We start from the raw sequence: 72,089 nt of genomic DNA, 5'->3' as shown, positions 1-72,089 counted from the left end.
CGAGGAAGGTCATGCTGAGATAAATTCCACAAGTCTATATATATTGGAGAAACAAATATATAGAATACTTCAAGGACGAGAAACTTCCATAGGACCCAAAGGAGTCAAGAGCTCAACGTACAAAAGTTGCACGGTTCACCTTATCCAATGATGGAACGTTGTTTAGAAGGATGATCAATGGCCCACTGCAATATGTTTGGGACCGGGAGATACCGACTACATCCTACGTGAGATTCACGAGGGCACTTATGGAAATCATTCCGGTGCCGATTCATTAGTCCAAAAAATAATCAGAACAGGATATTACTAGATCAATATGGACAAAGATGCAAGGGAGTTCGTTCTAAAATGCGATAAATGTCAAAGACATGCACCCATGATTTATCAACCTGGGGAACTTCTCCACCGGTCCTATCTCCTTGGCCTTTTATGAAATGGGGAATGGACATCGTTGGCCCCCTCCCACTAGCCCCAGGTAAGGCTCAGTTTATTTTGTTTATGGATGATTATTTCTCTAAATGGGTTGAAGCACATGCTTCGCGAAAGTTAGAGAAAATGAGGTAATAGACTTCATTTGGGACCACATCATATGTCGGTTCGGGATGCCATCCGAAATTGTATGCGATAATGGAAAGCAATTCATCAAAAGCAAAGTGACCAAATTTCCCGAAGACCACAAAATCAAAAGGATCATTTCGATACCTTATCATCCCAGCGGCAACGGACAGGCTGAATCGACAAACAAAACCATCATCCAAAATCTTAAGAAAATATTAACCAACGCTAAAGGTAAATGGAGAGAGATACTACCCGAGGTCCTGTGGGCATACCGAACAACATCAAAATTCAGTACCAGAGCAACACCATTCTCATTGGTTTATGGCGCCGAAGCTCTTATCCCGATTGAGGTCGGAGAACCTAGCGAATTTCGGTATGCGACAAATGAGTCGAATAACGAAACAATGAACATGAGCCTTGAATTATTGGACGAAAAATGAGAAGCAACTCTCGTCCGATTAGCCACTCAAAAATAGTGAATCGAAAGATACTATAATCGAAGAACCAATCTTCGCCATTTTATGATCGAGGAGTTAGTGCTGAGGAAAGTTACCCTCAATACCCGAAACCCGAACGAAGGAAATCTGGGTCCGAACTGGGAAGGACCGTATCAGGTCCTCAAAATCGTCGGTAAAGGATCCTATAAGCTCGGTATAAGAAACGGCAAGCAACTACCAAGTAATTAAAACTTGTCGCACCTAAAATGATACTACTGTTAAGGTATAACCCCCTATATTCATTTATATTTCAAAATTAACCCTTTCAGGTGTTCGATCAGAAATAAGAATGGATTATTCGGCTCGAAGCCTTCAGGCCTGAAAGCACGCGTTGCACCTTTTTTTCCCCTTTGACCGGTTTTTGTCCCAAATTGGTTTTTTCGGCAAGGTTTTTAATGAGGCAACCATTGATCGTGCTAACTTAGTACAATTAAACAGTATCTGAGGAATATTTACAATAAACCTCGAATACTGGGGGGCATTACCCTCGAATATATCAAGTTCGATTATCAAGTTCAAAGCAAGAAAGCTACTTCATGGCAATAAGGTTTCGATAGGAAACATTGTAAGATCCAAATGGTCAAAACGAACCATGATCATGTAGTTTGCTCGATCCCTGGTATAGAACATAAACATATGTATAATAACATAAAGAGAATATTTTACCGATACCTCATATCTCAGAATCCATCCTCTATTTCGTGATTTATTATGCAAACATGCTTAAGGGCCGACCATTACCCCATAAATCGGGGGTTGCCAACCAAAAAATCAACGAGATCAAGTCCCAGTAAGCCTACGGGCTACTTCACTTCGAGTTCGAGCAAGCACTCACTCAATTACTAAGTCTACGGGCTACTCTTATTTCGAGTTCGACAATCACTTACTCGACTACTAAGCCTACATGCTACTCTTATTTCGAGTTCGAGCAATCACTCACTCGGTTACTAAGCCTACGGTCTATTCTTATTTCGAGTTCGAGCAATCACTCACTCGACCACTAAGCCTATGGGCTACTTTATTTCGAGTTCGAGCAAGCACTCACTCGATTACTAAGCCTACAGGCTACTCTTATTTCGAGTTCGAGCAATCACTCATTCGACTACTAAGCCTATGGGCTACTCTTATTTCGAGTTCGAGCAATCACTCACTCGACTACTAAGCCTACAAGCTACTCTTATTTCGAGTTTGAGCAATCACTCACTCGATCACTAAGCCTATGGACTACTTCACTTCGAGTTCGAGAAAGCACTCACTTAATTACTAAGCCTACGGGCTACTCTTATTTCGAGTTTGATCAATCACTCACTCAACTACTAAGCCCACGGGCTACTCTTATTTCGAGTTCGAGCAATCACTCGACTACTAAGTCTACGGGCTACTCTTACTTCAAGTTCGAGCAATCACTCACTCGACCACTAAGCCTACATGCTACTTCACTTTGAGTTCGAGCAAGCACTCACTCAATTACTAAGCCCATGGGCTACTCTTATTTTGAGTTTGAGAAATCACTCACTCGACTACTAAGCCTATGGGCTATCCTTATTTCGAGTTGGAGCAATCACTCACTTGACTATTAAAGCCTACATGCTACTCTTATTTCGAGTTCGAGCAATCACTCACTCGACCATTAAGCCTAATGGCTACGTCTCACTCGACTACTAAGACTAAGGGCTAATCTTATTTTGAGTTCGAGAAATTACTCGCTCGACTATTAAAGGCATACATGCACTCGGTTATAAAGATTACAAGATCCGACTTCGATCAAATTGCCTAAAGCCTCGAACTTATGAAAACTTTCATAAGGCATGAATGAAACAAAGTTTTTATAAGGCTTGACTAAAATAAAGTTTTCACAAGGCAGAATATGAAACAAAGACAAATCAGGAAAGGAAAAGATCTTCATATATATGAGTATTTCCAATGTCCGATCAGGACCAAACACAAAAAGATTAAAAAAAAACCTAAGGTTCCTGATTAGCTCCGGGAGCAGCCTCTTCACCATTGAGCTCATCCTTGCTCTCAGACCCGCTCTTACTCTCATCATCATCATCATCATCGGAAGCCAGGGCTCCAGCTTCGGCTTCAAGTTCTTTAGCCTTTTTTATCTCTTCGGTGAGATCAAAACCTCGAGCATGGATTTCCTCGAGGGTCTCCTTCTAAGATTGGCATTTGGTGATTTTAGCAACCCATTATGCTCGATTTTGAGCGGTTTCGGTGGCCTTTATCGCATGTACCTGAGCGGCTTCGGCATCGGCCCGATAGACAGCCACGAATGCTTTCGCCTCGGCCTTTGCTTTTTCTACTGCAGCTTTGGCCTTAGCAAGTTCTGAAGCCAACCGGGCCTCGAGCTCCTCTATTTTCCTTGTTTGAACCGAGCTCCTATCCTTTTGTACCTTGAAGTTGACTTTCGGCCGATAATAATTGGGCTTGAACAGTTTCTTTTTCTGCAGCAAGGCGGCCGATGCCATCTTTCCATCCCATGGTCTCCGCCCTTATTATATCAACATCCTCACGAAGCTGCTCGATCGTCTCGAGCTTCTGCTGCAGCTGTGAGATCGAAATATTAGCCTCCGGTCCTGAATCAAGCCCATAAGGTTTTAAGATTATCATTACATGCTCAGTCAGGTCGGTCTGGTCTAGGTGAGCCTTGGCCAACTTGGCTCGGAGCTCTCTGATTTCCTCTTCCCTTTGCCCGCATAGAAGTTTAAGGGCATGTCTCTCTTCAGTGACCCTTCGGAGGTCGGCCTCGTACCAACTCAGCTCAGCTCGAGATCGAGAATATGCTTCTCGATGAACCACTGAGGCCTACGAAGGAAGAAGAAAAGAAGTTAGAAAAGAAAAATAAAGGTAAAGGTGGTACCAACGAAGGGAGTTAGAACATACCCGATTCAAAGCTTGTTGCACTTCGTAGAAAAGTCCCGACACATCTTTGGGGCCAGAAACATCCTCGATACCAGTAAAAAACTCACGGAAGGGATCCTCTCCTTCATGGCACTGGCCTACCTCGAGGGTCCCCAAAGTTTGGGCTTCCCAAATCGCCCATTCGGAAAAAGCGGGGAGAGTAGGCGAGTCGCTTGGGGCATTCTCTCCGGTTCAAAGGTGTTCAGGACCGAGCCCTTCAGATATATCCACCATTTGTTGACTTTGGTGGGAGGCATCCTCGATCTCCAGCAACTCGGGGACTTTGCCCGAACCCTTTTCCGTTATCCTCTCAGTTCGAGGCAGAGGCTAAAAAACCACCATCGATCCATCTCCCTTTGGGGCATCGATGGTTTTCTTCACTCGGGCCAGTAGTACGGACCCATCATTTTCTTCTTCTTTCTCGTCTTCATCCCTTAGACACCGAACTGACTCATCGATTAAAGGGATGGTATTCTTCCTCGGCTTACGAGTTGCTCTTGTCTTAGGTTGTGGATCCTCGGAAGTAGAGGCCTTTTTTCAATTATGGTCCTTCGCCGATTTCGGGACCAGGGCCGACGTCTCTTTCTCACCAAACGGGGGCCTCAAAACCGCATCCTTGCCTAGGCCTACACACAAGAAAACTGGTTAAGTATATGGAGAACATTTCATTCGAACTATCAAAGACATGTGGAAAAAGCTTACCATGATTTTTGGCCTCCCATTGACCCTTTGACAAATCACGCCACGAGCGCTCGGCGTATGTAGAGGTCGAAGCCAGATCTCGTACCCAGCTTTTAAGGTTAGGAACTGCACCGGGCATCCAAGGAACCGCTGCATCGCAAAAGGGATATCGGTGAGAAAGAAACGAAGGGCAAAACAATAGGAGATAACAACAGAATTATACTTACACTTCATGTTCCATTCCTTAGAAAATGGCATTTTCTCGGCCGGAATAAGGTCTGAAGTCGTCACTCGAACGAACCTTCCAATCCAGCCTCGATCTTTGTCCTCGTCTATGCTCGAGAACAATACTTTGGTAGCCCGACGCTGGAGTTTTATTAACCCGCCTCGAAAGAGGAGCGGGTTGTACAATCTAATAAGATGGTCGAGGCTGAAAGGCATCCCCTCAATTTTGTTCACAAAGAAGCGGATCAGAATAACGATCCGCCAAAAAGAAGAATGAATTTGGCCTAGGGTTATTTGGTATTTACGGCAAAAATCAATGACAATAGGGTCGAGGGGGCCTAACGTGAAAGGGTAGGAATACATACTTAAAAATCCCTTCACGTGAGTAGTAATATCTTCCTCGGGAGCCGGGATTACCACTTCTTTGTTCTCCTAGTTGCAATCTCTCCTTATTTGTTTGAGATGCCCCTCGGTTATCGAGAACATATACCTCGATACTGGCTCGCATCGACTGGGAACCATCGAGCCTTTGTCGATCTTAAAATCGGAGGTAAGAACACACGCCTCGGGAACACCGTCCTCAGGTCGTGGCTCCACCGGTGTTTTGTCGACGGCAGGTTGTGAAGAAAAAGCTTTTTATTTTTGAGGAATGATTTTAGATGTTTTTGCCATTTTTTATTTTAGGAAACGAAAATAGAAGGAGATGACAAAGATGTGGTATTTTAAAGGAAGATTTTTGCAGTAATAATCATACACTTACAGATGAACTCAGAAGATACGAGAAAGAGCTTAGAAAAATTTGGAGGTTGGAGGCGTAAATATGATAAATGGTAAAAAAGGGGGTTATTTATAGATTGAGCGACAACGGTTCAATAGCAGCAGTGGTCGACCACCGTCTGACATGCATTTAATGCCTTGGTAAACTGAACCAATGGGACAATTATCACGTACGTCATGGTCGGGCTCCATGCAAACGCCAGTGTATATCTAATCGAGCTGTTGGGAAATCATATCGTTTCTCGCCACAACCTTCCCAAGAAACGAGGGGACTATCTGTATACGGTCAAAACCGTTTTCGACCTTCGTACAATTAGTGAAGATGGACCGAAGAACGTCTTCATAATATCGAGGTGAGATTTGAAAAAAGCACGAACGAGCTTCGAGTTTCGGTATCAGATTAAATACCGAGCTCGACGTCATTATCGAGCTCGAGTCCGAATCGAACTATTATGAGAAACGACGGAATCGAGCTTAAGAGCGAGACGCTAACCAATACCGAGCCCAAGTCAATACCGGACCCCGAGTTAATATCAAGCTCGAGCCCACATAAAGCTCTAAGCCTAGAAACCGACTGATACCAAGTCCGATCAAGATCCAACCAAGAGACAAGAGCCGTTGCAGCCGCACTAAGAAAGGGAATCTCGGCGGAAATTAGGAAAAACCTGATTTATCATGGGTTCCCCACTATGTATTTTTTATTATATCTAAAAGTAGGATCCCTCCACTATAAGAGGGATGACTATTATTTCTGTAAGGCAAGTCATTAGTATACTGTAGCTCAAATACTGTTGATACATTCCTATATTGAGAGATTATTCTTTTGAGCCTTATACATTGATTCATCTTACTTATTCATAAATCTTTCCCTTGTAACTTTGTTTGTATTTCATTGTTTACGGTCAATATTCAACATTTGTACTTACTCTTAAGATTTGTGTCAAGTTATACCACGTACCCTTAGAACTACGTACAAATTCAACTCTATCCGTTTTTCGGGTAAACACACATATATGTTATCTTGCTTCTGTATCAAATTCAAATCCAGTTACAAATTTGAAGAAATAGTAAAAGCCATTTACTGTTAAAAGGCTACATTTGAAAGTTAATGGAGGGTCCAAATGGGTCTCAAAACTTCAATAAGACCACTCTTAACTGATGTTACGGGTAGAATCGGGTTATACAATGCATAGCGAAATAACATACTTTGTTCACGTTGGGTCGGGCAAAACCCGGGCTACCCCACTAGTCTCTTATTAGTGAGAGTTTAACGTCTCTCCGTTATAAGAGTATTTTCGGAGTTTCATACTTTATCTGCTTTAAAGGTATTGTACATGCTAGCTTTATCAACTATACATGCTGATATGTTTGCTGAAATTGCAAGGCCCACCTAGATACGTGTCAATTTCCTGACCACGTGGGTCCCCCAATAGTACATAACAACCTTTTTTGTGCTCTCTTTTTGAAGCCAAGTTACGCATCTATGCTGTCCCCTCTGGGCTCTGGCTCTCTCCTTGTATTCTCCAACAATTCATAAAAATATAATTCCATTCTATTTTTGGCTTTGCACACACCACAATTTCTATTTTCTTTACAAACAATGCCGTCATCATTTTCTGTGAAATTTTTTATAATATTTGTAGTTAGTTTGCACAATTTTTTTGGCTACCCAAAAGTATTACTCACGTAAAAAGAATCAAAGATTTTGTTATTCATTCCAATTTATTTTTTCTTCCTCATGGAAAAATTCAGTGTACTTCTATAGGAGAATTTAAACAATCAACTACATGCATATACAAAATCCACTAAGAAAGCGTGAAGAGAGACTAAAGACAGTATATGCAATAATCAAATAACAAAAATTAGAGACGATATACTAAAAACAAAAATGAAAGCGAAAATGCAAGGAGAATTTCATAGGCATTCATGTCCGACAAGAAATAACATATATTAAAACTAAGCAAAATTCAAAGTTGCCCATGAAAACAGGAACCAAAGTGTAAATGCATAAGATGGGTAGATAAAGAAAAAAGTACGCTGTTTATCTCTTACCTCATCTTATTCACATGCATGTGCAAAATGGGATAATATTGATGGAGGAGAATATCAAATTGGGATAAAGATAACAACACTTCAGCCGGTGGCGGAGCCACATTCACCAAAGGGGTATCAACCGACACCCCGAAAAATTACAATATATAACTAGGTAATTTTTTTAAAAATATGTATATATACTATATAATGACACCCCTTGAGTTCTTGATGAAGTTATTTCTTTATGTTTTGACTCCCCTTAATGAAAATCCTGACTCCGCCACTGGCTTCAGTCTTACGTTTACACGATAAATTACTTTTACCCAAGTGTAGTACACGTGTTTTAAGAGAAAAGAATGATAATGGAATTATCAGTTTACCCCTATGTCAATTCATATTTAAATATAAATATTATCATGCTACATGATTAGACTCGGTGCAACTTAGTGTAACAATTGTTGGAAGTATTAGTTATTTTACAATTATATTAAAGATAGATTCTCTAATAAAATAGAAGAAAGCCATTTATATTATGCTAATTGATTTACAAAAATGGAGTAAGAACCTAAAACATTTTCACAAAAGAATAAAGAGGAAAAAAATAATTTAATTGGCATCCAAAGCGAAAGGAGATAAAATGATGAAATACTACTTAGGTAACTATTTAGAATTATAGGAATAGAATTGAATTATGATATTAACGAAAGAAAATTATTATCATAATAAAAACATAAAATAAATATTAGATGGTTTGATGCTTATACCGTGCCATTGCTATTCTTTAAAGAAAAAAAGAATAATACTACTATAGCTTAATGTTAGATCTTAGTCACATTTTATTATATATCTCTTTATCCTCAAAATAAAGGTCTAATTAAAAAAAATTGGTAGGATTTAAATTCAAAATTTTGTAAACATTCAAACAATATCTGATTGAGTTTGAAAAAATATATGAAATTGAAATTGAAAAGTGTGCATTATGTGTGGACATGAACTTGACTTCAAAGAATTTACTAAAAATTTATGAGTGAAAACCTCATTTATTTTGAAGTACTCCTTAAACAAAATTTTCAATAAAATATAAAGTTAAATAATTAATCAACTTAAATTAGGTTAGTTTGTCCATTTAAGCTTGGGCTCTTGCGCAGCACGAGCTATCTCTTACTAGTATAGATAGAAGTGATGGTTATTGGTGCAAAAATATTTATAGAATTGCATGTAAATCGCTATATAAATAATTACAGTAATACTTTAGTCCTTCCGTTTCTATTTACTCGTCAAATCTGCTTCTCGATATTTAATTTGACTGATCTTTGAAGTTAATTAAATTAATTATCTCAAAATATTAAAATAAAAATTTAGAAATTCGAGAACTATACAAAAAGTACTATAATTGACAATTTTTCTTATATCAATATAGTAAAAAAAAAATATATTAAAATATTTGATAAAATTCATGTAATTTGATTTTCGAGAAACAAAATTTGACAACTAAAAGAGAAGGGAGGTAAGTAATAAAACACAAAAGATATGTACTCTATATGATTATTCGTATCATTTCCTTATTATTTTTTTCGGTGAGTTGGATGACATTTGTCAATTTAATAAGCGTAGGCGGGTTAGGGCAATTGATAGTGCTATAACGGCTTGAAATACCCGTTTCAAACAGTAACACTTCGTTCAGTAAATTTCCCTCCAATCGGACCCTCGTTAATCCGTTCATTCTCCGGCGAAAATGGAACCCAATGCTCCTCAGTTTAAGGTATTGCTTTTCTCTACGGAAAAAAAGTTTCGTATTTTATTTATGGTGAATTCATTTTTCTATTTTCTCAGTTCAATTACTGAAATCCTTTTGCATAGTTTGCAATATTTTTTTTTTTTTGGATACAATGTTCCATGTAACTCCTTTGTTTTCCAGCTAATTTTGGGTTCATCCTCTACTGCACGAAGAAAAATTTTAGCCGACATGGGATACCAGTTCACAACCATGGTAAATTTCCAATTATCAGTTATTGTTTGTTTTTTCTATGGGTAAATATGCTCCTATTTCTGTGGAGATGTATTTACAATTAAAAAAGACTTAGACTTGGACCAGTTCCTGCACCAAATCATTTTAATTGGCCGCGGTTAAGTGAAATTGAGGAAAATATACTTAGAGGAAATGATCTCCTATGCCCACGTTCATTTGAATAGAAGAAAATGTCCCTACGAAGATCTTCTGTGTTATTTTTACTGATCTCTTGTGTTACCTTTTACTGATCACATATGAAAAAGGTCATATAACAAAAATAACGTTTGTAATTGATATATAACCAAATCTCCATGATAGTTACTAATTAACAGTATTGTTAAGTGATAAAACTGTATGTAAAAGACACTATGTCATGTTTGGTGCATGCACCGGGTGTTCCATTAACAATTCTTAGTTGAATAGATAACAAAGGATTGATATTACTACTCCAACCAGATTGAGATTGAGGTATAGTTGATTGATTATTTTTAAAATTGGTGGATTTACACATTGTTGTAACATAGTCTGCAGATATAGATGAGAAAGCTATCCGGAAAGAAAAACCCGAAGATTTAGTTATGGCTCTTGCAGAGGCCAAGGTTTGTTTTCCAAAGAACTTGTGCAAATCCATGCATCTCAGAACATATTCTTGAAGTGGTTTACTGCTTTGAAATTGCTGTATAGAATATTGTATGGGTTAAGGCACGTTTGCTTATACTGTTATAGATGATGACATTGTGATTTACTCTTGTTCTGTGGCATTGGTTTTTGATTTATGAATCACTGTATGTAAGGCGTGATGCTTTACTTTCAGAGTATCTCGTCGTGATTTATGGCACTTCAATTTCGGGGTTGATGTTATTTGTAAATGTGCTCTATTACATACCTTGTTGTGATTGTGTATCAGTTATTTAGGCAAATCATTTCGGCTGTTCTATTTCCTGGTCTAGTTGAGTTAATTGGTTTGGCTCATAGTTTATTGAAGCCTTGGTTCTGAAAATGCTTATTTTAATTCCATGTAATTGCATTGCATGTCAGGCTGATGCTATCATATCAAAATTTCGAAATACTGAAAACCTAGAGAAGGATTCCAATCCAACACTTTTGGTTGCAGCTGACACAGTATGTCTTGCTTTTTTTGCCTTTAAAATCTTCCCACCAGAAGTTCTTTTTCTAGCTTCTATTTGAAACCGATAATATGCTATTTCTGCCGGTGCTTTTGAATGATGGAAAAGTTGTGTGCTTTTTCTTTTCTTGTATTGTTTTTCTTGCTTTTATGCTCTGTACTGTATATACCCTTTTTTGTTTTGCCTTTCTTCTTTCAGAATGATTAGATTTCTTCTTGGGATATTGGAGGATAATTGTGATGTCCACAAGCTTGCATAATTACACATGTATTTTCTTTCTTCTCATGATGAATTCTGCAATTATTGGACTTCGCTATATAGTCTGAAAGCATACATCATAATTGGCATTGATCTGAATTGCTGGAACCTATAATCAGGCAGAAGCCATCATACCAAGGGTTTCCATTGGCGAATCCGAAGGGGATGCCGAGCCAACACTTCTAATTACCTGTGACCAAGTATACCTAATTTCTGTTCTTGTCATCATTTATGGTTAATTATCCGATTGATTTACTATAATGCTTTTACAAAATATTAGCTTTGTTATCTTTCTCGTTTTTTCCCCCTAACTAATTTACTAGTTTACTTGAGGTGTTTGGTTGAAATATGACACTTTTACAGAAATTTTTGTTTGATCATAAAGTGGTGTGTTTATAAACGTGGATATGCATACTTAGTGCTGATTCTTCAAAATACATTACCAAAAAACTGCACTTACCTGTATCGGATGCTAACAGCACAGCCATATCGGATGCATACCTGTTAACAACTTCATACAATATTAGCTTAACAAGAAGACTGCCAATACTTTTTAGCCTAAGCAGCAGAAACCAGCCAATATTCATTGTAGTACCTGGTGTGCTTCGAAAATTTATAATCTGATTTTCCAGGATAAGATATTGTAATTAGAGTTGGCAGTTTGGCACAACCTAGAGCAACATCTTTCATTTGGTACAGTTTGTTCAAGCAGATGACTTAATTATAATTTATATGGTTAGCTGTTTGGTTCTACTTATGGCAATAGGCTTTCATTGCTTTATGAGGGCCTAATGCTGAGGCTATAGCATGCTTGTTTGTGCTTTTCGAGTTGATAGCTTGTTGATTAAACTCAACTTTGGCTAGAAAAATTGTGTCATAAGTTTCTTTGAAAAGTTAAACAATGTGTTCAACTAGATGACGCCACTTATCTATTTGTACTACTTTTGAGTTGATGACTTCACATGGTCATAGTAAATAAAGATTAAGTTGCCCTAGAGAACCAAGAGTCTGACTATTTCAGTATTTTGGTTTTGAGGTGTGAATTTGGCGAATGAAGCAGCTATAATTTGATAGGATACTTCCGCCTTGCCCTTGGTTTCCGCATAACTTATCTGAGGTCATAATTCCTCTATTAGAGATGCTTACAGTGGCATGATACCTGAAGTCTATGTACTTTGTTCTATATCCTCATGCACTAGTTTCTTTCTGGTGATAGGACATTCTCTTCTTGATAGGTAAAACAAAACTTTTCATTGATTTCTTTAGACTTATAATAAAGAAAGAGTCTTTTATTGATTTCTGTAGCACCAAGAAGGCTCCAGGAGTAGTACGCTGGAAAATCCATCTTTTCTTTTGGAATTTTTGGAGTCTATGATGTAAATATTGATGGGAACTTGATCTTCTCTTCCTATATTTCTGAAGTACCCTCTTGGTTCTTATCATTAATAAAATACCTTATCCTATAAGAAAAAAGTCTAGGAAGTCGAATATGTTATAATTTTCATTTACGAAGTCATCATCTACTAAAAGTTCAATAGATAAAGACAGTGAAATTTTATAAAGGATATGGGTGTTGCTTTCCCTTTGCAGTCTATTGACTTATCTCTATCCAAACTGGTGAAGATATGCACGAAGGAGTGGTTCTTCACACTTGTCTCTGATCTTTCCGCAGGTCCCTGCCAGCTTTCTACTCCTCTGTTAAGGCCATTAGGCATCACCCACCGGGCCCCATTAAGTTTAGAGACATGCTTCAGATCTTCCATTTCTTCTAACTGTGTAGAAAGAGATGTCTAACATGTGTCATGTTTAGCTAACCATCCAAAACATGCTACCCTGGAATGTGCCTCGGTTTTCCAGATCATCCTTTGTAGCTGCTGTCTATACCCTTCTATTTCTCCCTTTTGCATGAATTGATAACAAGATTTCACGGAGAAGATACCATCTTCCTTCAAAGTCCACTGTCTATATCTGATTGGTGCTTAGTCATATGTAATCCCAGCACCCCAACCAGCAAAGTAAGACTCCCTATTTTCCAATCCTGAATGTTTATTCTCCGGTTCAGATTCCTTCTCCCTTCACTGCTGCATTCTGCTATAATGCATCTTCCGTGATCGTTAGATAATATATCCATTTATCTCTTTGAGGGGAGCATATCCGGTCCAGCTATCCTGCGATAATCTTATTCCTGTAATATTCCCACCTTTAGTCTTGTGAAAGGTTGGAAATCACTCCTTAATTTGCTGATTTGTTTCCAGAGACCTACCATGAGAGGTCTTGACTGGTTTATTGCACCAGTAGTCTCCACTCCATGTTTGCCTTTGATCACCTCCTTCAGTTCATCTTTCTCTTCACTGAATCTCCATAGCCATTTAAATAATAGACTGCTATTTTGCAAGATCAAGTTCTCATCCCAGTCCCCATCTGTTTCGCGGCCTTTCGCCTCTCAAAACAGTTTGCCACTTGATTAGATGCATCATCTTTCTATCACCATTGCCTTCTCACAAGAATTCTGATGATAGGACATTCTAGTTTACTTGTTTGGTTTTTTTTTTCTGTCCAATTGTTCTAGTTTTTTTCAGTCTATTTAATGGTATGAGAACTTTCTATGTTAATAATCTTATCCTAATCTTATTCTAACTTGAAATGATCTGGAGGTGGTGGTCTATGAAGGTATGGTCAGGGAAAAACCATCCAGTGAAGCAGAAGCACGACAGTTCATGAAAGGTTTTACCAGTGCTTTAATTGATTCTTGCTATATTAGTTTTGTAATTCTGCTAGTCTTACACTGACAATTTGCAGATTACGCTAATGGACATGCAGCAACCGTTAGTTCTGTTCTTGTTACAAACCTGGTAACAGGATGTAGAAGAGGAGAATGGGACAAAGTAGAGGTACCTCTGTTGATTTCTTCTCATTTTTAATTATCAGATGGCTCTCTATGGTTTTTTATGCATTTTTGCTTCTCAGTGGATTTGCGTCTACTTGCAATCTCAAATTTGCAATGAATACCTCTAATTTTAAATATTAATAAATAAAAGTATAAAATGCTCAGTGCTGATTAATGACTTCTACGCATTGGGTTAGGCTTATTGAACACTTCACAAGGTTCCAATTCCCAAAAGCCATTCAAATTAAAGTTTACAGAGATGAGTTTGTGGAAAGTAGAAGTTAGTTGAAGTTGGGCTGGATTGAAACTACGTAACTGCTGAAATGGTGTTCAAATACTGATGACACTGTATAAATTGCTGTTTCCGACATATTCAATTACCATGTTCTTAGGTTCTCAAGATTATTACATCCACAATTATGCACCTATTGTCTGATGATCTGGAAATTTTTGGTGTATGTTCGGCTTAGCTTAATCAAGTGTTTAAGCATGTTACCAGAAAGCACAAACGAGTGATAGATGAACTTATTGAGTTTTTACACTTGCATTTTCCTTCAAGAATGCTTGACCTTTTTCTAGATTCATTCAGATATCCACTACATTTGCTTATTGTCTTAAATCTGGAAAATCGCTTTTATCCTGTTTGGCTTTTATTTGATCATTAAATGTTATAACAAGTTACCTAAGTGAAGACCATAATCATAAGTGGCTCTCTTTCTGATTGTGTAAGTTCTTTCAAGACGTATCTGCTGAGGTGGTTAAGGCCTTAAGGGTATATTTTTCATTAGCCTGGTTTGAATTTTGGATTGCAGAACAAGCTCAATACTGCAGCTAATGAAATCTAATAGTGGAAGTACCATTTGTACCTTTACTTTTATTTTCCCCCTGAATTAAGAAGTCCGCCATACCTTTTCCCATGCGTCCTCTTCCGAAAAGTCAATACAAGCATCTTCTTATATATTTAAGTGCAGATTTTTGGAAGTTGCCGTAAATCCTTCCACAATATGCTCGGTGATCCAAGAGTTTCTAATTAATTTGATGGTTGTGATTTGAACTGACTTTCAATGAGTTGGAGATGGAAGGTTCGCCAGAGTGAGATTGTTTGTGCTAATGGGAGGTTAAACTCGTGTATCGCTAGAGAAAGAGAGACCCTTTTTGTTTTATCCCTCTTATACCTTGCGCTTAGTTATTTATGTACCTTAACTGCTTGAGATTTTCAGCATAATCTCTTTTAATTTTATTTGCCAGTCATCCAAAAAGAGCAATGACATTTCTTTTGGTTGCAGATCTATTTCCATGACATACCAGATCAAGTTATAGATAAACTGGTATAACTTTCAGCTGAATTGTTAGTTATTGATCTTATCAGTTGATGCATGCTGTAGTCTGTTGTCTTAAGATCTTTTTTTCCCTAATCAGATTGAGGAAGGGATAGTTCTTTATGCAGCTGGTGGCTTGATAATTGAACATCCTCTTGTTTTGCCTTATATTAAAGAAGTGGTGAGTGTTATACCACCACCTTTCTCTCAAATATCATCCAACACAAGTCATAGTCATGATGGTGTTAACATTTGTTTGTTTGACCCTTTGTCCTTATAGAGACCTAAACATTCGTGAAGCCATTGATGCCAGTTTAATAAATAAAATGATGGAACAGAATATCTCTGGAATACCTGACCGAATGAAAGAACTTCACTGGTTTTTATTTAAGGCAGGATACCCAGATTGTGTATATTCAGCCCGGATACAAATCCAAATCTACTCTTGTCCTGATAGGTATACGAATGCTTCCCAGTGGCTCTTGTCAAGAAGAAGCCGATATGCTCATTAGGTCTATGGAAAAGCTGCTCTAGAGTTTCGAGAAGGTGTTTTTGCATTAGGCATGAAAGAGCTACGAGTGTCTTACAGCATATAAAGGATATTAAAGTGTTTGGTTAATCGTGAAAGGAACTTGTCGTTTCTATAAAATGTACCATTAAAGATACCTTTTAGAAGTGCATTTCCATAAAAATTTAGGCTTTAGACCATGTCACACCTTTTACTTGATTTTACCAAGCACTAAAAGTTCTCTAAAGAACAAGAAGTACCACAACCTTAATGAAATGCTTTTGTGACTTGGTTGCCAACCACTCAGAAACTTAAGGAATAGAACTTTCTTTCCTTCTGATGGAAAATTCCTTTTGGTTCTTGCAGCTAAGCATTCCCAAAAGACCCTCCAAGCCTCTTTTAGTACTAAACGGCAACTTGCATCAGCATCTGATGTCAAATATTCTGCATATACCAGAATATTCTTTTTCTTCTTTTTCTTTTTCTTGTTTCTGTATATTTATGACTTGTAATAATTTGTAAGATGGTTTTTATCTGGGCAGGTTGGTTCAACTGATAGCGTGATGGGTCTCCCAAAAGCTCTGACTGAACGACTTATAAAGGAGGTTCTCTAATATGACGTTGAATTTTTCTGGGTCAAGTCTTACTTCATTAATCAACCCCAACTTGTTTAGGACCAAGGCATAGTCGTTTTTGTTGGTCCGACCTCATTCCTATTTATGACATTTCTGAGTGACATCATGAATTGAGTTCTATGTCAGTGATCTCTAAGATGTAGTCCAAATGTTTACTCAAAGATCATAAATGCTATTTTATGTACTGGATGTCCTATGCTTATCAGCTAGTAATGGGCATCGGTTATCAGCTGTTGTACTTTAAGAAATCCTCTCAGTTTACATCTCATTGCCGATGGTATAATCGGTTATGGCTTATTTTACTGCATCCCAATTAAGCAAAGGTTTAAATCTTAGTTGCATTTTTTTCACAAGGCAAAGGCGCAAGGTGATGTAGAAGTTAATTCCTCAGTAGGGTAGCAGGTGGTGCGTTTTACTTATTTCTTTTATTATACATTACAAGGTGGGAATCAAATCCTTACCAATAAATAAAGTGAAAGTTCAAATAGCCAACCAGTTGGATTACCAAAATTCCCTTGATCCTTGTTTTTTTTCATATTCTTTTTAATACTAACTCGATTTAGTCTAAAAATGCAAAAAGTTATTAAAAATGAAATAAAGCTATAAAAAGTTCACAAGCAAAAGATGTGCAAAAATTATTTTCAAGCTACACATATATAAGTACATAATAATACTCAAAGTCATTAGGTTCTTAAATTACAAATAGATGGGGTCTGCTATATAAATTCTTTTTACAGCTCAATTTAAGTTCATCTTAGACTTATATTACACAGAAATAATAATAATAATAATAATAATAATAACAACAACAACAACAACACCAAGAATGAGCCAAATGTTGTATAAGTAACAATTAAATATTAAAAAGAAATGTTATTGAGTGCACAGTACTGTGAAAGATGCTTTCTTGGAGCATATAAGGTGAATAATGCAATGCATAAGCGTTCTAAAAGACAAAGTTGAAGCTCGTCTCTGACTCATACTTAGTAAGAATGTCGATTTTGATTTTCTCTTGAATATTAGGGAAAGCGGCCACTAATGCAAACATTAATGTTGGCTATACTTTTTATTAATGAGCTTTCATAAAGGAACAAATTTGTAACATGGAATCCATTATAACACCATTATAACAGTACCACAACATGGACAATTATATTTGGAATATATAGTTGCTATCGAGGGAAATTTATCCAACAATGAAAATCAAAATAATTATGAAAGGTGTAGAAAAGAAAGGCATAATCAAATATATCCTTCTCTTATTTGCTTTTTGCATTTGGAGTTCCACTGCTCATATAAAATAGGCTCCTTCTGAATAATTTAATGTACTTCACTATTTCTTGCTTTTATTGGAGCTTCAAATACTTCAGCCTGTCCAAAAAGGAAAGAAAAAAAAACATAAGAAGAAGAATTCAATCTCAACTCATCCTAAGAGAATCTAAGAGGCAGTGGCGGAAGCATGATCTTCACCAAAGAGATTCAAAAAATTTAAAAAGTAAACACGCGAATAAGCGAAAGGGGATTCGACATTTAATATATATATATATATATATATATATATGTGAATTTTTTTTAACCTTGTAATTTTCGACGAGGAGTGTTCGGTCCCCCACCTAGCTCTGCCCATGCTAAGAGGTAGCTAATTATATAGTACTATTTATCAACACATATTTTCAGGTGGTTTGCATATTGAAACAAGTATAAGAAACACAAATAAGTACAGGTTTTGGATGTACTTATATGTGAGTAAAGAAGAATAACGAATGTGTCGTATACATTTCTACATGAAATAACATGTTTGAATCTCTAATCAAGGATATATATGTCTACGACGAGTAATAATCTTAGTCGGTTTTAACTTTTATATCCTACAATGTCAATTAATTTTTACGCTGTCAGATCACTATAACTACATGCAATATTCACAAAATCGAGGAATAGCTAGATATTTAATTGATAACATTTTGAGATTTTTATTTAATTTACGTACCTTTGTTCTTCATCCATGAAGTTGTAGCCTTTATAATTGTTATGACCACCATTATTTGCGTTGTTGTAATTAGGCAAAGCAACATTTCCAGACTCAATGTGTTTAATATCTTCAACAAGTTTTTCATAATGCCTTTTCACTTCTTCCTCAGATTTTCCACCTACTGCTTTGGCCAAATTACGCCACCGGTCTGGTGTTTCCCTGTCGTAAATGGCCAATGCATTCTCAAATAACTTGTTTTGCTGGTTTGTCCACGTCGAATTTGACGCCATTTTTTTGGTTAAAACTACAAGGAAAGTAATAAATGTATAGTTGTGTTGAAAATGATATAAAGAGAAGATGTAGTGAACGTTTTGGTGCAGAGAAAGCTAACATGTTTGTTCTATTTATATAACAATGGGGACAGAAATAGACAGAATATGGTGGGCCGGTGAAGAGGCGTTCTCTTATTTTTTCTTCAGCATGTTGTATAGTTAGTATTATTTAAAAACCATGGGAATTTTCGTAAAAGTCAACATGGTTTTTTTTCCCAACTATTACATAAATTAACCCTCGATTCGTATTATGCATGAGTTATAATGTACAAATTGAAGGGAGCTTTGGAGCAACGGTAAAATTGTCTCCCTATGTCACGGGATCGAGCTGTGAACGCAACCACTAATGCTTGCATTAGAATATGTTGTCTACATCACACCCGTGGGATGCGGACCCTACGTGAATGCGAGATACCTTGTGCACCGAACTGCCCTTTATGATATAAAAATTGTAATTCTTGAATTAATAATTCCTAAATTATTTATAAGTACTTATGGTTTGTTTAGTTCATTGCATTAAAATGAAGCAAATTTTCATTTTACTTGTTTTATTTCGGCTTTGCTAATCCAATTCGATTGTTATGTATAAAATAATACTGAATTTTATACCGGAATTATCCTCTTAATAATCCCAGCAACCAAACGAGCTTAAACAAAGTTTCCTTAATTGTTTTCAAGAAACAAGGTTTCCTTAATCCAAGAAAAGTTGTTCCCTAACCCCATATTTTTTTCGTCAAATCTAGCTAGATCTTAGAGTTCTGGGTATTTCTTAGTTGTGTAACGTAAAATATAAATGTCCACTTCCCAATGGGGTTGAAAAGCAAATGGTAAAATCAATTTCCAGCGGCTGAAAAGTAGTTCTATTGTTTATTCCAAGATTTGTAGCTTATCAATTTCAGACTATAATCCTTTTAAGCTAGTGAATTTTTAATTAATAATTTACATATATACATTGAATTGCTTAAGACTAAAGATATGGACCAAAATTAATAGTTTCAGCCAAAACTCGTAACCTACACACTAGCTTCGCCCTTACTAGCTAATTATTCTTTATTTTACATGTTTTCAACTTTTAAATAGTTTTTGAAGAGTATATAATATAATGAAGGATGAGAGTGAGATCAAGCTGTGTGCATGGCAAAATGAAAAGTAGCTTTTTTTGTGTTGGGTGTTTTCCTTTTTGGGACAAATCTTAAACGTGATAAGGCTTGCTCACTTTCTTCTTGACTTTTGCCTGTTTTTAACAAAGTTCCATATCAGTTTAGCTGGCTAAGTTTTCTTCCGTACAATAGCTGTACATTTTGTTCAGGGTTAAGTCCAGCTACTCCTTGATAATCTTTGTCTCGCAATGATTAATAGTATTATTTTTTTTCAACCATCTAATATTCGAAATTCAGTGTCAGTAACATAATTAATTTTGAATGTAAGGTTGGAATGTTCTTCTGGAAGTTCTGGAAGCTCCAGAAGGTTGGAATGTAAGACATCTGGTTAAAGATATAATCCTTAGTGGCGCAATGATTAATAGTCTAGTACGACATGACCTAAGCAAGAATTGCACTGTGTACATAAATACAAAATAAGAATTTTAACTTTATGAATTTTAAACTCTAGGACAATTAACGACATCAGGTGTTAGTAATTGGGTTATAAATTTAATTTTTGTACATATAGTGAATAATTTAATACAAGCACAAGGTTTGGACTAAAATTTCTGTGTATAACGGAACTCATATATGTTACCTTCTACCTCCGCCTCTAATTATTTACATTTCTTCTTTATCATCAGCATGTTTCTCAATCTCTGTCTTCTAATTGTTTAATAAATTGAAGATTATCCAAGTGTCCTCGAACATGAAATAATCTTTGGGGTTTATATTGAGACCGATTATGATCTTGGAAGAAAAAGTCTATTAACATTTTCATGATCCTACACATATATATATACACTTACCCCTTGGCCTGTTTATGTGATTATTTCCAATTATCTTGGATTAAATTCTATTTAATCCTAGTAAGTAGGCTGACCTTGCCTTGGCAATTGGATCCTTGAATTCAACCAAATAGGATGTAGTATTGTTTTTAATAGAAATAATAGCTTTAAGACATGATTTTTCTCTCTGCTTGTAAATTGTTAAAACGGAGATTTTACTCCCTATATCTTATGTTGAATTGACGACCTATTCTAACTAAGAATAGTTTTTTGATTTTTTTTTAAAAAAACTATTGTCTAGGAGTTCACTGCGGTTGTGGTTGAAGTTTAAGGTTCTAAAGTAGAAGATGAAGAAATATACTCTAAATAGCTTTATCTTGAAAATAACATGGCAATAGGAAAGGAAGCGAAAAAGGTACAACTCCGTGTGACTCGAATCGTGGAAGTAGTCAATAATACCTGCATTAGATTAAGCTGTCTACATCATACCTTTGAGGTGCGGTCATTTTCCGAACCCTATGTGAATACGAGATACTTTGTTCACCGCACTCTGAGGTCGTATGATCATCGAGGTGATATATGGAATGGAATCCTTATCATCCACGTTGGTGTCCAGTAATTTTCATATTTGTGGATATACTTTTTCTGCCCTCCTCATAATCTTTAACTTCACCAGTACTATTATCCTTTTCCTTTATTTTTTTTTCTTCCTTGGGCACCCAATTATTTTTGCAACTTGAAGTCGGGCTTTTATATTCTATATATACTTGAATAAGTCTGCTTGGATGGATTCTTTCATTTCGAATAAAACCATATTGACATTTTTCAGCTTACTTGACAAAGGATAGGGAATAAGTCATTTTTACATAAAAGATCTATTGCCACAACAAAGCACGATTGTAACATTAACAAATGTCCAAGCATATGTTGGAGAACTTTATTCATTATAACCGTAAAGTTATAAAATTATTTGTTGTCATGTTAAAGTAACTGAATTTTATCCGTTGTAATATGAGTAAATTCATAAAATACTTTTTGTCACATTAAAGTAACCAGTAAAGACACAAAACTATACTTACTATACTAATAAGATATATAGGTTCTACAGTTACAGAGTAATGTTCAATTATTTTTAAGCGACAAAAAATAATTTCGTGACTTACCTATTATAATGAATAAAATGTTAGCGACCATACATGAAATTAAGTCATCTGATATTAGTAGGTTTCAGAACCTAATTTCCTTCTAGATAATGTATATTTTCTTCAGTTCATATATATTGGGGTTTGGGCTGTTCAAATTTCTTAGGTCACTGTCCCAAATCATGAAGAAGGTGCATAGAAAATGAGTTTTTCAACTTTCTTGGGAAACTTTTCAAAAGTTGATACTCAAATATACATCATGCTACTGATAAATAGATTCTTTATTATCTCATTTCTTTGTCAAAAATCTTTGAAAGACATGCTGTAATTATTCTCCTAGAGTCCTAATAATGGTCCCTTCTTGCAATTTGAGCTTACTGCCTAACCTTACATTTTTCTACTTCTAGTGTCCAAGTGTGACTTTCTATCATTGTGTGGATTCTTCCAACTCAAAGGCTAAGATTGTTCTTGCACGAGAAAAGAGGAAATATATTTTGATTTTTAAAAAATATTATATTACGTGTGCGAACAAAGTTAGCAATGAAAGTTGATTAAAAGAAGTTGCATATAAGGTACTATATGATTCTCTTAATTAATAATGTGGCCTTTTTCCAAAATATCGTGCAAACGCTTAGTTAAAGCGGACAAATCAAATGTAAAAGTATTTATAGGTTCGCTTAGCCTAATAAAAGGGCGTGAAAGTCAAAGATTAGTGTGTAGAAGGCTAGTAGGTAGTCTAGAGTTTTCCGTTCTTTTCTAGTAGTATTAGTAGCGCTCCTGTTTTTTCGTATTCTTTGACCTCTCTAGTATTTGCCTATTATTCGCTCGCTTCGTGTATCGTATTTTTCGAATTGTTACTATTTGATCCTACTTTTTCTTTTACTTGTTATTGTTGTTATTGTCTTTTTTCTCTCTTTTTCCTTATCGTCCTTTGTCTCCGTCTTCTCTCTTTCTTCCTCCTCCTCCTCCTCCTCCTCCTCCTCCTTCTTCTTCTTCTTCTCTTCTTCTTCTTCTTCTTCCCAGAATTTTTACGGGACGAGGGCACATTATTTTGCTCAACCAGTACCCCCAAATACTTTTAGTGTTCAGGGTGTCAACTGTCAAAGGATGTGATTCCCTCACCAAGATGTGTTATGCAAGATGAAATCTTTAAGAATTTTCAACAAGCTCCAAAATCACATGATAAAATGTTTTATCTATTTTGGGCCAAAGATAGGGGATTAAAAAGTGCAGAATTTTCCAGCCTGTAATGAACAACAACAATCTAAAATCATATCCATAACCCAGGGAACATGGAGATGCTGTAGCATTTTTTAAAAAGGAATGAAAGCCATTTGACATATCCTTATAGTAAAGAGAAGATTCAGTAGAATCATCTTTTCTTATAGGATTTGGATGTTCTTTTCTTCAATTCTTTTTCTCTTCTAATTTGAAGACGATGGGCAATGCTTTTATTAATTTCTTTGTCATAGGTAGTGGTGGCAAAATAGATAAAAAAATAATTATTATTTATTTATATTATCCACTAAAAATAGATTGGATAATCAATTTTTTAAAAATTGATCAAATATGGATAAGAACCTTATTATCTACTTAGAAAATAGAGAACCTATAGATAAGCAATAAATAACTAATGGGTTTAACTATTACACTTATAAAGACTTAAATTTGAGATTTTTCAAGTTTGGGAGACTAAAAATTCTCTAAAAAATAATCATATTCAAGAAGTCATGGATAATATGTATATCCATATTATCCGGTTAACCCGTTTTCTATCCGTATTATATATGGCTCGAGTCAGATCATTTATCCGTTTTTTTGCATTATTTATTTTCGACCCGCCAATATCTGACTCGACACGCCCGTTTGCCACCCCTAGTCATAGGGTTCGAACTCGTGACCTCTAAATTCTGATTAAGGCTGGAAAATCCAAACTATTCCACCACGGTAAAATCCATGCAACCTTATAAAGTATTAGAGAATATACTGCAAATTCACAATCAGGTGAGTGCATATATGAGATAGCACAAAACAAATATGATACATTTGAGTTATTTAACCACAAAACATAAAGACTTTCTACGTTGGTACAACTTAAAGGGTTGCATTCCCAGCTGACCTAAATCAAAGAACTCAATATATAAAACATGTCGATGCACCTAAAAGTTAGAATGAGCAAAGCTCTTCTTCAAAATGCACTGCCTGCGCCTCCTGGCTGATATGATTTCTTCAAATAGAGAGGATGTCAAATTCATGGGGCATAAAATCTTCGCTCGGCCTATAGTACTTATCTGGGGAATACAGGCTCAAGTTTGTCACTTGGCTGGTATAAAGGCACGCGAACCTCTCCACCTATGAATCAACACAATGCAACTTCAGTTCTCAAGTAAAGAGAACTTCACAAACCCACCAAGAGCAGGATACTTCTCAAGTATTTAATCGTACCTGATGTGCGAAACGAGAATTCTGATAGCCGGTCTTCATCAGTTGTCCCCAGACATTGTGGAACTGTAAATGTTTGATGACTTTATAAGCAAAGAGAAAGTATAATATTTATCTATTTTGAAAATTTAAATCAATTTATTAATACCAAGCCTAGCCAGATAATGTATTACTACATATTATTTAAAAGATTTTTCACTACAGTTTTCTCCAGACAAGGATGAACTGTTCCCTAAAGAAATAATCCCACATTTGAAAAAACTTATGTCTCTTTAACAATCATACCTTTTGGTGACATTCTCGTTGTGCCTGCTGATGACTGAGCCTGACCTCCTCACTTTGAGACTATAAAATGACACCATTAGAACCAGATTAGTTAAACCCCATTACAGATATCAAGATAGAGAGATTGACTAGATATAGGACTGTTTCTGTTGGTTGAAATTTATCTTTCTAGATCTTGAAATAACTAACCTTCAGCTTGTCAAGCTCGGACAGCATCTTCTCCTTGCTGGTATCATTAGTATCTTCAGACCTGAAGCATATAACAGCTCATGAAATGATTCAAGACAAACGGAAAATTAAAAGTGAGCTGATTTCTGATGATACAAAAGTTTTCTTTTCACACAATTATAGGAGTATCCTCTGTCAAAATGGTTCTAAGAACAGACAAAGATCTTCGTCCAAGATGCACATACAAAAGGCTTCTTATATCTCAACTTAAGGGAAACTTGTTACTGCTCAGTCATAAGACTACTCCACACTGGAATAAGGTCTCATGGAGGCAGAAAGTCTGTATTCACAAATAAAGGGCTTCCTTCTTCTCTGTCATTCTCCGACCAGCTTCAATCAACTAAATCTCAATCCAAGACTATGAAGTCGGTTTTATGAATTCTCCAACCACCTTGATTTTGCTTCTTTATCTCCTCAATTTTCTCTTCTCATACTTTCTTAGCAGAAGGGACTAGAGATGAAAAGAGTCACACAGATAAAGAGCAAAACCAAAAAACCATGCAAGTATGAGCTCTACAATTCAAAATGAAAGGGAGAGAATTATTACTTGAGGGACCACTTAAGATGGTGAGTTTCATCTTCAATGTGATCACGCTGACTCCTCAGTAACTGAAGTTGCTGCAAAATAATGTGAAATTGCAATTATTTATATTACCATTTACCATCAACATGTAGCATAACATAAAGCAGACATTTTCGGGTGTAAAGTAAAATGCCATAAATTTACACATAATTCATTTGCTTCATCATTAGCTCAAAGACCATAGAGGAAAAAAATATTTTCACGTATAACTAGTGTATGGCTATGGAGGGAAGTTATTTGCTTAGATGACAACAAAACTGCTTTTCCCTGAAATTTCCAATTATAAATATATCAAAAGATCTAATTAATAAGAAAAGAGAAAAAATGTGATTAAAGTAAGATACCAATCAAGGATAAACCTCAAAAAGACCGGTAAAGCTGTTGTTAAAGTGTCCAACGTTGAGGGAACAGTTGTGCCTAAAGGCTCTCCAAAGCCAAATTAGTTATTCTTGTTGATTATGTTCTCACATATAAAGAGCTAAAAAGCATATGAAGTACAGAAAAATCTAATGGAGTACACAGAAACAGCTGAAGGATATGTTTATATACCTTCCGCATGTCCCTTAGTTCCCAGAGAAGTTCAACTTCTCTCTCAAGTTCTGGAACAACAAGCATTGTTCTCCAACCTGCTCAAACATCATAAGATTCTAAAGTCTATAATTCAAACTATTAAAAGAAGCAAAGGGGAAAAAAAAAAAGAAGAGGTATGCAGGAGCAGCTACGGGTTGGATATGAGATAGCCATGACCATGGAAAACTCTACTGGGGAGAAAATTTGGAGGATATTAATATTCTTTCCATCCATGAAAATAGTGATTTTGAAAATCTTGGAATATTCTTTTAATATCATTATCAGTGCTTAAATATAGGAGCAGCTAGTCAACTGCTTTAGTGATTTTAGTAACACATGGTCACAAATAATGTAAATGCCCACCTATAATTATTTTTATTAAATCTGACGCATACAAGTATCACTTATCATAATTGTTCTAATATGGCTCTAACATACTGGATGTATTAGTTGCTTACGTAGTTTGATGAACTAGAAAGTTGTTCGGAAGCCTTATTAGAACTCCTTACCAATATATGAAAAACAAGAGACAGAAAATAGCAAGAGGAACAAATGAAATGGAGAATGCATACCCAAAACCTTTTTGCTGCGTAAGATATCACCGTAAATGTGATCTCCAACATAAAGAACCTAATTGAAGAGAACAATGTGTTACATCCCAATAAGTAAATAAAAAATGCAAATTAAACACCATACTTTGTCACCCAATTAGATACATGACCAAGCTCATGATAACACCAAGTAAATCCACTACTCCTTCTCTCCACAACTTCCTAGAGTGAAATTAGACTCCTGACAAAGCTAAGTGCTGTCTCTTTCAGCCACATTGAGTATTTAAAGATATGTCATTTGTGCTCGTACATTGTAAATCATTAACAAAAAAGAATGCTGAAAGAAGTAAAAAGTAGTAATCAAGAGTAAGACTATATAAAATTTGCAAAATACCTGTGAGCTTGACTCAATTGAGAGTAATTTATGCAAATGGCCAACATTCCCCCCCTGAAGAGAAATTAGGAAAAATATACAGTCATTTTACACAAACCATCAAATTCCACAAACTAAGCAGCACAAATTATATCTGCATCCGCACCTGGTAAATTCTGCAGCCTTTCTTCAAGCTCTTTAACGGCAATCTTATAGAAGTGCTTCCCACCTAATGTACCAGACAAATCAGAACATGAACAAAATGGACAAGGCAGTGGCATAGGGAAAACTAAGTTTTTCTGCACTGACCTGTGCCATAGGAGTTCCATTATCAGTGTTAATAAGCATGCCACTCTCAGGCTCAACCTCAAAAAGATTTGCACGGTTTTCATCATGGAAAAAACCTGGTTTTGCACTGCATAAAAATCAAGTACTTGTTTGTCAGCAGGGTGATCATAACTCTGCAAACAATAGCTAGATAAGGAAACAGCGACAGGCATTTGCCCTACACAAGGCTGCATATGGTTGGCACCAAAAGAATCACATCTGCATATTCAAGAAAGTTTAAAGGAAAGAAAATGACCTGCCAGTGATGACTATATCAAAGTACCGAAGCCAATCATAACGGGAAGTAGACGATCCATCTGAAGGTGAAGGCCCACAGAGAAAGTTCATAACAATGTTTGTATAGTCCCACAAGCTGCACAAATATGATTAGGAACCGTTTAAAATGCATAGAACATCAAAAGAGAATAATATGAGTAGCTCTGGAAAAGTTATTGATGGAATTTGAAGAACCATTTAGGCAATACGGCTATTAATAAAGACTTTAGAGACAGCATCACCTAATGCTTTGCGCACCCCCCCCCCCCCTCCAAAAAAAAAAAAAAACAACTCCCATGAAAGAAAAACAAACCAAAAAATGAAAGAAGCATCACCTGTTTGTTACCAGGAAAGTAGCACGTCCAGATTCTCTAAGCATTTTGAGCATCGGAACAATTGAGGTATTGTCATTGATATATCTGATGGTGGCAGCGGCAGAGAACAATATAAACAAACTAGTCAAACAAGGAGTGCATTATGAGAATATACAAGACAATAAGGATAACAACACCATAGGGTTTGCATATTTCTAATTAATTAAAGATCATAGAAGATGTTCTCAACTACTCAACGCCTCCACCCATTCTCATCTCTCAAGCCTGAAATTCTTAAGGCGACAAAGCTTATACATCACTCTCTTCAAAGCTTTTCTAATTTAATTTAAGAGACATTTCTTAACCAATTTCTCCTACTGTGTTAGAAGCCAATTCTAATTCGATCTTAAGATTTGAAATCAGACTACAGATGGTCCCTAGATAAACCCGCAGCAAAAGAGCTACTAAACTAGATCTGTACATAAGATGTCAGATTTAAAAGTATTACGATTAGCTCTTTGATCAATCAGAAATGAAGATGGGTAAGATGTCAAACATTTCAGCATATCGGTTCTGAGTCAGTGTTGGATCCTCTTGATTTTAAGTCTTCTCTTTTCTTAGTTTACCTTTCTCCTTTTACTGTTTTAGAAAAGCACTGAGGCTACACACCTTAAATAAATGACAGGAACTACTGAAGATTTCTAGATTTCCTGAAATATGGTCTGCTACAGTTATCTCTTCTACTGCCCTACATGCACCACACACCTACAACTGGCCTTTAGCTTTTCACAGAGAAGAGAGAGATTACTTCCAGCTACTTTTTTCCCCCTAAACCTAACTAGTGAATGATAGGATAGCTAGGATAATTTATAATTCTTATAAGAACGGCAACGAGACGTCGCCAATCTTCTGCGATCACCTATATTTTAAAAACTGAAACATTTTTATTATTGCCAGTGTTGTCAAAGACGCGCTTAAAGCGCACTTAAGCCCTAAAGCGAGGCTCAAAACATGTTGAGCGCTTCGTTTCGCTTTGTGGGCGTTTTAGTGTCGCATCAAGGCTCTAAGACATATTTTTCCTTGCCAATGAGTGTAATCCTGAAAATGCGACATTAAACATTTGATATTTCACTTTATCGTAAATTTTTTTTCAATTTCTCTGTCCATATATTTGTTATTCATGATTATAATTATTAGTCTTGGACTACATATACATATTTTTACTTTTTCTCCAGTAGCGCCTTTTTTCATTAAAGCCCACGCTTTATTTGCGCTTAAAGCCCCAACGGACCTTAGAGCTTTTTTGCGCTTTTCGCCTTTGATAACACTGGTTATTGCAAGTGAGAAGAAAAAAACAACACAAGTAAATGATTGTGGAAAAAATGTTGGACAAAAAGTACATTTGATAAGAGATTGAAAGAGCGAAGAAAAGGCTTCTGAACTGAGTGCATGATGGTTGAAGTTTTCCTCTCACTCCTCGTTCAGAATATTAAAATTGTTAATATCCTTTCCTTTTCAATAAAATCCTTGTTTTCATATTAGGGAACTATCACACGGGTTACAAGAAAAGAAGATAAAGTTGGGGATACCATATCACGCAAGCCTGTAGAGAAATAAATCACCCACAGAAACAAACATAACACGTGCGTGTGCGACAACTAAGAGGGAAAAAATTTAATTTTAAGGCCAACACCCTAGGATCAAGCATGTATTGTTTCCTAAGGTCCACCAAATCTTACCTTCACCGGCTATGAAAGAGCTACTAATTACTAAATATGGTACATTCTCCAGAAGCAACAAAACAGTTGCCCATACCTTTTTGGATCTTTTGCAACCATCTGCTTCAAAGTCCCATCACGGTGGCACAAATCAACTGCTGCTCTAACATCCTTGTACATGCGAGAGTAGCTGCAAGAAGTGTTAGCAAATAAGCAGACCATGTAGAGTACTGAAGGAAGAATTGCTGTTAATAAAGCAGCGACAGTGAAAACACAGAAGGAATATTAGTAAATGTAACCCAGAGGCCAACTATATCCATAACAACCCCCCCCCCCCCCCCCAAATAGTAGTTAGATGAGATGTTTCCATAGAATTCCATGCTAAGATTGAACTCAGAGGGTAACATCATTAGCTTCAAAACTACAGAATCGTCCTATAACATAACCACAACCTAGCACAAGGTCTGACATTTCTTTTGTGATAAAGTAATAAATTTTATTCATGTGTGGGCACAAGGTCTGATGCTTAGCAAGGGTTCCAAAAAAAAAGAAAAAATTGTAAACAATTCATCACATGCATGCACATACCCTCCATAAATAAGCTGCAACTTCCTGTTCAATGAAATTAGTCCAAGTTATTCTTGCGAAAGCATATTGCTGCATGGGCATTCTGACACATACATATCAAATTGCCAAGGTACAAGAACTAGTCACAAATTTTAAATATTAAATATTTTACACTTCTGACAATATAAATCTTGAAGCAACTGACAAACGATGACAAGACCATGGAAAATTGCTTGAATTGAAAGATAGAACAACATCTCTATGGAACAAGCTGAAAGTAGACGAAATCACTTATTGAAGATATATCTACGGTGCATCCTCATTGAAGAAATCTAATTGCTTCAATAAAGCTACTACAAGTGAGAGCTACAAAAACAGATAGCTAGAATTAGATTGGTAGATAGATTGTGAGAAAAAGATAGATTGGTAGATAATATTTGTGAGAAAAAGAAAATCTGTTAATCCCGTGTTTACACCTCCTAGCTAATTGAAAAGAGAAAAAGAAATGACGAGACGCTACTTAAATTAAATGCATGCAAAGCCGGATTAAAGAACACATTGGCAGAAATACAGATTAACATTACTGTCCGTAAAAGGTAAAAAAAGAGTTCTGGTTACTCTCTTACTCTGCATTTTCAGGAACTTTTCCCGGATTTTTGTCCTTGAAGTCCACCAACTGAGCAAATAAGTAGGCTTCAGCCAGAGAGAAAAGGGTATCAATAAGTGCATAGTCAGGTTCATCAAATGAATCCCGAAGCAAGGTATTGCCATAGGTAGCAACTTTATCTTCTTTGGACATCTCCCTAAATCCATGGTAAGCAACTTTCACATATTTGTGTCGGTCCATCTGTTACATGAGCAAGCAGAAAAAGGAAGAATATTTAAATAAGAAAGAAGTGCAACTACAACCATAACCAGGATGAAGTGAAATTTATGATTAAGACAGGAAACAATTACAATGCAAGGACAACGTCGCGACAAACCTTTAATATATTCCCCCTCTTTTTATCAAGAACCAAACCTCTGACCATATAGCTCCAATCAAATGACCATTCCAACAGCTACACAACATCCAACATGGTGAAAAATTTTCCAGTTATCACTTCAGACATCAGTAATAATGAAAATGAAACATCAGATTCAATAGTCAAATAAACCGCCAGCACATACAATAAATGAGCAGTGATTTTTTAAGGCAATCACCATCCGTCAACAATTGATCCTAAAACAGCCAACTGCTTTTACACCAAAGACAGAATAAGGTTGGACATTCAATATCTAAATCATGAAAACGAAAACGTTCAACTCAACATTACACATAATATCTCACTACATATACATGCCAATACCAGGTTCTAGGTCACTAAAAGTCACAAGTGATGTTAATACACCTATAACATGTCATTGAGCATAATATCCATAAAATAAGATGAATAATCTTATTGTGCCCGAGGAATAAGTGCACATTGAGACAACGAACTAGCACATAGATATTTCTGATCAATTCTTATTGAGGCTTTTCCGTATAAAAGTACTAATAGTAATTTTCACGAACCTCTGGAGGATATCCTAAATCATAGACTAGCTTTCTGACAGTGCCTTCATATGCAAGAGATTCAAAAGTCTCAGGTTTGTACTGCGCCAGGGTGTAATCCATGTCAAAGCCAACAGCAACTATACTTTTCATGTTTAAGGACCTGTTGCAGAATATCTGCTTTCCTATGTCAATTTCACACCCTCCTTCGGGAGATGACCATATGCAGGATTGTTGACCACCATTGGCACCATTTCTCTTCTCAATCAGCGTCGTCCTGTTATCTACACCAACACCATCCATTGTACAACTTGAATGTAACTGATCAATCCCTGAACGGTATAATCATAATGAAAATTAGCTAGTAGAGGATAGTATATGAACTTGTCAAATTCCATTACCAATCTGAAAATTGCAGCATTCACGGGGCTTCCTGTTCGATGCTTTAGGAACAGGAAAAGCAACACGAACTGACAGAGAGAACTCAAACCAAAAAAAGAGTTTTTGACCAATCCAATGCTGGTTTCAATAAGACAAGGCCAAAATGTAGCCTTAGAAATGAGAGTTATAGAATTGGCACCCATGAAGAGTTGCATATCGTTCTGGCCTTTGATCACAATCACTCAGTTAAAGCCTTTCTTCATTGATTAAAAATTCATTATGGGTATTCATCAACTGCTATCTTACGTTAGTATTATCTTATATTAGATTACATAACCTTATCAGAATCATCTCTTGCACAAACACTGTATACTAATAACAAACCATGCAGGGAAATTAGGCGAAGGTACAAAGAGAAATTTTGAATGTGAATCTCAGCCGCATCTAAAATGAGTTTTCAAAATTCCAAATGTCAAGCTCTGATATAACAGTAACATACACCAAACTCATCGACACCAACCTTCTCAGCTTTCTTCAGGTAGAGGAAAATAGTACTACAGATAGTAACTTTGGTAGTGTAGGAAAATAACAAAAACCGTAACAAAAGGAGTATACTTTTGAGTGAAGTGACTCTATCCTAAAACCAAAATCTTAGTATCTTACCTTTAATCACAATTGTAAACCAACTCAAAGCACCAGATTTATGTCCCAACGTGTAAGCCTATACTCCAAGATATGCTCCAATGAATACCTATATTTCACCAAAGTGAATTTCACTCGTTACAATCGAACTCCTATTAATATGCGCCAAACTCCAAATAACCTACTAGTAAGTAGAACAGTCTATTCTGGATCAACTATTCAAGAAGCATAGTCTCATAATAGTGCTCGTAAGAAACCAAAACTAAGACAAGAAGCGAGAGAGATGGATCACGGGTTTTGCCACATTGAAAGGACATCAAAGTAACAAAGAATTTTTTAAAAAACAGCTTTCAACGGGACCTAATCTAGTTTCCCAGATACAGAATCTATTCTGCTCCTTTAAAAAATTTGTTCAAGCTCATACCAGTTGCACAACCAAAATTCTCAATATTTTGAAGTTCCACAGACAAAATAAATCATCATAATAACAAAACTAAGACGAAAAATAAAGTTCAAATGACAGATTATAAACTGAATTCATTCATTCATTTTTAGCCTTAAACAAAGAAGAGTCAACTACCATGAAAAATGCCACACAACTCTAAATCCCAGGCTACAATGATTTTTTTATTGAGTCACAATAGATTTGGTCATAAAGAACCCATTCCTACAGAATTAAGAAACCATTAGAAAAAATAAATAAAGGACCGCACAACACCTCAAGTAACAACAAGAGCATGCTCTAGAAAACCAGTGTTGAGTTTGCTAATGAAAATAAAGATGATTAAGTAGCTAAAGAGGACTTTTTCCCTTCTAGCATCTACCCCTCGTCCCTCCACCCCCCTCCCCCTCTCCCTCCCCCTCCTACAAAACCCAAATGACAAAATGAAAAAGAAGCTATTTTTTTTATAACCAAGAAATCCTCGAGGACCAATAACACAAGGTTTGAAACTTGGTGCACAAGCTTAAATACCAAACCAGGCTCGTGGCGTGCCCCTAACCTACACATCACAGGTTGCGCTCTTAACACTATATTAAAGCCCAAAGGGAAAGAAGCTAATTCCTTTACTACAATCACAAATTCAATATTGCTATAAACACCAATAAAAGTACGTCAAAAATAAATATAAAAAAAAAACAGAAGAACAGAAAAGCACCAACCTTTACGACGAACTGGTTTCCCACTTTCCGGGAAATAGTCGGAACTTTTAGAACAGAGAATTCCGGAATGGAAATGGAAGCTTCTGGAAAGAGATGAAATGAGGTGGTGAGGAGGAGAGAACACAGAGAGACAAAGAGAAACTGAACGCTTAGGAATTCGCATCTTCGACTTAAATAGCCATTTTTGGGATTCAAAATTGGAAGAGAAAGTATTCGAAGTGGCTGTTACCGATAATGATGCTATTCTTATGCTTATAGGATCATTACAACAACTTGTCCCCTTCATACATATAATTTAACATAAAGTATTTACAGAAGCGGATAGTTCTCATTCTATTCTACTGTATATACTTTTTTCTTTTGTATTTATGATTAGAAAAATGGTTGTTTGGATTACGGGAATTGAATTCCGTTTCCCATTTCTATACGGAATCGAATTCTTCTGAATCGTGAGCTTGAAGGAAATGACGTGACTATACGGTGGGTTGCCACGTGTGGCGGTTTAAGTTTAGGGTTCCGACTGTCAATCACCGGAGAGTGACGCAGAAAGTGGTGGTAGAAGGAAGAATGGCGGAAGGCGGAAGCGTAATTTAGTTTAGGGGTCGGGATGTAGACTGGTGAAATTTTCACTGCCATTACAATTTTTGAGGCGACCGTTTTTTCTGCTACCTAAATTTACCGCGGTAATATATATATATATATATATATATATATATATATATATGTTTTTTTATTCCATTACTGAATATTCATCCTCAGTGATAAAACGTATACTAATAATAACGGATCGTTTGGCAGGATGTACAGGGAAAATAATAAATGTATTAGTTTTAATATTATTAATTTTTTATTTTTAACTTAATATTAGTTATACATTATATTTGATATTATTTTTATACCTAGCAAATAATGACATTAGCAATATCATAGTTTTTAATATATAGATAAATATGTATAAAGACAAAATTGCCCTTTCAAAACCTTTTCCAAACCATTTTCAAAAGAATGCATAGGGTATTTTTGTATTCAATAATTTTTCAAAACATATTTATGCAATACATATTATTTTTAATACACCAAACCAAACAGTCGATAAGAAATAATATCAACATAACTAATTTCATCAAACTTAATACACTATATTCAATACAATCTCATACGCCCTACCAAGGAGGAGTAGACATATGTGTTATATATCTATTAGATTAGTGTAAATATTCATGTGAGTAAGTGTTTATTACAAAAGGAGTTTAACCATTCAAAAAATTATAGTAAAATAATAAATGTTTCTTTATGCTTAATTAAAAATATTCATATTCGAACTTTGAGAATAGAATCAGAACACCAGATAATTAAATAAAGAAAAATAAAAGTTTGACTCAATTGGTAAAAAATTAAGATATCTTCACATTTTTAATGGAGAGTAATCTTATAATCAAGAAAGTTTTAATCAATAATAATATTTTAACATATCTTTGGTAATTGGAAGGAAATTTTAACTCAATTACCCGATCACGAGAATCTTCTTTATTGGTCTAATCGTTCTTAATCGTCCACTTTGCTTTTGGCTTTAAAAATTACGTACTATAAATTACATTGCATTTATTCACGTGCAGAAATTAATCAAATCAAGACCATTCGTTTCTTATTTGTCATTTGTCATTTGTCAAAACAATTAACATCACCAGGTCGTTGTCTAATTAAAAACAAAGGATTTTTACAAATTATACTCCATTATAGCTGGAATGACAACGGATGTTCATTCAGGGTCTCGGGGGAAAGAAAGATAGTGAATTAGTTATACACAGGGGTGACAAATGGACGGATTGAATTGAATTTGGGCGGTTCAAACTAGATTTATTCATCAATAAAGAGTAATTTTTAGAAATGACTATTGTTTAGTAGCTGTTAACTTGCTATAACTATCATTTACTTAATTACTTCATATAGCTATGTTTTCACTTGTTATAGAGTGTATTCGATGTATTCGAGCTACTGTACTCATGAATGCAATAGCAAAATTTGGCGAAAAATAAGGAAGTCCAGCTAAACATAGATTGTATTCATATATATTCGCGAGATGTATTCGTGAATACAGTAACAGAAATCTGCGAAAAACAAGGTCTACAACTGTTTAAAAATTGTAAGTGAATCAATTAACGCGATAGACTCCTAATATAGCTCAACAAACTCAATTATAACACGCAAAATTTATATTTTCAGTTATAGAAAAGATTCGCAGCCGAAAAATATCCCAAAAATAGAGCAATCTTCAGAGATTCAATCCATCCTTTCTTTTTTTAGTGGTATCTTTACAAATAGATTTATATATTAAAATTATATAATTACATTGAATACAATTAAGTACATACAATACATTGAATACATGAAGTATAGCAGGTCATCTACAGTGCAAAACAAATGAATACATATTGCAGATACATTTGAATACATATATACATCTGAATACATAAATTATATTAATTAAAAAACATATGAATACATTCTACAATACATTAAATACATATTGCTGAATATATACTGCTGGACAAAACAGTGAAACAAAGTGAAGCTTTGAAATTATATAGTTAACTTGAATACAGTTAAATACAGTGAATATGTTGAAAAAATAGAAAAAGCTAAAGACAATGAATACAATGAAATACATGGAATACAACGAGATACATTGAATACAATGAAAATAAAGTATCTTTTCCCTTAACCCCTGAATCTGTATTTAACTTGAATACAGTTAAATACAGTGAATATATTGAAAAAGTAGAAAAAACTAAAGACAATTAATATAATGAAATACATGGAATACAACGAGATACATTGAATACAATGAAAATAAAGTATCTTTTCCCTTGACCCCCGAATCATCATCCATAAGTTTTCTTCTCTTTTCCGCATCAGAAAGTGTTGATTCTTTCGAAGATTTCTCAAATTGGGCTTGTTTCAATATCGGGTAACCCTCTTGTGAGTTGTTGAATCAGTCATTGGAGATAAAATTTTGATTTTTCTAGTGAAAGCATAACAATGGTGATTATTTCTAAAAAATTAGTAAAGAGAATCAGAAGAAGCAATGTATCAGAGAAAATCTAACAACTTTAACACTTACCACAACTTTTTGGAGCAAAACAATTTGAAAATTTCGCGAAACAATGGAGATGAATCAGTGGAGAATCATGGTTGTATTCAGGGAGAAGAGACTGGCGTTGAGAGAGAGAAAGAGATTGTGGAGAGAGATCTTGGTTTCTGAAGTTGTATACTATACAGTGGTCTTGTGAGAGAAAGAACAGAAAGTAGGATAAAAAAATATTACCCAGCGTATTTAATGGCTAGAAAGTAGGAAGTGACCATAAATATATATTTTGCTATAAAACTTAAAAGGTAGCTATAGAAAATAATATTTTAAAAGGATATTTATTTATAATAAATAAGGTGTAAAGCTTTGCTATATGAGATAAAATTTCATAGTCGGGAACCCAGTCTAAAGTTTACTCGGGCTAAAAAGAGTTGAGTCAAGATGAATACTTTGACTTAAATACAGAACTTATTGACGGTAAAAGGAACTTTGACCAATAACCATATTTATGAATTAAAAGAAGCAAACAATATTAAATTATTAAGTGACTCTTTACCTTCACAAAGTAGGACCTAGTAAGATCTGCGTACATTCTATCCAAAACCCCAATATGTGAGATTATACTGAATTTGTTGTTGTTGTTGTTGTTGTTTCAACCCGAATGGATTTAATTAGATAAAAAATCTTTTTATGTAAAAGCTTTTAATTTAAAATTTGTTTTCTAGACTAATGCTATTGAAGAAAACATTTTAACAATCTTGAGGAGAAATCTTTTTCAAATTTTCATTTTGGAAGAGTATTTTTTTTTGTTTCTCACCCGATGTCCTGATACATATTTTGACTAACCCGAATTCTCTAGGGACAAAGCGTTTCCTACCAAAAATAACTCTACAACCGCAAGTTGATATATACATATACAGAAATAACTTTTAGCTTCACCAAAAATTCTCACATAAGTTGTGATTCCCTCCTTTGCTTAATCACCTCTACAATTCCTTTACTTCACCTCATACTTAAACAAGCATATATCCCTTTCTTAAAACTAGTGTGTTAGTATGTTACTCTTCTAACACCTTATATAAAATGAACACTTAAAACTTAAAAGGAAATGATCAGGAAGTGAAGCATACGAAATATTAGGAGAAAAGGAACATTTCAAAAATCGCAGCAAATCACCAAAATATATGGTACTTTTGCTTCTCTGCTTTTACATTATAACTGTCTACATTCTTTATTTTTTGCCATTTTGTTTTTCCAACGCAAAACAATATTACTAGTAATAAATAAGTCAATAACTACTACTCCACCGGATGAAATTGATAGTGAGATCTCTGTAACCTTTCTACATAAGGCCAAAATTGCTCCAACAAATTCCTATATAAGAATTAATAAAATTTGAGGTTTATCTCTCTCTGACTTTTACTTTCATGCATTCATATATTTTAACTGAAATGCTTCCTCACCTTGGCATCCCTCGCGGAACTACGTAGAGCGAAGATCTTTCGTCGAAAAATTATACTGTAAAAATAGGGTTAAAATAATTTTTTATTTGATTATATATGAGCTGTTGAATCCCTTTGACGTGAAGAAAAATTCAGATATTATAGTAAAAGGGGTTCGAAAATTGCTTTAGGTCATTGGTTGAAATCTCAACTATGATCATCCTATTTTTGAATTCTCTTGTATAAATTTTGGTTCTGCCACTCCTAGGCATCCCCCATATCTTTATTATTTATTATCTATTTATTTGATAATGAAGTCAATGATTTGATATGTATGTGTAGGGAAATCAAGTAAGTTATGATGAAGGGGAGTCAATATTGGTGGAGCCGTGGGGAGGCAAAGGTGGATCAGAGTGGAATTACAAGCTAAAAAGTCCCATTAAAGAAATAGTCATTGCCCATGGATCTATTATAGATTCTATCATGTTCAGAACCGTTACTAAAGAAAGTACCATAGTTGATTCACCAAAGTTTGGTGGCAATGGGGGAGGTCGAAGAGACAAGGTAGGTCACAAACTGTGGCCAAAATATTATTTTCACATGTTTGGCACATTCTTCTCAAGCTAATTTTGTGTCATGTCACATGACAAAATAATTCTTTTTAGTATTATTAGTGCAATTAAAAAGATTATAGTTGAAAACCTTATAGCAATAATTATTGTAGTTGTTGATAAAAGACTGGAGAGGTATTATATGTTGATTTGACTATAGGCATCCTTCGAGCTCGAGGATGAAGCTCAATTGAATTCTCTTTCATCGGATAATACATTGTGCAAAAAGGCTAAAAGCAAAATTTGTTTGTATATATAAATATAAATTAATTGAATTCTCTCGATGTATGGGAAGCTTCTAATATAGTGACAAAGGTGATTTAAACTTGTTTAGGTCATAAATTACAAACCTTACGAGAGATGTTCTAGCACTTTTTAAAATCTTTGTTAGAATTCTTGGTTTCACTACTAATTTAAACCATATGTGATTTGCGCCAATGTCAGGTTAATATTGAGGCAACACCGTTGGAATATTTGACAGGCATAAAAGGAACATTGGGACATCATGGCAGCCATTTGGTTGTGAAATCTCTAAGTTTTATAACTAATGCAAAGAATTATGGACCATTTGGTACTGAGGGTGGTGGAACCCCATTTTCACTTGTGATGAAAGAAGGTGGAGCTATTGTTGGATTTCACGGGCGTTCTGGGTTATACCTTGATGCTATTGGTGTTTATTTGCAGAAGCTTACTCCTCCCACTTCGGCAAAGGAACCTGAAGCTGAAAAAATTGAGCCGAATGAACCTATGGTTGAAGAAATTGAAATCCATGATGTACATATTACTTTTTCTCTTAATTTAAATATGGATAAATTTCATTTCACTTACTACATTAAAAGTGAAGGGGAACCTTGGCGTAACTGGTAAAGTTACCGCCTTGTGACCAGGAGGTTACGGGTTCGAGCCGTGGAAACAACCTCTTGCAGAAATGTAAGGTAAGGCTGCGTACAATAGACCCTTGTGATCCGGCTCTTTCCCGAATCCGGCGCATAACAAGAACTTAGTGCACCGGACTGCCCTTTTACTGCATTAAAGTAATCACAACTTACCCACTATGACAGAAACTATACATTTCATAACAATAAACCCACCTTAATAGGTAGGTTTTATCATTTTAATCGGTAAATTTTAATGTTACAAAAAAAAATAATAGTATAGTAGCTTTATTGTTACAATGAGTAAGTTTTAGTTAATTTATCGTTATACTGGATAAAGTACTTTAATTAATATGACACTTATAACGATATAATTTTCACCTTTTTTAAACATTATATATCACGTTGCAAACAGAAAATGGACGTGATGAAGACTATTGTGCCAAGAAGTCCTGGATCTTGGGGAGGATATAGTGGAAAAGGTTGGGACGATGGAGTATTTTCTACTATCAAACAAGTGCGCGTTCATATGAATTTGCATATCTCAGCTATATCAGGAATTCAAATTGAGTATGAAAAGAAAGATAAAACATCATTTTGGTCCCAACTTCATGGTGGTCTTGGAGCTGGGAATGATACAATAAGAAAGGTATGAATTAATATCCTCTTTTTATGTCTTTCTCTTTTTCGTTTTCTTGAGCCGAGGGTCTATCGGAAACAATCTCTCTACTCTATGGGGTAGGGGTAAGGTCTGCGTACACACTACCCTCCCGAAACCCCTTACTTTTGGGATTTTACTGGGTTGTTGTTGTTTTTATCTCAAGGCTAAATAAAGAAGGAAGGCTACAATAGTTCATAAAAGTAGTCTACAATTAATTATGGATGACAATTTGAGCCCAAACCTATTTAACCCGTCCAAGGTTGGACCGTTCTTTGACCCGCCTATTTGTTGAACTCATGTCATCTTGACTCATCCCATCTCAATCCATTTAAAGTTGGGCTGATTTTTAATCCATATTGATCCATGAGTAATTTTGCTAGAATATCTTTAAAATAATTCTTTTTTGTTTGATATGTTATATATAACCATAACAAAAGAAAAAAAGTCTTATTTGATAATTAAACAAATCATTTGATAAGAGTTGGACGGGTTGAGCTACAAATTTTAGCTCATTTTGACCCAACCCAACTCGGACCAAGTAACTTTTGAGTGAGCCATTGACTCGCCCATTTATTGACTTAGCTTGTTTCGACAATTCAAAAGTTGGAGAAGGTTTTTTTACTAATAAACTGATATTCAAAAATCATTCCATTCAGGATCTTAATCTATCGAAATAACTGAATTTTGGGATGTTCGATCAAGTAAAGAAAACTGAATGGAATTCATAACTGTCTCAATCTTATTTTTTCCGTTTTTCTTTTTATTGTCTGAATATTCAGGATCTAAGACCATTCCAATGCCCCCTTTCGCCATGCATAAATATTTTAACCCGCCTAAAATCAATCCAACCCGCCCATTTGATTCTCACAATTAATCATCTAAATAATGAAATTACTTGAACAAAAAGGAATGAATGTAGTTGATTCTAACTCGTTTGAGATTTGATATGCAGATACATATTGATGGTGAAAGTGAGATATTGGTTGGAATTGAAGGATTTTATAGTCCAGTGGATGATAATGGGGGCCTAGACACAATAAGACAGATTGCATTTTATACAAATAAAGGAAAATATGGACCCTATGGAACTGAAATTGGAACTTATTTTAGCTCTTCAGCTGCTAGAGGAAAGATCGTTGGTTTTCATGGGAAAAGTGGTGTTTTCCTAAATGCAATTGGTGTTCATATGGAATATTTCTAAGTATGTGAATAGCAAAGGTAATAATGAAAAGTGGACACTCACGGTCAAAGCGTAGATTTTAACACTTTAAATATTTCTTGTTGTCTATAAAAATTTATATATTGGAGAAACTTATTGTGGCTTCAAACTTCTTTGTGGCGTCCACCTGATATTGTTCGAAAAGAAATTGACGAATTGATAATGTATGTTTTGGTTCTCTTCCAATATTTTGTGAATGATTTGTTTGATGGGGTTCGCTTCAAAAGACAATATGGATTTTTGAGTTTTACTATTAATACTAGTAAATTTATCCGCACTTCGCGTTATCTTAAAAATATCAATAAATTTACAAAAAGATTAGCAACTGATAGCGAATTAGATGTTGTTTCGTCTTTACTATGAGAAATATTACACTTACAAAAAACTTACATTTGGGTTAATACATAAATTTTGTTTATTTATATCAGATGGTTATATGTGGTGTATAGTTAACTCTATATATATATATATATTACCAATATAACTCATTTCAGTTTTATCTAATCAAAAAGTTAAAAAGAGTATTAAAAATTAGAATTAAAGTTTAAATTAGAATTACGTAAATTCTTCTTAACACTACTAATTACACAAATAAAAACATTTAAATTATTGTTAGTTGTAAGAGAATAAATATTTCTATAAATGAAATACAAACTTTTCATTAACAACCAAAAATCTTTAGTAGGAGCACCTCTTCTTCCTTGCGACATAAATATAAAAAATTGTGCATTCTAATTTTAATGCATTGTTCTGCAATCTAATTATGCTTTTGTAACGACCCAACTTGTTGTTTTATGAATTAGTGTCTCATTCAACGACTTAAGGTCCCAAAAAACTTTGTGATGTGTATTATGACTTGCGTGTGTGGTCGAGTTTAATTTTCGGATGATTCAGGATCAAATTGGAAGAATAATTCTTATTTAAGAAGCTTAAAAGAAAAGAGTTGACCGGAGAGTTAACTTTTGAGCAAACGACTCCGTAATTGAGTTTTGATGATTCCAATAGCTATGTATGGAGATTTTGGACTTAGGAACTTGACCGGAAAATTATTTGGATGCACGTAGCTAAATTAAGCTTGAAATGGCTAAAATAGAAATTTAAGTTTGGAAGTTTGACCAGGGAGTTGACTTTTTGATACTGGGGCCGAAATTCGATTCTGAAAAATTGAAATACATACATTATGTCATTTATGACTTGTGTGCAAAATTTGAAGTCATTCCGGATTGATTTGATACGTTTCAGCGTAAAATATAGAAGTTGGAAGATTTGAACACTCATAATTCGATTCGAGGCGCGATTTGTAATTTTGAAATGATTTGAAATCTCCACTAAGTTCGTATTGTATTTTGGGACGTGCTGGTATATTTTACTGAGGTCCCAAGAGGCTTGGGTGTATTTTTGGATCATTGGTTGAGAGATTAGTAAAGTTAAGAAATTTGGGAGTTTGACCATGGTCAATATCGGGTCAAGACTAACTCTTTTTAGTGTTTTGAGTGCGTGAGCAGGTCCATATTTTATGATTGAAATTCATATATGGTTTGTATCCGGGAGGTTCCGGATGAGTTTCGGGGTGAGTTTTGAGCGAGTCTGGACATTTCGGCACTCTAATATTGTTCTGAAACTTTTGGAAAAGTGCGGACTATAGAGGAAAAGTGCGGACCGCACAATTTTATGTGCGACCCCACTTCAGAGGAAAAGTGTGGACCAGCCACACTTCAGGGGGTTCTGCAGGTTCGATGGTCCGACTTCGGATGCTTATATCTTTTAATATACAACGAATTTAGAGATGATTCAAAAATGAAAGTTGTAGCGCTTTGAATCTAATTTCCAAAATGGTATAGTATGAATCATTTGTACATAAAGTTATGGGCATTTTACTGAAGCCTGGTAATGTAGAGTGCTAAAGTGCGGCCGCACAAATTGGAGTGCGACCGCAGCTCCTGGGATGTGCGACCGCACAAAAGAATGTGCGGTCAGCACAATGGGGATCAGATTCTTGTACTATATAACCGAGGGTTTGGGTATTATTTCACATTTGGACTTTGGGAGCTCGGTTTGTGACAATTTTTCGTGGATTTTTCAAGAAATTTATTGGGTAAGTGTTCTATAACCAAGAGTGATTATATTTCATAAATCCATGTCTATATTCATCATTTATTTCGGATTTAGATGAAAGAAATTGAAATTTTTGTAAAACTTTCCAAAAACAAAAATAAGATTTGAAGGCCCATTTGACATCGGAATTTGATAATTTTTGTATGGTTGAACTCGTAACGGAATGGGTGATCGAATTTCGTAAAAATTATGTCAGGTTCCGAGAGGCGGGCCCCACGTTGACTTTGGTTAACGTTTTAATGCAAAATTTTAAGTTGACGTTTTATTATCCGGAATTATTTCTGATGAATTTTAATAAAGTTATACAATTAATTTGGTTAGATTTGAGTTATCCGGAGGTCAATTCAAGCAAGAAGGTGATTTTAGAATATCAGCCTATCTTCAAAAAGCTAAGTATCTTGCCTAACCTTGAGTGGGGGAATTTTCCCTGAGGCATTGAGTCTTATGTGAAAGTTGTATGATTGAAAGCTGTGTACGCGAGGTGACGAGTACGTACTCGGGCTTATATGTGCAAAATTTATTGGGTTAAAGTCTTAGGCATTTTTGTATCGTAAATTGGATAATTATTGACATTTATTAAATCCTTTATTTGTCATACCTCATTCCTTGTTTGTCGAATTTGTTTTTATATGATAATTGAGTGTGATTGTCGTTTCAATTTTTATGTGAATTCCGTGAGTTGTTGATTTGATATTTATTGAAAATAATTATATTATGAATTTTTCATCTACAAATAATTGATTAAATAAGTTTAAAAGAGGTATTAATATTTTTATCTAAAAATTGAGATTAAAGAAAGTGTTGTACTATGCTCAATTATTGTTTCCATCTATATTGTTGTTTTTGAGGTTTTATATACGTTGTGTGGAGACTTGGGCTACTTGTTGAGAAATTTATTGATTGTGCTACATCTTTGGAGTTTGGTTGTGGTTAGTGAGCAAATTGTGATATGAATTGTTGTATTGTGTTGTCGTCTAAACACTCTTCTTGATGTTATTTATGCTTCCTACCTTACTTGTTAATGATATTCATGTGCTTGGTAAGGAAGAGTGTAAAGCACGAAGGGTGATGTCGTACCATTTCATATACATTATCATGTGAGGGAGAGTATAAAGCACGAAGGGTGATGCCGTGCCATTTGAAAGTGTAAAGCACGGAGGGTGATGCCGTGCCATTGAGAGTGTAAAGCACGAAGGGTGATGCCGTGCCATTTCATTTATATTATCAGATGAGGATGAGAGTAAAAATACGAAGGGTGATGCCGTGCCATTATTTTTATATTATCATATGTTCATGGCACGAAGGGTGTTTCCGTGCAGGCGAGGATAAGAGACATACATTATATTGTGATATCTTTTCGCTGTGTGTTCATTCAGGCCTTTATCTTGAGATGTTATTGTGCACCTACGTTTTCTATGTGACTTGTAGTCGTTGTTGCTTTCTGTGTGCCTCCCACTTTATTTCTTTTATTGTTATTGGCACTTCTCCCACCTAGTAGGTATTGTTATATGTATGCACGGTGAGAAAGAGATAAATGCACGAAGGGTGTTGCCGTGTCAATTGATTTGATCTACATATATATATTGGGTGAGAATGAGACAAGTGCACGAAGGTATTGCTGTGTCATTTGATGTGATATATTGAATGTATTTCTCACACCATGAAAGTTAAATGAGGTGTCACACGGTGATATTTATTTGAAAGAATTATATTTGAAAGAGATTTATTTGAAAGAATTATATTTGAAAGATAATTACTTGAAGGGAGTATATTCGAAATATATTTATTGGAAAGTATTATATCATGAAGATTATTATTTGAAAAGCATATAGGCGAAAGATTTATATTTGAAGGACTTGATTAATTGGTTATACTTGTATTCATTATTTCTTGAGCAATATTAATGGTGTTCTTGTTGCCCTGTTGTGCATACCACTGGTTGATTAGTGTTGTCATCATTGTTATTTATTTTCTATTATTTTTGTATACTATACTGCACATGTTATTAGACTAGTGAGTGTCTTGACTGTACCTCACCACTACTCCACTGAGGTTAGTCTTGATACTTACTGGGTACCGACTGTGGTATACTCATACTACACTTCTGTATATTTTTTTTGTGCAGAGTCAGGTATTGAATATATCAGACTCGGACAGAGTTAAAGTGTGATCGCAAGTATTCAAGGTAGAGCTGCTTGCTCGTCGCAGCCCCTTGGAGTCTTTTCATTTTTATTGTATTGTTAATTTCTTATCCGAACAGTATTGTACATTCGGTCCTCGAGACATGTATTCAGTTAGAGTTCGTGACTCAGTATTACCAGTCTTGGGAGGTTATTTGTTGAATATTTCTGTTGTTAGTGTTGACACTTGTATTGAAAAAAATGCTTGTATTGTTATATAAGCGGCTTACTTAGTTTTAGAGACTAAGTGCCATCACGACGCCTGTGGTGGGATTTTAGGTCGTGACAGCTTTTAACCATTTTTTATCAACGATAAGCTACCAACCTCTTTGAAGAAGATATTTGGAAATTTGTGTAAGGGTTACTTGTGAATACCTAATTTTTGCACGCTCTTCCCAAAAATAAAATAGTAATAATAATAATAATAATAATAATAATAATAATAATAATAATAATAATAATAATAATAATAATAATAATAATAATAATAATAACTTTTGGATGATTTTAACTTTTTTTTGTTTTTCTTTGAATTTATTTGCGCATTTTTATGTGAATTCCTTAATTATAAAGTACCAAAAATATTTTTTACCTTTTATTTGTATATTTTAGTTTGCATCTTTAAATTATATATACCAAAAAAAATTTCTTTCTACTTGTACATTTTCTTTAGAACTAAATAAGACTATAATTTCATTAGAGGGAAAAGGGATTGGGCTGGTATATTTTAATTAAAATTGAGCCAAAATTGGCCCAAATTTTGAGCCCAATTCGGCCATAACCAGTCCAAAATGATTGGCCAAGACTTGGTCCAAAACGGCGTAGTTTTATCATAAAACTACGTCATTTCATTAAGTGAATCAAGACTAAATCTCATCCATTCATCTCTCTCTCATCCAATGGTTCACAATCAATCTCCCAACTAGGTATTTAAGACTTAGAAATGCTGAAATTTTGCCTCCATTTCCCCCATAACTCCTTTCTTCTTTCTCCCTCTTCTCTCTCTTCTCTCTGCCCCGCCGCTGCCTCCGGAAATCACCCACTAGCGGCGGACCACCTCCAAACACCCCCAAATTCACACCATGTAATCTCCGCAACCTCCTCTTACCATATCTCCAAACCAATTCCTTCAAAATCCCCTCAAACGCCTTGAATTTTAGATCTAGGAAAATTTATCCGCCACTGTTTTGCCCAAATTCTTGAAGCTCCGGCCACTACCACCCCACAATACCTACATCAACGGATAGAGCTTCTCAAGACCTACCTATTGATGTCAATTTCGCCCCGAAAATCTGGCGACCAAAAATCTGACCAAATTCCGGCAACCTCCCTGAATGCCCTCGCTTGGCATACCACCGTTGTTTCGGCCACTTGAACTGTGAAATAGTAAAAATACTTATTCTTTTTTTTTTCTCTTTGTTTTCATGGATGATTTTTTTATTTTTATTTTTTATTTTTTCAGATTTTATTTGTCTCTTATTAATTATTTTAGCATTAGTTTTTAAAGTTTGAAATGCTAAATTTTCTATTTTTTGCACTTGTTGAAGTAGTAGAATAGTTTTATATTGATAAAAGTAATCTTTCCAAATTATGCAAGATACATAGGCAACCCACATCAGGTTCGATCGAATGATTTAAAAAAAAAAGAGAAGAAAGAGAGGAAGAATGTGTGCATTCTAACATGCTTGTTATTTTGAAATAAAAGCTAGTTAAATGTGGTTGGTTTGTTGGTTTGCAATGGTGAATCACGATAACAATCCAGGATCACTCTATCATCTTCTCAACTGAAGGAACAAGAACCACTATTGTTGATCCAACTAAGGTCATGAAAAGGCAAGTAGACAAGTTGGTGATAAAAATGTTGGCAAATGTTGGCTGACTTCTATCAGTTTTGAGCAATAAGACATGTTCTGCTTGGATGATCTGTGATGATAGGGCGACATGAGAATTCGTCGAAGTCTTTTGGAAAATTAGTTATTGTGAAAGTTCACATGTTGTAAGTCCTAAAATCCGATAGCCAATATGGGGAGCGGTTTTATCAAAAGTCAAAATTTGAATGCTGAATCCATAGCATTAAAAATGGTTGAATGTCGTAGTAATGCTGATGTGCAAGTCTGTGGCTAAGACGTCGCTTACTAACTGGAAAGTCACTCATCTGTTATACATTAAGGAGACATGGTAGCTTATTTTGTCGTCCTTTCTTCTTCTTTTTATGTTATGAGATCCCGCCATCCTTTATTCAATAAAAAAAATAGTCAGTCAATTTGTGTCCATTTTATGCATAGTTTTTTTCATGCTAGTTCTAGTGACATGACATGCATGCAAAATTTTTGGCCAGATCCTAGAAAACTGATTTAGTCTTGAACTAGTTAACTAAGAACAAGACACTTTTAAGGATGAATACACAGTCAAAATACTTTGGAATTAAGCTCGGTTTAAATTCATGTGGAACTAGAATAGTCATACATATGGGGTTAATGATCTTTACCTTCAAATCAATGTGAAGATCGGGTTTGAGGAAGAATTAATTGAAGTTTGGTGGAAAATTTGACATCAATTGATGGAAAGTGTCTTTTGACCATGACACACTAAGAAGACAGACATGTTCATCAATGCTGTGATCACGAAAGGATACTATATTTGGCGTTCTTGAGGCTGGGAGACCCTTTTTCTGCTATCCAAATACTTTATACCCTTCGTTACCCCTTTTAAGATTGTGTTATTTTCTTTGACCACCCTATTTTGGAATCAAGTTTAGAGTCAAAAGTCAAAATAAAAATAAAAACAAAAGCTCATGCCCCAAGAGTACAAACTGGGGCAACTCTTAAAAAGTTTAAGTGAAAAAAAAAAAGAACAAGAAAAGAACAATCAAAGATCCATTCCCCAAGGAAATAAAAGCCGAGGAAAATTGTTTTGAGAAAAAAAAAAGAAAAAAAGAGAAAAAGAAAAATTAAGAAAGAAAGATAAAAAAAAATTAGTTAGGTCAGATGTTTGAACTACGTTTGACTTGATTTCTTAAAAAAAGGATACGTAGGCAGCCTTACATGGTTCGGTCCATCCAAATAAGAACTCAAAAAATAAAAAATAATAAAAAATTCAGTATCTAAAATTGGGGTATGAGTTTGTTTTAGTTTTTTTGAAATAGTCGATTCCAAGAGTTGTAAGTGTAAAACCTATCATATTGAGTCTATTTTATGCCTTCATGTCGTCCTTTCTTTCTAACCATATCCAAAAGCCTTCCAAACAAGACCTTCTGATCAGTTTTGAGAATGCCAAGGGAAATCCGCAATGAGCAATGGTTGTCATATGGAGGACATGGTCATGGTTCTCACTCAAGGAATCAAGAAAAAAAATGAGAGAGTCTTACTAGTGAAAACCCTCACAGGCACTGTAAGACGACGGTAAGTAGAGATAAATAAATGAGAGAGTCTTACTAGTGAAAACCCTCACAGGCACTGTAAGATGACGGTAAGTAGAGATAAATAAATGAGAGAGACTTGTTGGTGAAGATCTCTCGGGGCACCACTAGTCGAAAGTAAGTCATGAAACTGATGCAAAGAATTAACACAAACAAGCCCGACTTCAAGGCCCAAAGGAATAACAAAAGGAATGATTAGATCAGTTTGATAGATCAAGTCGTTGAGTCCAAAATGCATGTCATGATCATTAAGGTTAGTTACCTCATTAAAAAAACCACTTTTCTTCTTTATATATATATATATATATATATATATATATATATATATATATATTACCCTTCCTTCTTTCCTTCCTGGTGAAGGGATCTCTTGTAAATATTGTTTCTTCGCATCATTATATCCTTTTCTTTGAGTCAGTCCTTGTCAAAACAAGTAAGAAAGAATTTCAAAATCTGCTACCAGCTTTTCAGTTGCTCAAAGCAAATTATGGCCAGAACATTCAAGATAACATCATTGGAGAAGTAACATGCACACACAGTTGTTACAGTCGATAAGTCTTGAGGATTCGTGCAGTACAAAGGTTTCCCCGAAAGATATTTCTGTCTGCCTACTTGTCAAAAACAAGCAAATAAAAGACCGCAATATTGATTACGGGTTTCCTATAGTACTGAACAGAGAATATGAATTGTGTATATCATGCAAAAGATGCATACCCAGTTGCGATTCTCTTTGACAAAAAAATTGCTCAAAAAGCAAGATGCCATTCAAGATATCAGAAAATGTCACCTAAGTAAAGATCTCCAGTTAGGAAAAGGCCGATTGAGCCACAAACACAATTAGGGTTGGTACAGAGAGCAAAAATCTCTTGAAAGCAACAACAGAGTCTACCAGCAATGTAGCCAACTACCAATACAGTCGGTCTTCCTGAAGCGAATTGGCACAAAGCCAAGCTGCCAAAGGCATCAAGGGCACGAACCGACCACCACTTTTAAAACTCATAATTTTTCTTTGTTTGAAGTAGGAACAAAGCAGTGCTGAATGGTGATTATTAAAGGACGAATATCACCAAAGGTAAGTTTCCGCAAAATCTCTATTTTTTTTATTTACAACATGCATCTCTACTGTTCATACCTCCCATTTTGTAGCTTAACTCAGGTAGAATCATTTCGCCTAGGGTGATCCAGCTCATAGTTCTGGGTAGAAATACTCTTCGCTCAGGCTGTTTTAAGTAGCTTAACTTAGGTAGAACGGTTTCTCTTAGGGGGATCCGCTCATAGTTCTGGGTAGAAGTACTCTTCGCTCAAGGTGTTTTATGTAGCTTAACTCAGGTAGAACATTTTCGCCTAGGGGGATCCAGCTCATAGTTCCGGGTAGAAGTACTTTTCGCTCAGGATATTTTATGCAGCTTAACCCAGGTAGAACCTTTTTGCCTAGGGGGATCCAACTCATAGTTCCTGGTAGAAGTACTTTTCGCTCAGGATATTTTACGAAGCTAACCCAGCCCCATGTAGTACCTTTTCTCCTAGGGGGATCCAGCTCATAGTTCCGAATAGAAGTACTCTTCCCTCAAGATGTTTTACATAGTTTAACCCAGGTAGAATCTTTTCGCCTAGGGGGACCCAGCTCATAGTTCCGGGTAGAAGTACTCTTCGCTCAGGATGTTTTACGTAGCTTAACCCAGGTAGAACCTTTTCGCTAAGGGGGATCCAGCTCATAGTTTCGGGTAGAAGTACTCTTCGCTCAGGATATTTTAAGTAGCTTAACCCATGTAGAACCTTTTTGCCTAGGAGGATCCATCTCATATTTTCGGGTAGATGTACATTTCGCTCACGCTTATTTTATGTTAGCTTAACTCAGGTAGAACCATTTTCGCCTAGGGGGATCCAGCTCATAGTTCCGGGTAGAAGTATTCTTCGCTCAGATTGTTATACATAACTCAACTCAGGTAGAACCATTTCATCTAGGGGATCCATCTCATATTTACGGGTAGAAGTACTCTTCGCCCAGGCTTGCTTTTCATAGCTTAACCCAGGTAGAATCTATTCGCCTAGGGGGATCCAGCTTATAGTTCTGAGTAGAAGTACTCTTCAATCAGGCTGTTTTACGTAGCTTAACACAGGTAGAACCTTTTTTTCCTAGGGGGATCCAGCTCATATTTTCGGGTAGAAGTACTCTTCACCCAGGCCTGTTTTACATAGCTTAACCCGGGTAAAACCTTTTCTCCTAGGGGGATCCAGCTCATATTTTCGGGTAGAAGTACTCTTCGCTCAGACTTGTTTACGTAGCTTAACCAAGTAGAACCTTTCGCCTACGGGGATCCACCTCATAGTTCAGAGTAGCAGTACCCCTGGTTACACTCATTTCAGTAATATAAAGGTGCCAACCCCTGGTTACATTTCCTTTCAGCAATACAGGGTACCAACCCCTGGTTACACTTTGTTTTCAGTAATACATGGTATCAACCCCTGGTTATATTTTTCTTTCAGTAATACAGGGTGCCAACCCCTGGTTATATTTCCCTTTCAATAATACAGGGTACCAACCCCTGGTTACATTTCTCTTCAGTAATACATGGTACCAACCCCTGGTCATATTCCTCTTCAGTAATACAGGGTACCAACCCCTGGTTACATTTCCTTCCAGTAATACAGGGTACCAACCCCTGCTTATGCCTCCTTTCAGTAATACAGGGTACCAACCCCTGGTTACATTTCTTTTCAGTAATATAGGGTGACAACCCCTGTTACACTCCTTTCAATAATACAGGGTGCCAACCCAGATTACACTCATTTCAGTAATATATGGTATCAACCCCTGGTTACATTCTTTTCGTTAATACATGGTACCAACCCCTGGTTACACTCCTTTAAGTAATACAGGTTACCAACCCTTGGATACACTCCTTTCAGTAATACAAGGTGCCAACCCTTGGTTACATTTCCTTATAGCCAAAGATATGTAGGCAACCTCGGAAGTAAGGTTTGGTCACATTTTTTCAAAAATGCTTTCATTAGAGTCATAGGCAAGTAAGAGTTAATCATGGCATTTACTATCTTTGCACGAAAACTTTTCATATTCTCGAGCAAAGAAGGGCAACTGTGAATACCTAATTTTTGCATGCTCTTCCCAAACACAAATAGTAGTAGTAGTAGTAATAATAATAATAATAATAATAATAATAATAATAATAATAATAATAATAATAATAATAATAATAATAATAATAACTTTTGGATGATTTTAGTTATTTTTTTATTTTTCTTTGAATTTATTTGCGCATTTTTATGTGAATTCCTTAATTAAAAAGTACCAAAAATATTTTTTACCTTTTATTTGTATATTTTAGTTTGCATCTTTAAATTATATATACCAAAAAGATTTTCTTTCTACTTGTACATTTTCTTTAGGACTAAATAAGACTATAATTTCATTAGAGGAAAAAGGGATTGAGCTGGTGTATTTTAATTAAAATTGAGCCAAAATTGGCCCAAATTTTGAGCCCAATTCGGCCATACCCAGTCCAAAATGGCTGGCCAAGACTTGGTCCAAAATGGCGTAGTTTTATTTTATTAAGTGAATCAAGATTAAATCTTATCCATTCATCTCTCTCTCGTCCAATGGTCCACAATCAATCTCTCAACTAGGTATTTAAGACTTAGAAATGCTGAAATTTTACCCCATTTTCCCATCATTCTTTTTCTTCTTCCTCCCTCTTCTCTCTCTTTTCTCTGCCCCGCCGCCGAAAATCACCCACTGGTGGCGGACCACCTCCAAACACCCACAAATTCACATCATGTAATCTCTACAACCTCTTCTTTTCATATCTCCAAATCAATTCCTTCAAAAACCCCTCAAACTCCTTGAATTTTAGATCTAGAAAACTTTAGCCGCCATATTTTTGCCAAAATTCTTGAAGCTCCGACCACTACCACCCCACAATACCTATATCAACGGATAGAGCTCCTTAAGACCTATCTATTGATGTCAATGCCGCCCCGAAAATCCGTCCAAATTCCGGCGACCTCTCCGAATGCCCTCGCTTGGCATACCACCATTGTTTCGGCCACTTGAATTGTGAAATGTTAAAAATACTTATTCTTTTTCTCTCTCTTTGTTTTCATTGCTGATTTTTTATTTTTTCAGATTTTATTTTGTCTCTTATTAATTATTTTAGCATTAGTTTTTAAATTTTAAAATGCTAAATTTTCTATTTTTTGCACTTGTTGAAGTAGTAGAATAGTTTTATATTGATAAAAGTGAGGTAGTTAAGGAATACTTGAAAGTATAGAGTGCTTGATTGATTGCTCTGCTTCAGAGATCTTTTGAGTACAAAATTTTTTTGAGTACAAAACTCAAAATTCGTTTGTTTGATAAGAAAATATGGACTTTTGGACAATTTTTGAACAAAAGTCTGTCTTTGAATAGTGAAGAGCAGATTTTGGTTGAAATACTCTCTTTTGGACAAGATTGAACAAGAAAGTCTTGCCCTTTGTATTTTAGAGTAGATTTTGGGGAAAAATTTGTCAAAAGAGACTGATTTTTAATCATGAATGCATGATTCCTTCTCCTATAAAAGACACACACTCTATCACTTAGAAAAAAGAAAAAGAAAAGGAGCAGGAGAGTTGCTTGAACACACATATCTTTGAACAAAAAATCAGCAGCTGAATACTTTAGTAAGCTAAAATTTTCTGCGCTTTGTGAGTGAATCTTAGAGTGCAAACTTTTAGAAAAGTAGAAGTCTTCTTTAGAGTTATTTCTAGGCTTCTTCTCTAAAGTTTTCGGGCTGTTTAAACATAATTTACTGCTGGATTTCTGCCGATTTTGCTGCTGTTCTCTGTTGCTTTCTATTGCTGAGCTCTTATTCTTCATTGCTATATTTATTTTCTGCGACCAAGGTAACCTTTAAACTCTGTAATGCAGATTTCTTTTAATAGAAATTGATGAGGAATTTAGCATGTTTAGATTACTTGAAGCATATGCAAGAAAATTTACTATATGAATGAATGTTGAGGTTTCAATCTTGAAATCAAGTATTGGATCATAATGTTAAATCCATGACTTTTTTTTGCTTTATTTATTTATTTATTGCTTCTTAGCATTTCTCTGTTAACCTTTAAGTAGTATTTTATGAAAATCTTGATCATGTTGTAGAAAAAAAAAAATTGTTAAAGACTTGATGATGAAGAATTTGAAAGTAGGTAGAATGTATTAGTTTAGTATTTAATAAGATTGGGCTAACAAGAATAAATGGCCAAATGAACTAACCTGTTGGCCAATTTTCACTGATAACAAATCTGGCCTATTCGTTTTTAATAAGCAAGGGTTGGCCCAATGCCAAAGCATGTTCAAAAAGGGCCAGCAGTTTTGATACTCAATTAGTTGGCTCATTCCCTTTTAAATCAATGGTTGTCTACTCTTTAAAATAACAAGTTAGCCCAACTTTTCATATTTTTATTTTAGTCAAATAATCTCAATAAAAATCATATTTTTTTTTATTAAAATAACTTTACAACTTAGTCTCCTTAATAATTATGCTAGGCAATTAGTAGGCGCGCTTTAACTTCACGGACTCGCTTGCATAACGTGATATTATTTTTATTAAATTAATTCAATAATCTCATCCCATATCCAATAGTTTTAGTTAATTTTTAATTTTATTAATTCCCATAATCGCGGATTCACTTGCGTAGCGCGATAGTAACTTTCAATAAAATTTAAAAAATAAAAATAATAATACGGTCTATATAATTTCTTTGAATGTAGTAATTTTTTTCAAAAGTAATAACGTACTAATAACCCATGTCATGATCGCGGATTCGCTAGCGTAGCGCGGTTATGACAAAATTAATAAAATTTATCTCGGTTGCACATCCGCGTGCGTGGTGCGATTAGGACAATTTAATATTATTCAGATCTTTCTTTAATAATTTTAATAATTAAAAGAGGATAGGTGAAATATGAAAATCCAATAAAACATAGTTTGTCCAAAATTAATTCAAGTCAAATGTAGTCAATAAAGCGATCGTGCTAGAACCACGGGACTCGGGGAATGCCTTACACCTTCCCCCCGGTCAACAGAATTCCTTGCCTAGACCTGTTTTCGTAGACCAATAATAAGTAGAGTCAATTTTCTTTTGATTAGGGATTCAATAAGGTGATTTGGAACACCAAAATTCAATTCCAAGTGGCGACTCTGTAAATAAAATAATCCCTATATAAAACTTGTAAGTTTAATTAAAAAAACTCTTTAACCCACCATAATTCATAACATAACACATATCTTTTGTGGGGGGTAAAAAGGGATGTGACATTACTTAACCATATATCTAGCCATAAATAATTAATATGTTAATATTTGTAAATATTAAATTTCCTTTTACAAAATAATGATTAAATCATCATTATTTACCTATATTATACTTCAGTATTTGAACATCGGTGAAAAACTAAAAAGTTTGTTCGAAAAGTATTTCAAATGAAATATTAGTAATGGTTTGCATGTACTGAACTTAATTTTTTTACCTAAAATTTATTTCAAACGGAGCTTTAACTTTCAAATATTCTTCTTCAACTTCAATTATTTTTTCATTTTAAATTCAATCGAATATTGTCCAATGTCTACTAACATTGTAGGATATTCTTTGAATTTAATTCCCAAAAAACGAAGAAAAACAAATTAATAAAATTTTGTACACTCTAACAGTCAATTAGGGGATGTGTCTCAAATGGTAAAGCGCACACTTTGCATGAGAGAGGAATTGGGTTCGATCCCCCGCATCTGTTTTGGTGGTTTTTCAACCCATTGCTAATTATACTTATTTGCTCTTCTCGCGTACCTCTCTTTAACCCATTATTACGTGAGAGCTTTAATTTTAAAAATGAATGTAGTGTAATTTATTTCTATTTTCCTATCCTTAATTTTTCTGCATACAAACCTAATAATGAAATACAACGTAAAATTTTGATAAATAGAAATATAGTTTTATAGAATAAAATTCCTAACTTCATTCCACTTTCTCTCCAGATTGCTCTCACTTTCTCTCTCTAACAATAGAGTTTTAATCTTTTTTTCTTCATCATTTGACAGGCCTTCAGTACTCTTAAACCATGCAATTTTGTAGTTTGTGAATTATTTGGTAATAAAAAATAAATTTGATCACATTTATCATCAGCCTGCCAATTGATCTCCCCTAGTCGCCGTTACTGATTTTAATGTCAACCTTCGGCTTTACAGTTGCCCTATTGAACTCTTGGTACCTGCGCTAGTCTTAAATAAGTACAATGTCTAACGTCTTTTCATATTTTTTAGATAAGTCCATTCATATGTGATACTATGTGTTTACCACCCGCACTTCAAATAGGAGAAAACATAAAAAAAAAAAAAAAAGTATTTTTTTATGGGAGCCATTTGTAGACAATAAATTACATGATAAAATAAGATCAAGATCGAAAAATATTGCAACAATCGTAGTATTTTATTTCAAACAATATGAGTGTACAATCTCTATGAATCCCCTGATTCTACTTTTCGACAGTAAATAAAAGAATCTTCGCGCTTAATCTTGAATTTTATGTTATTTTAATCCAAGTGCTTGAGGTCTGATAAGAACAAACTCTTTCCAACCAATCAAATTGAAGTGACAAAACATCATTTGATTGGCCAGAACATGTCACCTGCACACGTGATACAGTTTCATTGGCCTTTTAATTTGACTTGGCATGTCTTGTCGTTTTGACACGTGGCACGATTCTAACGACTCTTTCGTCTGACTTGGCGCGCCACCGGTGATATATTTACCATTACATGTTTAGCTTCTGAATTCTCACTTTTTTTTGGTATCTCGCACTTGTTAATATTTTTTAACTATTAGAGCAACTGGTTGTGGCGTTAAAATTCTTTGTAGCCTCTATCTAATACTGTCTTACTATTCATTAACCGTGGATGAGCTAGCGATTTTTTACACCTATTTGAGTGGAGATAGATTTACTATACATGTTCAACTCAACAATATTACACATAATATCTCACTATATATATATACATATATACATACCAATACAACGTTCTAGGTCATTAAAAGTCACAAGTGATGCTAATACACATATAACATGTCATTGAGCATAATATCCATAAAATAAGATGAATAATCTTATTGTGCCCGAGGAATAAGTGCACATTGAGACAACGAACTAGCGCATATCAATTCTTATTGAGACTTTTCCGTATAAAAGTACTAATAGTAATTTTCACGTACCTCTGGAGGATATCCTAAATCATAGACTAGCTTTCTGACAGTGCCTTCATATGCAAGAGATTCAAAAGTCTCAGGTTTGTACTTCGCCAGGGTGTAATCCATGTCAAAGCCAACATCAACTATACTTTTCATGTTTAAGGACCTGTTGCAGAATATCTGCTTTCCTATGTCAATTTCACACCCTCCTTCGGGAGATGACCATATGCAGGATTGTTGACCACCATTGGCACCATTTCTCTTCTCAATCAGCGTCGTCCTGTTATCTACACCAACACCACACCATCCATTGTACAACTTGTATGTAACTGAACAATCCCTGAACGGTATAATCATAATGAAAATTAGCTAGTAGAGGATAGTATATGAACTTGTCAAATTCCATTACCAATCTGAAATTGCAGCATTCACAGGGCTTCCTGTTCGATGCTTTAGGAACAGGAAAAGCAACACGAGCTAACAGAGAGAACTCAAACCAAAAAAAAAAGTTTTTGACCAATCCAATGAGGCCAAAATAACACCTCAAGTAACAACAAGAGCATGCTCTAGAAAACCAGTGTTGAGTTTGCTAATGAAAATAAAGATGATTAAGTAGCTAAAATGACACGAACCAAAATCTCAATCTGTCGTGATGACGCCTATCTCGATACTAGGCAAGCCGATAATCTCAATAAACCACAATTCTTCTAAGTTTGAAAACATAATATTTAAATACAATACAAAATCCCACAAATACTGATACAAATATTCTCCAAAACCTGGTGTCACTGAGTACATGAGCATCTAATGTGAATACAAATCTGGAAAATACGGTCTATAATAGTCTGAGACCAAATACAGTAAACAAGAAGATAGAGAAGGAAAGACAAGGTCTGCGGAACACGGCAGCTACCTCAGAATCTCCGAAAAATCAACTGCGCGAAACGATCAACACCCGCTATGTCCGGAAATACCTGGATCTGCACACGAAGTGCAGGGTGTAGTATGAGTACAACCAACTCAACAAGTAACAATAATAAATAAGGAACTGAAGATAGTGACAAGCTACACAATTATAATTCATTTTCAGTAATTTCCAACACAGAGTAGACATGCTTTCAAATCCAGCAGTTTAAGTCAAGTCAATTTATACAGTTCATGTAATCCGGATATAAAATCTTTCAGAGAATTTCTCAACAATGACAAATAGCAACTAAGTGCAACAACAAATGAAAATCAAGTATAGCTTCTCAGGGCAACAGTCACTCAACTCGTCACAACAGCTCAACCACTCGGCTCTCAGCCCTCAACACTCACACTCAATGGGTACTCGCGCTCACTGGGGTGTACAGACTCCGGAGAGGTTCCTACAGCCCAAGCGCTATAATCTGCACGGACAACTCACGTGCTGCACTGACAACTCACGTGCAGCACGGACAACATAAATATATGGATCTGCATGGACAACTCACGTGCTGCACAGCCAACTGACGTGCTATAGTATAATATAAGGATCCGGACGGCCAACTCACGTGCTTCACGACCAACTCACATGCTATAGTATAATATAAGGATCTGCACAGACAACTCACGTGCTGTACGAACAACTCACGTGCTATAGTATAATATCTCACAATCCGGCCCTCGGCTTCGCTCAGTCATAAAGCTCTCTAGTCTCTCGGGCTATCAACAATCATGAAATCAGCCCAAACAACAATGATATGATACATCAATAATGAACAATAGAGACTGAGATAAAATAATCAAGTAAACTTTGACTGAGTATAAAATAACAATTTAAGCAGATAACTCAATATGTACACGATCTTTGTGGGTCCCAACAATACCAACATGTAGCCTAAATATGGTTTCTAACATGACTTATAGTCAAATTTTCACAACACATCGAGGACACATAACTATCAACAAATTATTCAACTTTACAGTTTCCACGGGATGGACCAAGTCATAATCCCCCAAGTGCACGCCCACACACCCATCACCTAGCATGTGCGTCACCTCCAAAATAGTCACATGACACAAATTCTGGGGTTTCATACCCTCAGGACCAGAATTAAAACCGTTACTTACTTCAAATCGTGTAATTCTTTATTCCGCTATGCCCTTGCCACGAAAATTGGTCTCCGAAAGCCTCGTATCTAGCCACAATTAATTCGATTCAGTCAATACCAATTATTGTAATTAATTCCATGAAAAAATACTAATTTTTCCAATAAAATCCGAAATTAACTAAAAAATTATCCGTGGGGCCCACGTCTCGAAACCCCAAAAAAGTTCAAAATATGAATGCGCATCTAACCACGAGTCCAACCATACAAATTTCACCAAATTCCGACATCAACTCGACCCTCAAATCTTCAATTAAAGTTTTTGAAGATTTTTACCATCTTCAACCCAATCTTTACCCATTTGAACTCAATAATCCTTCCATTAACCTTATTGATATGTGTATGTATAAATAAGACTCTAACACCCAAGAGTCATACTTTTAATTACTCATCTTTACTCCGAACCCGAAATTGAAGAATTGGAAAAATAAATTCTTACCTCTTTGAAGCCCTAGCAAGATCCTTGTGAAATCTTCAACCCTTGAACAAGAATTGATGGATAAATGATTAAGTCTTCACTTTCTCTCTCTAAAATGCTCTCACCTCTCTCTAAAATGTCAGATTTTGGCTAAAAAATGAAGTTCAAGGGCTATAAATCGAAGTCGGGTCGGGTCAAAAATTAAAAAAAATGGAAGCTCCGACGCAATTATGAGATCGCATAACACATATGTGGTCCGCATAACGACCGCATAATTTGGTCTCCAAAATTGGGCGTGACTGACCCGGTCTACGATCATTATACGGCCCGCATACCTGTTCTGCGGTCGTATAATGTGCGGCCCGCATACCTGTTCTGCGATCGCATAATGTACCGCAGAACAGGTCTGTGGTTGCATAGTGCACCGCAGATTTTCCTCAAATCTTGCCCCTCTCCTGATCCACTCTGCGACTATTATGCGATCCGCAGAGTGATTCTGCGAACGCATAGTGGTCGTAGAAATGACCATTTTTCCGACAAAATTTTCCTTTAGACATCGGTACATTGTTCAACCCAATTGTACTATTTGATCTACCTCGGCACTACAAAATCTTAATTTCCTTAATAAAATTTCTCCGGGGTCGTTACACATAAGTCAATATCCGGCCAACCTTTTCAACTTAAATTCTAAACCTTGGAACTAAGTGTTCCAAATCATTCCAAAATCTCACCGGACCCGAACCAATTACCCCGGCAAGCCAAATAACAACCGTAAATCACAATTTGAGCAGTAAATGAGGGAACGTGGTTACAATAGTCAAAACGACCGGCCAAGTCGTTACATAAAGAGACAAACCTTTTCCCTTCTAGCATCTACCCCTCGTCTCTACACCCCCTTCCCCCCATCTCCCTCCCCCTCCTACAAAACCAAAATGCCAAAATAAAAAAGAAGCTACTAATATTTTTATAACCAGGAAATCCTCGAGGATCAATAACACAAAATTTGAAACTTGGTGCATAAACTTAAATACCAAATCAGGCTCGTGACGTGCCCCTGACCTATACCTACACATCACACGTTGCGCTCTTACCACTATACCAAAGCCCAAAGGGAAAGAAGTTAATTCCTTTACTGCAATCACAAATTCAATATTGCTATAAACACCAATAAAAGTAGGTCAAAAATAAATATATATAAAAAAAAAGAAGAGCAGAAAAGCATCAACTTTTACGACGAACTGGTTTCCCACTTTCCGGGAAATAGTCGGAACTTTTAGAACTGAGAATTCCGAAATTGAAATGGAACCTTCTGTAAAGAGATGAAACGAGGTGGTGAGGAGGAGAGAACACAGAGAGACAAAGAGAAACTGAACGCTTAGGAATTCGCATCTTCGACTTAAACAGCCATTTTTGGGATTCAAAACTAGAAGAGAAAGTATTCGAAGTGGCTGTTGTAAGATTTTGATGGACGTACCAGATTAAGTGAGAACTTCTAGGGGCGGAGCTAGAATTTTAAGTGTGTGAGTTCTAAATTTTAAAATAAAACACTGCATTCAGCGAGAATATCCCATCTTTCCCAGCGAACCCACAACCCTTACCGTTGAATCAAGACCCCTTTTATTATTGGGTTCGACAATATATATTTATATAAATTTAGTAAATATTTCAATACAAATACAGGGTTCCGAAAAAAGTCATTGGGTTCGCCCGAACCCGCACCCACTACTGTAGCTCCGCCCCTGATTAGGATTATCGTATTTTATTCTCTCTTCCATTACTAAAGTCGGCGGTAACGAAAGTTAGGGCCCATCACTAAAGTCGGCGGTACCGAAAGCTAGGGCAAGGGGTGAGAAACCAATTTGAATTAAGGCCCCCGCTTCACGATGATGACTTACGATTCAGGTATATTTTATGTAATAATTTTATGTAAGATTATCATGTTTAAAATCCTGATATGCAATTAAAGTTTATGCTAACATGTGGTATCCGAGCCTAGATTGCTTGAAATGATAATCTTCATAAAATAAGTTTTATATATTTTGATTATGTCAGCGTTATGATGTTGCTTTATAAAATCAGAACTTCACATATTTTTAAAAATTTAATTGTGCGTGTGAAGTCTTCTGTTTATAGATTAAATATTACGATGAATATAAACTCTAGTGGCTTTCTGTTTGATTTGTCGATTTTAGTTTTGGATGGTGGAAGTTAAATCCCTAATTATTAATTATGAATTCATTGATTTTATCCACTAAATTCATCTCTATTATTCACTCTTAAAAGTAGCATGAGAATTCTTACGCCTTCGCTTCAGATTATTTGATGTTAAAATAATAAAAGTATATTGAAGATAGAAAACGACAGCTTTGGGGTTTTGATAAAAAACATCATGGTAATTGGATTATGGCCCACCAAATATAAAATATAAGAGGTAATAATAATTGGATTATGGCCCACCAAATATAAAATATAAGAGGTAATAATGAGATACTTTATGTCTGGGCAGTTTATCTAATCCTTGCCTTTTAGCAATTGTTTGATATAAAGTTTGGTTCATTATTGTTTCTGTTTTAGACGTAGAAGTCAATATTTAAGTAATATGTTGTGGACTATTGGTTTATAAAGCCATTCATTGTTTATTTGATGTATGTGATTATTGATTATATAGTTTGTTAGTCACCAAAGTAATTAAACTAGATTATTTAAAGTATTCACATATACAAGATCTTCTGATATTTTTTTTATGTGTGCATTTATGTTCATATAGTTTGTTAGTCACCAAAGTAGCCAAACTAGTATGTTTATGAAATATGTATACATAAAATTATAGTTTATCCATGAAATTAATGAAATGCCTATAATTAAAAAATTAGTGGATAAATTAATTTTTACTATTGCTAGAACTTAAGGATTTACCCAAAGGTGAATCAATTATTCTATGAATAGTGAATATGATGAGGTAAAATTAATATTCTTTAGTTAAATATATATTGTTTGTCCAAAGATGGCATATATATTTGGTTAAAAATATTTCATTACCTATTAAAGACTAAATGGCATTTATATTATGATTGTGTATCGTAGTATTTACCCAAAGGAGAATTACGATATGCTTTAACTGTTTTGTTGCATCCATATTGATTTGTGAGCATGTATTATCTATTTTGCAGATATTCCTTTTCATTCGCTTGCTTCGTCTGTTACTGTGTTCAACGGATTGAACTTCTCTGAATGGCGTGAACAAGTCTAATTCCACTTAGGTGTGATGGATCTTGACTTGGCTTTGCTGAATGATAAGCCTGCTGCCATTACTGATTCGAGCAGTGTGGATGAGAAGTTTTTCCATAAAGCATGGATACGCTCTAACAGGCTAAGCCTTATGTTTAAGCGAATGAATATTGCCAACAACATTAAGAGTACTATTCCACAAACAGAAAGTGCCAGGGAATACCTGAAGTTTGTGGAAGAATGTTTTCGTTTTGCAGATAAGTCTCTCGCTGGTACACTAATGGCTGAACTCACGACCATGAAATTTGATGGGTCGCGTAGTATGCAAAACCATATCATCGAGATGACTAACATTGCAGCAAGACTTCAGACCTTGGGGATGAAAGTGGATGATTCCTTCTTGGTTCAGTTTATTCTGAACTCATTGCCTCCTGAGTATGGACCTTTTCAAATTAACTATAACACTATTAAGGATAAGTGGAATGTTAGTGAATTGTCCAGTATGCTTACTCAGGAGGAGTCAAGACTTAAGAAACAAGGGAGTCATTCAATTAACCTCATGGGTCAAGGAGCTGGTAAATGACTTAAAGTGAAGCCCAACAAGTTCAAGAAGAAGAAAGCTCACGCTAAAGCTCTACAGGATGCTAAGAAGGAACATAAGGTGGATATGTGTCATTTCTGTAACAAGGAAGGACACTATCAGAAAGATTGCCTGAAACGTAGAGCTTGGTTCGAAAAGAAAGGTACAATTAGTGCTTTTGTATGTTTCGAATCAAATTTAATAGAAGTTTCTAATAATACTTGGTGGCTTGATTCTGGTGCAACTGCTCATGTATCTACTACGTTGTAGGAATTCCTTACGATCTAAACTACAAATCCAAATAAGGATTTCTTGTTCATGGGAAATCGTATGAAGGCTCTAATTGAAGGCATAGGGACTTATCATTTGATCCTGGAGACTGGACGTCACCTTGATCTATTACAGACTCTTTATGTACCTTCAGTTTCTAGGAATTTGATTTCTTTTCCAAGACTTGATGTTTCCGGATTTGATTTAAAGTATGGAAATGGATGTATTAATTTATATAAGAATGATATTTTTTATGGTTCTGGTTTTATTAGTGATGGTTTATATAAATTGAAACTCGATATTGGTTTTTCTGAATCCTTTCTTAATGTTCAACATAATATTGGAATTAAATATAGTTCACTAGATAAAAGTTCTGCTTACTTGTGGCATAGACGTTTGGGTCATATATCCAAAGAAAGGTTAGAAAGATTAGTAAAGAATGAGATTTTTTCGAATCTAAATTTTACTGATCTTACTGTATGTTTGGATTGCATTAACGGAAAGCAAACCAAACATAGTAAGAAAGGTGCCACAAGAAGCATCCATCTTCTTGAAATTATATACACCGATATTTGTGGACCCTTTGATGTTCCATCTTTTGGTGGAGAGAAATATTTTATCACTTTTATCGATGATTTTTCACGTTATGTATACATCTATTTGCTGAAAGAAAAATCTCAAGCAACAGATGCTCTCAAGGTGTTTGGTAATGAGGTTGAAAGGAAATTAGATAAAAAGGTAAAAATTATTAGGTCAGATAGAGGTGGTGAATATTATCGAAAATATAATGAATCATGACAATGTCCAGGCCCATTTGCAAAGTTCCTCAAGGAACATGGCATATGTGCACAGTATACTATGCCAGGAACATCTCAACAAAATGGTGTTGCAGAAAGGCGTAATCGAACACTTAAGGATATGGTTAGGAGCATGATGAGTAATTCCTCATTAACCCAAATTATTGTGGATGTATGCTCTTAAAACCGCTGTATATTTATTAAACAGGGTTCCTAGTAAGGCAGTACCAAAGACCCCTTTTGAACTGTGGACAAGAAAGAAACCTAGTTTAAGGCACCTGCATGTTTGGGGTTGCCCAGCGAAAGCTAGAGTTTATAATCCACAAGGAAAAAAAATTAGATTCTCGAACAATAAGTGGTTACTTTATTGGTTACCCAGAGAAATCTAAAGGGTATGTGTTTTACTGTCCAAACCATAGTTCGAGAATTGTTGAAACCGGTAATACAAGATTCATTGAGAATGGTAAAATTAGTGGGAGTGTTGAAAAGCAAAGTGTGGAAATAAAAGAGGTGAGGGTCAATATTCTATTACCCACGAATGTGCCTACTTTCACACAAATACCAAATATTATTCCAGTTGTTGAAGAACACTCTGACAACACCGAGCAACATTTGGATGAAACACTTCATGAAGAAACTAACTCACAAATATCTGACACAAATGAACCACAAGAAATGACATTAAGATAATCTCAAAGAGTTAGAAAATCGGATGTTTCGTATGATTACGTGGTTTATTTGCAAGAGTCAGATTTTGACATTGGTCTTAATAAGGATCCAGTTTCATTTTCACAAGCCATAGAAAGTAATGAGTCTGACAAATGGATTGATGCCATGAAGGAAGAGGTAAAATCCAAGGAATACAATAAAGTCTGGGATCTTGTTGAATTGCAAGAAAGTTTTAAAAGAATTGGGTGTAGATGGGTCTTTAAGACCAAACGTGATTCAAATGGCAATATTGAACGATACAAAGCCAGACTTGTTGCCAAGGGTTATACTAAAAAATGAGGCATTGATTATAAAGTGTCACGACCCAAACAAAGCCCTGTCGTGATGACACCTATCGTGGAACTAGGCAAGCCGACTCATTTCCAAAACAAACCAATATTTTCATTTCAAAGATAATTTCAGTGCTATTTAACATAAAAAAACCTTCGTAAAGGAGTTCAAATCAAAATAAAAGTGCGGAAGAAAAAGTCCGACATCGGGGTGTCACTAGTCATGAGCATCTACTACAAACTGTCTAATAATATCAAGGCTAACTCAGCCTGGAAAATGACTAAATAAAACTAGAGGAAGATAAGAGGGAGAAGAGTATGGGCTGCAATCACCAAACAGCTACCTTGCTATCTCCAAGAAAATCTGCAACTAGAATAATCAATAACCGCTACCATGTCTAACTATACCTGAATCTGCACACAAGGTGCAGGGAGTAACGTGAGTACGCCAACTCAGTAAGTAACAACAATAAATAAAGATTGAGCAGTAGTGACGAGCAATGAAGCATATAACATTCATATCGGGAAATCTCAGTAAAATACCACATGCTTTTAAAATCAGGGTTTGAATCAAAACATCTCGTTTAACCCAGTTCCAGTAAAAATCATTTAGAGATATTTTTCAACAGTTTTCAGACAGAGGAAGAATGCAAAGGTGAGCAAAAGTGATGAAATCATAAACAGCCCCTCGGGCAAAACATCAGTCATATACAGCCCCTCGGGCGAACCTCACAGTCACTCGTTCAACTCGGGCATGCCTCACAATCACTTTTTCCACTCGGTCATACCTCACAATTACTCATGCCTCCTAGTCACTCAGCACACAGTACTCACACTCAGTAGGTACCTGCGCTCACTGGGGGTGTGTACAGACTACGGAGGGGCTCCTTCAGTCCAAGCGCTATAATCTGCACGGATAACTCACGTGCTGCACGGACAACTCACGTGCTATAATAATGAAGTATGCTGCAGGTGGGCAGCCCCGATCCACACTCATCCTCACAAATCAGGCCCTCGGCCTTACTCAGTCATAAACCTCTCAAGCCACTCGGGCATTTCAGTAAAATAGGGCATTTGGCCCAAAACATTTATATGCATCCAAGTAGAGTCATAAAACTGACTTATGCGGTAAACAAGTATAAACATGACTGAGTATAGATTTTCAATCGAAAACAATGAGAGGATAGTAAGAAACAACCCCTAAGGGTCCAAACAGCACTGGCGCAAGACCCAAACATGGCATTTAGCCCAATTTACAGAAACTCTTTCTAAAACATATAAGTATCATATATTTTTAACAAAATATGCAACTTTACAGTTGCTACGGGACGGACCAAGTCACCAATCCCCAACGGTGCACACCCACACGCCCGTCACCTAGCATGTGCGTCACTAAAAATAGTAGAATGATAAAAAATCCGGGATTTCGTACCCTCAGGACTAGATTTACAATCGTTATTTACCTCAAACCGGTCAAATCTCTACCCCGCAATGCTCTTGCCTCTGGATTCGGCCTCCAAATGCTCCAAATCTATTCACAATCAGTACAATACTATCAATATACGCTAATGGAATAAATTCCAATGGAAAGTCTACAAAATTAGACCAAAACCCGAAATTGGCTAAAAAAATCGCCCGTGGGGCTCACGTTTCGGAACTCAACAAAAGTTATAAAATTCGGAAGCCCATTCAACCACGAGTCTAACTATACCAATTTTATCAAAATCCGACCCCAACTCGACCCTCAAATCTTCAATTTAAACCAAGAGGGTTTTCAAATTTTCCCAACTCCATTCACCAATTAAATGATAAAAACAACCATGGATTTTGGTAATTTAACCAATATTGAGTTAAGAACACTTACCCCGTTGTTTTCTCTGAAAATCACCCAAAGATCGCCTCAATCCGAGCTCCAAATCATCAAAAAATGTTCAGAACTTAAACTCTCTTCCCAGACATTTGCTCTACGCGATCGCGAACATTCCCACGCGATCTTGAAGAACAATTTCCATCGCCCAGATTTTACTCTACGCGATCGCGGATTTTCCCACGCGATCGCGATGCACAACATCACAGACATACGCGATCGCGGACTAGTCCATGCGATCGCGAAGAATAAAACGCGTGACTTCTACTCCGCTCCACTTACTCTACGCGAACGCGACCTTCGTCATGCGTTCGCGAGTCACAAAATTTCAGAGCTACGCGATCGCATCACGCTTCACGCGATCGCGAAGCACAAATTGCCACTGCCTCATATTAACCCTACGCGATCGCAGATATCCCCACGCGATCGCATAGAACAAATATCCTCACTGACCAACTAAGCCTACGTGATCGCAAACGTATTCACGCGATCGCGTAGAAGGAAAACGTTATCAGATATCAGAAAATTCCAGCAGCTATTCAAGTCCAAATGTTTGATCCGTTAACCATCCAAAACTAACTCGAGCCCCTCGGGACCTCAACCAAATATACCAACAAGTCCTAAAATATCATACGGACTTGGTCGAACCCTCAAATCACCTCAAACAACGCTAAAATCATGAATTACACCCCAATTCAAGCCTAATGAACTTTGAAATTTTTAATTTCTACAAACGACTCCAGAACCTATCAAATCACTTCCGATTGACCTCAAATTTTGCACACACGTCATAAATGACATAACAGAGGTATTCTAATTTTTAGAATCGGATTCCGACCCCGATATCAAAAAGTCAACCCCCCGGTCAAGCTTCTCAAAAATTAAACTTTCGGCATTTCAAGCCTAATTCCTCTACGGACCTCCAAATAATATTCCGGACATGCTCCTAAGCCCAAAATTACCATATGTAGCTATTGGAATTATCAAAATTCGAATCTGAGATCGTTTACACATAGTTCAATATCCAGTTAATTTTTCCAACTTAAGGTTCTAAATAAGAGACTAAGTATCTCATTCCACTCCGAAATCACTCCGGGCCCGAACCAACTAACCCGGTATATCATAATATAGCTTAAGAGCATAAAGAAAACAGAAATGGGGGAAACAGGGCTATAACTCCCGAAACGACCGTCTGGGTCGTTACATCCTCCCCCACTTAAACATATGTTCTTCCTCGAACGTGCCGAGAGTTGTTCCAAAAGCCAATAAATGGCTGTGTAACTTTCCCATGCACATACCCGGGGGTGATTCCACGTCACCCTATCCCATACAGGTCTGATAGCACAGCATAACTGAAATTTCTCAATTCAACCTAGCCCACAAGCCTTCGATTCAAATTTCCGACATCCGAAATTTCTTATAAGATTAGAAGTTCGCATCTACATACCGTATAAGTCTGAACAAGCTGTACCAAAAACCGTAACTATAAATCAAATACTCAAATTCAAATACCGCATAGCTCGAATGCTCGAAGCAATGATTTCAAATCACAATATCGACTCAAATCAACCCAGTGCTGGTAATAAGCCTCATATCAGACAAAACCTCGTTCTAAAACCTTCATACACTGCCGGTGATGAAAGAAACACGCCGAATTCATAACCATTCATTAGACCAATAGGTCATGGTGCTCCCATTCCTTCTACAAGAACTATAGCCAATTTCAAAGCCGACTTCCGATATTATCCTCCTAATTATACCACAATCAAATCTGATAGCATCCATTCTAGGCCCAATAACCCCGTCTCATCTAACACGACCACTCTAGTGACATGACACATCAATACAATCTAAAGCCACAACCCGTGCAATCAATGCACCAGATAGCAACATTCCAAATGTACCCAATCGTAACAATGACCCAAACAGGAGAACCGTTACGCAAGCTCGACGAGTACCACCCCGACGCAATGCTAAGAACCCATCACACACCGCAGAACCATAACACACGAATCTTACACGAGGGATCATATTTCCACATAACTCTGCTGCAATACGCGACCCTATCCAAATACTGGTCCATATAAAAGTACCTCAAGCCACCCTGCTAAAATCAATAACCATGCGAAATTCGACATCAAGTACCCAAAGTGCATTACCATAACCACGGAGAAGCAAACGATACCATGCCACATAAAACCCAAAAGAACATAACCAATACGTCATCAACCAAGCAATATCCAATACTATTCTCGCTCAAATTCTGCTATAAGGCCATAATAGAACCGCACCATATGTGCATATAACCAACGAATCACAACTCCTCGTAGCATAGAAGAGTAACTCACAGATCATTTCAAAACACGAATAAGCTTCACATCAACCGAATGGTACATCCTTCAATAATAGCAGTATGGAACCAATCAATCCGGCTCGGTGTAGAATATACATCCTAATTGGGCCTACAATGGGCCCCAAATCAACTATGGTCAGCCACCAATAGATAAACAACCTCCGAAAGTCCACAATGACGGAATCATAATACCTTCTATCATCTGGCTAGCTCCGGCCACAACTTCACAGTCCACAACCATGAAACAATCTGCTCCTGAGAGCTCCCAATCTCCAATTTCATAGAACACATGAATCACCATATTTGATTCCACCTCCACCGCCCGAATGCCTAACACCTCTCTCATACACAATCATCCCACGAGAAATACTTTAAAAATTCTTTCGTGCCACCTAGCAAAAATTTGAATATCAACAGTCGATCAACCAGGAGAGTGCCGCAATACCAGCGAAGTACCCATAAATCAAAACACACTGCCCCTTCTGAAATGTACACTCTCATCAAGCTATACCAGATAGTAATATCATTTATCCGGTCATCTAAAACTGTTCATGCTGCCTAAGAATTTATGTCCTTCGCTTCAAAACTAAACTGTGACCTTGTACATGTAAATTTTATTCCCGCACAACACACCACATTTATTATGTCATCATGTGACAAGCATAAGAATTCCATTATTAACTCTGAGTCACTAGCAAATTACATACCTTATTAGTCAGAAACCTCTTTCTTGCTTCTTTCTAGGAGGAAATCATAACACACAACACATTTCGTACATCAGTAGAAAATATCCGGTTCAAACTATGGTAGAACCCATCATGAACACTTTGAAATCCATTCGCACATAACCAAGCTGTCCTATTTCTCCAAGTTCATTCTAAATTGCCTTCAAATTGCTACTTTTTCCTTGTTAGAACACTACTATCCTTAACTAAAACTTACCCCACGAACTCTAGCATAGAATCACACCGCCCTAAGGCTTATAAGCCACCGAATTCCCTTTTTATGTATCCCAAAGGTTCCACAACCAAAAATGCTTACTCCAAAGAGACTTTATGTGAACCTAAAACTATTTCCTTCACCTTCTTGATACTGAAATGCATAATTCACAATGATATAAGATGCCACGAGTCTCAACACCGTTCAATGCAACTCCCAGTTTTCTAGCCATATTTATAAATCTTCAATCCATTGGAACCATTCTTGAGAGCCATCTACTCTACTCAAATCTTGAATTAACCGACCAAACGGACCGAAATGACCTGTGCCCCATTAGCACATCAACACCCAAGGGAATAAAGAGTAACCCACACTCCTACGCAACCGAGCAAATTCCCGCTCTATGTACACTATATTCTCTGTGAATAACCACTCAATTATTTTATGGTCCTCCTATAACCATAGAGTGTAATACAACTTGTGTCCAGAATTTCCTTTATCCGAGTCATCCTCGATCTCGACCTTTGCAAGTCATAACTGATTCACCGGTATACCCCAAACCGAAACTAATACGACCCATAACCGTGAAATCAACTCGTCGATAGCAGACTCCCCTACTTAGCCTTAAGCTGCAATTATATAAAATTAGAACCCGTAAGGATTTCTCCTTCTCAATTACCAAGGTCTCGCACCCTTAACCTGCCAGATTTCTCGAAGTCTTTTATTAACCCTTTCATGAACATTCTGAATCTCCAGCCAAAATCACACACGCAACCTCCTACCGGGTAGCAAGTAATATTCCTCGCAAAAGCTTTATCAACATCACGCCACCGCTAGTTGCACATAGGAGATAACCCACATGTGAAATTCCTTACCGACATCTTCCAATGACACTGCACTGAGTGCAAAGACCACTA

The 72,089-nt window shown here is 35.8% G+C and overlaps 4 protein-coding genes across 12 annotated transcripts; 2 read left to right on the top strand and 2 right to left on the bottom strand.

The window, feature by feature from the left end:
• Nucleotides 1-9,276: 9,276 nt before the first annotated feature.
• On the top strand, nucleotides 9,277-16,689 carry LOC104086252 (uncharacterized). 5 transcript variants are annotated; one of them, XM_009590469.4, is made up of 10 exons: nucleotides 9,280-9,438; nucleotides 9,595-9,666; nucleotides 10,212-10,286; nucleotides 10,726-10,809; nucleotides 11,192-11,272; nucleotides 13,727-13,796; nucleotides 13,872-13,963; nucleotides 15,246-15,287; nucleotides 15,379-15,459; nucleotides 16,329-16,689. In XM_009590469.4, the coding sequence occupies exons 1-10, from the start codon at nucleotides 9,412-9,414 to the stop codon at nucleotides 16,398-16,400; spliced, it is 696 nt and encodes a 231-aa protein (XP_009588764.1). In that variant the 5' UTR covers nucleotides 9,280-9,411; the 3' UTR covers nucleotides 16,401-16,689. The 5 variants fall into 5 exon arrangements, with proteins under 5 accessions (XP_009588767.1, XP_009588764.1, XP_070056331.1 ...); XM_009590472.4 differs by lacking the exon at nucleotides 10,726-10,809 and having other exon boundaries at nucleotides 9,277-9,438; XM_070200230.1 differs by lacking the exon at nucleotides 10,212-10,286.
• Nucleotides 16,690-17,457: 768 nt separating this feature from the next.
• Nucleotides 17,458-18,765, bottom strand: LOC104086253 (protein RADIALIS-like 3). Its single transcript, XM_009590473.4, has 2 exons — nucleotides 18,412-18,765; nucleotides 17,458-17,792 (listed from the first exon to the last, which is right to left on the bottom strand). Exons 1-2 carry the CDS (start codon nucleotides 18,681-18,683, stop codon nucleotides 17,768-17,770), a joined length of 297 nt encoding a protein of 98 aa, XP_009588768.1. The 5' UTR covers nucleotides 18,684-18,765; the 3' UTR covers nucleotides 17,458-17,767.
• A 5,019-nt stretch (nucleotides 18,766-23,784) lies between these two features.
• On the bottom strand, nucleotides 23,785-34,372 carry LOC104086254 (uncharacterized). Of its 4 annotated transcripts, none has more exons than XM_009590475.4 (18): nucleotides 33,750-34,371; nucleotides 32,610-32,697; nucleotides 31,587-31,897; nucleotides 31,015-31,092; nucleotides 30,658-30,878; nucleotides 29,562-29,654; nucleotides 27,768-27,851; nucleotides 27,413-27,529; nucleotides 27,139-27,244; nucleotides 26,996-27,058; nucleotides 26,851-26,904; nucleotides 26,478-26,535; nucleotides 25,885-25,961; nucleotides 25,300-25,370; nucleotides 24,714-24,774; nucleotides 24,525-24,584; nucleotides 24,243-24,305; nucleotides 23,785-24,149 (listed from the first exon to the last, which is right to left on the bottom strand). In XM_009590475.4, the coding sequence occupies exons 3-18, from the start codon at nucleotides 31,866-31,868 to the stop codon at nucleotides 24,027-24,029; spliced, it is 1,611 nt and encodes a 536-aa protein (XP_009588770.1). In that variant the 5' UTR covers nucleotides 31,869-31,897; nucleotides 32,610-32,697; nucleotides 33,750-34,371; the 3' UTR covers nucleotides 23,785-24,026. The 4 variants fall into 4 exon arrangements, with proteins under 4 accessions (XP_009588770.1, XP_070056330.1, XP_033509311.1 ...); XM_070200229.1 differs by having other exon boundaries at nucleotides 31,587-31,849; nucleotides 33,750-34,370; XM_033653420.2 differs by lacking the exon at nucleotides 32,610-32,697 and having other exon boundaries at nucleotides 31,587-31,849; nucleotides 33,750-34,372.
• A 3,558-nt stretch (nucleotides 34,373-37,930) lies between these two features.
• Nucleotides 37,931-46,179, top strand: LOC104086255 (agglutinin-like). Of its 2 annotated transcripts, none has more exons than XM_070200228.1 (5): nucleotides 37,931-38,024; nucleotides 38,622-38,843; nucleotides 39,335-39,664; nucleotides 40,181-40,414; nucleotides 45,886-46,179. In XM_070200228.1, exons 1-5 carry the CDS (start codon nucleotides 38,022-38,024, stop codon nucleotides 45,928-45,930), a joined length of 834 nt encoding a protein of 277 aa, XP_070056329.1. In that variant the 5' UTR covers nucleotides 37,931-38,021; the 3' UTR covers nucleotides 45,931-46,179. The 2 variants fall into 2 exon arrangements, with proteins under 2 accessions (XP_070056329.1, XP_009588771.1); XM_009590476.4 differs by lacking the exon at nucleotides 45,886-46,179 and adding an exon at nucleotides 41,379-41,831.
• The last annotated feature ends 25,910 nt before the right edge of the window (nucleotides 46,180-72,089 follow it).

The sequence above is a fragment of the Nicotiana tomentosiformis genome, chromosome 4 (genome assembly GCF_000390325.3).
Source record: "Nicotiana tomentosiformis chromosome 4, ASM39032v3, whole genome shotgun sequence".
NCBI lineage: Eukaryota > Viridiplantae > Streptophyta > Magnoliopsida > Solanales > Solanaceae > Nicotiana > Nicotiana tomentosiformis.
This window is presented reverse-complemented; position numbering and strand designations above follow the sequence as displayed.

Coding starts and splice junctions, on each gene's coding strand:
- LOC104086254 (XM_009590474.4), bottom strand. CDS start 34,035: ATGAAGGGGACAAGTTGTTGTAATGATCCTATAAGCATAAGAATAGCA. Junction 26,536..26,850: donor CAATTGAGTCAAGCTCACAG/GTATTTTGCAAA, acceptor CTCTTCAATTAG/GTTCTTTATGTTGGAGATCA. Junction 25,371..25,884: donor AACTAAGGGACATGCGGAAG/GTATATAAACAT, acceptor ATTATTTTGCAG/CAACTTCAGTTACTGAGGAG.
- LOC104086255 (XM_009590476.4), top strand. Junction 38,844..39,334: donor GGGGAGGTCGAAGAGACAAG/GTAGGTCACAAA, acceptor CGCCAATGTCAG/GTTAATATTGAGGCAACACC. Junction 40,415..41,378: donor GGAATGATACAATAAGAAAG/GTATGAATTAAT, acceptor TTTGATATGCAG/ATACATATTGATGGTGAAAG.
- LOC104086252 (XM_009590469.4), top strand. CDS start 9,412: ATGGAACCCAATGCTCCTCAGTTTAAG. Junction 10,287..10,725: donor TGGCTCTTGCAGAGGCCAAG/GTTTGTTTTCCA, acceptor ATTGCATGTCAG/GCTGATGCTATCATATCAAA. Junction 13,964..15,245: donor GAGAATGGGACAAAGTAGAG/GTACCTCTGTTG, acceptor TTTTGGTTGCAG/ATCTATTTCCATGACATACC.
- LOC104086253 (XM_009590473.4), bottom strand. CDS start 18,683: ATGGCGTCAAATTCGACGTGGACAAACCAGCAAAACAAGTTATTTGAG. Junction 17,793..18,411: donor TTCATGGATGAAGAACAAAG/GTACGTAAATTA, acceptor CTTTTTGGACAG/GCTGAAGTATTTGAAGCTCC.